We start from the raw sequence: 72089 nt of genomic DNA, 5'->3' as shown, positions 1-72089 counted from the left end.
AAATGTCGGCTGCTACATCACATTTCTTTAGCAGAGGTTTATTTACTGAATGCTCATCCATCCTTAAATCATGCTGAAAATTAACCATCTTCCCTTTTTAGGTTGAGCATAGCAGAGCGCAAGCGCTGCTTTTCCGACATTTTGGTATCTATTTGAGCTTTTAACCACGCCGACCTCACGGCCATCACTTTCAATCGTTTGTGGGCTCGACTTTTAAAATTCCTTTGATGACATTGGTAAATGCTTTACGTTTGTCCCTCCTTGGAGTGGTTTTGTGACCGCCTTGAGGACCGACCCTGTTACATGGACAATTGCACTTTTTCAGATATGTTTGACTGCAAGCAAAATTATTTTTCCTTTTGTGTCTCTCTTTCACGCTCAAGTTCATGGAGGCTGTGGCCCTCTGAATGGGCTATCTTATGTCAACTGTTTTACTTTTTATTTTCAATTTATGTGGCAAGAAAAATCCAGTTAGGAATTTACAAATCTAATAGCTCTAACTTGAGCAAATGCGAGACCCATTGCATTGCAAATGCTTGTTGAGAAATACTCAGTCGTGAGATTCCCTGCCCCTCATAAACCATTGGAGCAGCTCAGTTTTGTTCATTTGCAAAATCTATGAGTGTGGGAATAATATTTAATCCATATTGCTCTCAGAGATTATCACTGCTCTAGGAAGCCCTGTTTTGTTCATATGAAATCGCATTTTGTGATATCGACAGATGTTTCAATATACACTAGAACATATTTAGCATCATATGATGTTAAAATAAAATTGTCATTTAAATATTATTTCTTGCTATTTTGGGTATTAATATGCAAATATTAATAATGTGTTAATTTTTTAGAGGTGTTTCTATTAACTGTGTTGCCCTAGGGTGTGACCTCTTCCTAATTCACTCCTGTCTTGTTCTGTGACTCACAGATGGAATTTACTGTGATATTCTCTTTTTTCCATCAGTTATTAGGAAAATGTTCTTTTTATTTCAGTTTTTGAAGGAGCCCCAGCGCACTGCTTTCGTGATTATACAGATGCCCTAGTTGATTAATATCAGTACTCCTTTACGCTCTGCTCTAAGAGAGCATACTGCTGCGGAAAATGTTTTCTTGACCCCCTTTCCCTTAAAACCATCACTTTTAATAAATCTCCTTTTACTTTTAATTAAATCTAAGGTCATTCTTAAGGTAATGTGCTCGGTGTTTATAGGTGAAAAGGGGTACTCACAAAATACCTGGAAAAAATATCTGTTGTTGTAAGCATGTAAGAGCTAATCTGTATTCTTAATTATTTGCCACCTCATTATGAGTGCCCTATTATCGCCCTGTTACGCCTGCCTAACTGGAGTTACCCATACCAGGGTTACCAGTAAATTGGAGAGGTGAAGTTAACAGTGATTACAAAGTAAACCCTGAGGGTGCCCTCGGGAGTGAGAAATTACCAAGGACTGTAATTCTGATCCTAATTTCCTCCACATGAAACACCTGAGTAAAGGCCCCATCCCTTCACCCGCCTTATTGATGTGAGCAGCAGTGATAGAAAGTAGGGCCAGCTGCACTCGGAGACAGGTCACAAAAAGTTGTTACACATTTCGCACGAACCTTTTGCGGCCTGTTTCTGATCTTGTGATACTACCTTTGTCACAATAGGTCGCATCATAAAATATCCAGCCGTAGGGCACCACTTGCGTCACCTGTTTAATGAATGTTAAGTAGGCAAATCACTATTTGGGACTTGTTGTGACTGGCTACAAATAAAAGGACGGTAGCCTGCAAGGAATTACACACCGCCAACCCTGTGTATGAATTCCTAAATGGGATTTTTCTTAAGCAGCTGATGTCCCTAAAAAAAAAAAAAAACTGGCAATGTTTTTCAGACTCGCAAATTGGGTTTAAATCATACCCATAAAGCAATTTTATGGTTGAAAATCATGTGATTTTGAAAAACGCCAGGTTTGCAATTGACAAATGGCTTTAGATATCTGCCTCACGATTCTGTTATTTACAGGATCACAGCAGTGAGGTAAGCGGGGCTTGCACGCCCACTAGAAAACATTTTGTAACAGCAATGTGCACAAAGCTACATTAGATCTGTCTGAACTCAAGACTAGGTTTAGGGAATGAGATGTGAACCTTCAATATCTTTGGTCATGATCCCTTTTGTGCAGTGGAGTTTGGGGATTAAATGAAAACTGCTCATGGGAAACCCATTTTATTAACGATCAGATTCATTTTTGTTGACTGGTGCATGTACAAAACATGTTTTTCTCCATCTGCACTGGTAAATGAGGAAATAAATTGGTGAAAGGAGTATTTACTGATTGTTCCAATAGTTTTGAAGATGAAACAAAAGTAGCCTGCAGTTTTCATTAAAATCAATGTGGAAAAACAATAAATTTTACATATATAAATGGCTTCATGTGTTAATTGATTTTGCGGTCCCAAAGCCTTCATTCTTGCACTTTGCATAATCATAGTCATTCCAACTTATTTCAATTCACAATGATCATTCTGTGTCATAATACACATTGTGGGGCCCATTAGGAATTTTTAGGAAAAGAAGGACACTTCCAGTTCATGAATGTGGGCATCATGGCAATGGATGAGGCACACAGTGCTCCAGCGAACCTCTTTATGCTCCAGGAAATTCCCTTCCTATCATGTCAATTAGTTTGCCTAATTGCTGGGGCAGGAGCTGTTTCACAAACAAATTCCACATAGAAATTTGTAGTGCAGAGAAGGAAGTCTGATGCCACTTGCGGAAAACTTTTCCACTTTTCATTGGTAGGATTCACAAACGAAACCACGCCCCAGTAACATCAATGGCGCCGAATTCTTCTGTGACCTGGTAGTTTGTATATTTAGTCCAAGCTTATAACATTTCTACAAAGAATTTAGTTCACAATGCTATTTATGTGTAAACCAGTTCCACTCCAAGTTAGCTTGTGTCTGTCTAAAACCACCAAATGAGTTAAACCTAAATCGTCATGTTCTGCAAAAAGACACTTATGCCTCGATCACACCTGGGTCATAAAATTCCAATCTTTTTTCCACAGTCAGGAATACCAGGTAATATGGAGTTTACCACATCTGGTAATTGAAGGTGTGATAACCCCCTGCATTTCGCAATGTGCCACATATCAATTTCAGCAGTTCATAATTGCTGAAACGTGCTGGAGAAAAATGCACTGTAATTACCAAGATGAGACAAATTTAGGGGCATATGTAAGAGCCCCTACGGCCATTCCAACGCCACATTAACTTAATTTTTTTATGCTAATGTGGCATTAGAAGGCCAAAAACGCTGTTCCATATTTACAAAGTGTCTCACTACATTATGCCTGCACCAGGTATAATGTATACAAAGGGAGCGTTCCCCTATTAGGGGGGACAAAATATGGCGCAAGGCTATCCAAGAGATTTCCTTGCACCATTTTTAAGGGCACTTTCAACACCTGCTCAGAGCAGGCACTAAAAGGAGGTTTTCATTGTTTACAATGGACCTCTGAGTGCTCTGCAGTATTAGCGTCAGAATTTTTTACCCTAATCCTGCAAAGCGCTGGACTAGATAAAAAAATTAAGACACTAGTCCCTTAACTACTGCCATGGTGCGCTGTATTTTAAATACAGCGCACACATGATGGCATTTGGAGGACGCTAAGGGGCACAAGAAAAGTGGCACTGCACTGTGTGCAGGGCCAATTTTGTTAAATATGCCCCTAAGTGTAATAGGGACCATGTTCCATATATTAAGCCCTATTTCTGAGTTTAAACTCAGAAGGGAAGGAAATAGCAACACCCAGTAAACATCTCACTAGGCGCTCTAGAAATTTACCACATCTGATAAATATTTCATGTCTCTCATTCACTCTTCTGCTCAGGCTTCAGAAAAGACTTGAGAAAAATGATCTCTTCAAAAACATTGTAGTCCTCAATCTCTCTATCTGCATTTACCCCAAAAATATATAATTGGTCGCACATTTACTTGAAGTGGTAGCTCTAGTCGTGCTATCTTAAGTTGTTTTGGGGTTCCTTGTTAAGACATATTTTGGCACCATTTTTTTGGAACGACTTTGTCTTTATTATACATTTTCAGATATTCAAGCCCATGTGATGCCAAAAATATTAAGTTGTTACACTTTTAGAAATAAAGCTTCCAAAAACAACCCAATGCTGTAGATGCGCGTCCTCTGGCAGCCAAATAGTCCTGAAACAAAACTGAACCTCAGCATCAACTTGTGTCAAATAAAATAAGACACCGGCAAATAGCACTTTCAATTGTGTCTCTAAGTGCAAAATTCATAATCAATAAAGGAAACAATAGGAGGAGGGATACAGGGGAAGGTAAGAGAGGTGAAGTGAATGGTAAAGCAAGAGAGGTGAAGTAGAAGAAGAAGGCGATGGGTGAAGAGATAGGTGAAGTAGAGTGAGAAGTAAGGCAAAGAAACAAAGGTGACAAAGGAACAAAGATCGACACACAGTGGCAGACTTAAGAAACCCTTGTGCCACTTTGGCGCTGCCTTATCATCATTTTTTTTACACTAATGGGGCTTTTAGGTAGGACTTTTCCCCACGCCATATTTACAAAGTGGTGCAATGCATGCATTGCGCTACTTTGTGACCCCTTGCGCCACATTATGCCTGGGCCACGCATAATGTCAGCAAGGGGGGCGATCCTCTGCTAGGGGGGATGAAAAAATGCCACAATGAAATCTAAAAGATTTCATTGCACCATTTTTAGCGGCATTTTTAATGCCTGCACAGAGCAGGCAGTAAAAGGAGGCACACCATTGTTTTCAATAGGCCTCAATGTGCTTTGCCAGATTAGTGTCAAATATTTGGACACTAATCCTGCAAAGCACCAAAGTAGCATCAGAAATGTTGATGCTTGGGCCCTAACTAACATCATGGTGCACCATATGTTAAATACAGCACACACATGGTGGCATTAGGGAACACTAAGGGGTGCAAGAAAGGTGGCACTGCATTGGATGCAGCACCACTTTTCTTGAATCCGGCCACAGAAATGTAGAAATAGGATGAGGTAGGTAGAGATAGGTATATAGAACTGTAATGTTTTAGAGTGATGTAGCAAAGAAGAGAAAACCAGAGATAAGTTGAAGTAAAATTATAGAGGGGCTATATAGTGGAGTACACTCAGGGGGTCATTCTGACCGCCAGGGTCAACGACCGCGGGAGCACCGCCAACAGGCTGGCGGTGCTCCCAAGGGCATTCTGACCGCGGCGGTACCGCCACGGTCAGAAACGGAAAACCGGCGGTCTCCCGCCGGTTTTCCGCTGCCCTGAGGAATCCTCCATGGCGCCGCCATGGGGATTCCAACCCCCTCACCGCCATCCTGTTCCTGGCGGTTGTGACCGCCAGGAACAGGATGGCGGTGAGGGGTGTCGTGGGGCCCCTGGGGGCCCCTGCAGTGCCCATGCCAATGGCATGGGCACTGCAGGGGCCCCCATAAGAGGGCCCCTAAGAGATTTTCAGTGTCTGCCATGCAGACACTGAAAATCGCGACGTGTGCTACTGCACCCGTCGCACCCTTCCCACTCCGCCGGCTCCATTCGGAGCCGGCTTCCTCGTGGGAAGGGGTTTCCCGCTGGGCTGGCGGGCGGCCTTCTGGCGGTCGCCCGCCAGCCCAGCGGGAAACACAGAATAACCGCAGCGGTCTTCTGACCGCGTAGCGGTATTCTGTTGGGGGAACTTTGGCGGGCGGCCTCCGCCGCCCGCCAAAGTTGGAATCACCCCCTCAGTCATGAGAAGGGAAAGAGGTGACTTAAAAAAAATAGTTAGAAATAATTAGAGGCATAGGAAGGTAGAGGCAGACAGGTGACGCAGTGAGATAAAGAAGGGAGAGAGAGAAAGTTAAAAGAAAGGGCAGTAGCAGGCCAGCCAATGCTGGGCTACTGGTCAGTCTGCATTACTGTTGGGGCAAAATTCTTTGGTAGGGGATAGTGACTCTTGGGTACAGCAGAACCAGACTCTGATAGCACTCTCAGGTCTGGCAGGCACGGGTGCAGTTTTGGCCAGCTCAGATTTGTCCTCTTAGGTGCCTGATGACTGATAGCTGCAAAGTTCTGCAGTGGCTACCAACTTGTCAGTTTCAGCTCTTTCAGCTCTTGTGTCTACTCACCACTCCCCCGCTGCTTTTGCCTTAATCTATGAGCCTGCTGCCCCGTCTCTCACCATTTGACCTCCCAGGTTCGTTCCTGCCACCTCACCCATAATTGCTATTGGGCTGACTATTGGCTTACAAGTCTCTGTTTATTTTCATTTAGTAGTACTTTGTACTGCTATGTGCTTTGACTTACTTTTTACTTTTGCTTTGCTTGCTTTGATTAGTGCTTGATACCTGCCAACCGTTTTTCCAACCCACTGTTTCCCACCCACTGTTTTTCACTCCCATCCCACCCTTCCTCATAGCCAGACACTCCCTCATCCCTGCACTATGTATGGAGGCCCCTGCGCGGTATTTATGAGTTACTGCTGACTTCTACCTTAGTGCACAAGCCTGCTGCCTCATCTCTCAGCATCCAGCCTCCCAGGCTGAGAAGTCTCTGTTTCTTTTAGTGGTACTTTGTAGTGTTATGTGTTTTTGGCTTGCTTGGCTGTTAGAAATGGGGTCTTTGGTTGGCACTGAGTTTACCCCCTGTCCAAGCAAGGTCCCTCACTCTAGTCAGGGTAAAAGAGAATCACCCTCAGCTAACCCCTGCTTACCCCCTTGGTAGCTTGGCACGAGCAGTAGTATTTGTACCAACACACACAGTAACTTAATGAGAACACTACAAAATGACACAACACAGGTTTAGAATACTAGAGAATATTTATCTAAACAAAACAAGACCAAAATGACAAAAATCCACATTACACAAATCAAGTTATCACTAAAAATGAAAAAGAATCGTCATGTAATTTAAAACACACACTAACACTGTTAGCGTGAAAATGTACCTGGAGTGCATCAAAAAATAACCCAGCACGGGCAAAGTGTGCGTCAAAAAGGGCTTGCGATGTGTTGATTTCATTCACGAGCGAGACCTTGCTTTGTTTCTCTTTTCGTCGGGTCGGGGCGCACTGTTTCTTCTCTCAGCAGGACAGCGATACGTCGATCCGGTCAGCACTCTCAGGTCCAGGCTGGCCTTGCATTGTATTTACATGCCCAGCAGTACTTGTGTCGGATATCCAGCCACACGATGATCAAAAAACCACACAGCGTGGGTTGCGATCTCACCAGCCTCTGTCAGCGATGCTGTGCGTAGTTTCTCCAGCCCTGGGCATCGATCTTCAGGTTGCGTTGCAGGCAAGCATCGATTTCCAGCCACAAAGCCATCGGCGTGTGGATTTTTAAGCTGCAGATTGGAGTCATGTTGATCTTTTTCCCGCACGACGGTCAGTGCGTGGATTTCTTCCTCTTAGGCTGCCAGCTTCTCTTTTCAGGGTCCCAGGAACTGGATGGGAACCACTTGGCAGAGTAAGAGTCTCTCCAGAGACTCCAGGTGCTGGCAGAGAGAAGTCTTTGCTGTCCCTGAGACTTCAAACAACAAGAGGCAAGCTCTAAATTAAGCCCTTGGAGATATTCACAAGCAGGAAGGCACACAAAGTCCAGTTTTTGCCCTCTTACTCTGGCAGAAGCAGCAACTGCAGGATAGCTCCACAAAGCACAGTCACAGGCAGGGAAGCTCTTCTTCCTCAGCTCTTCAGCTCTTCTCCAGGCAGAGGTTCCTCTTGGTTTCCGGAAGTGTCCTAAAGTCTGTGGTTTTGGGTGCCCTTCTTATTATATCAATGTTCTCCTTTGAAGTATGCCTACTTCAAAGCAAAGTCTCTCTTGATTGTGAAATCCTGCCTTGCCCAGGTCAGGCCACAGACACTCACCAGGGGGTTGGAGACTGCATTGAGTGAGGGCAGGCACAGCCCTTTCAGGTGTGAGTGACCACTCCTCCCCTCCCTCCTAGCACAGAAGGCTCATCAGAAAATGCAGATTACAACCCAGCTCCCTTTGTGTCACTGTCTAGTGTGAGGTGCAACCAGCCCAACTGTCAAACTGACACAGACACAGAATTAGCAAACAGGTAGAGTCACAGAAATGGTATAAGCAAGAAACTGCTCACTTTCTAATAGTGGCATTTTCAAACACACAATCTTAAAATCAACGTTACTAAAAGATGTATTTTTAAATTGTGAGCTCAGAGACCCCAAACTCCACATGTCCATCCGCTCCCAAAAGTAATCTACACATTAATCATATTTAAAGGTAGCCCCCATGTTAACCTATGAGAGGGACATGCCTTGCAACAGTGAAAAACACATTTAGCAGTATTTCACTGTCAGGACATATAAAACACATTACTATATTTCCTGCCTTAACCATACACTGCACCCTGCCCTTGGGGCTACCCAGCACCTACCTTAGGGGTACCTTACATGTAAGAAAAGGGAAGGTTTAGGCCTGGCAAGTGGAATTTACAGTTTAAAACTGCAGACACTGCAGTGGCAGGTCTGAGACACAATTACAAGGCTACTTATGTGGGTGGCACAACCAGTGCTGCAGGTCCACTAGTAGAATTTGATTTATAGGCCCTGGGCACCTCTAGTTCACTTTACTAGGGACTTACTAGTAAATCAAATATGGCAATCATGGATAAGCCAATTACATACACATTTTGTATAGGAGCACTTGCACTTTAGCACTGGTTAGCAGCGGTAAAGTGCCCAGAGTAACAAAAATATCAAAATCAGAGGCAAAAAGTTAAGGGAGATCACGCCAAAGATGAAAAGATTAGCATTGGCTTACTATTTACACTTGCTTTGCTTACATTGCTTAGTGCTCGCTCTCCACCCGTCCCCGCCATTTTTCCTGCTCGTTGTTTTCTCTGCTACCAGCCCACCCCACATCCTAGCCAGCTCCACCCTCCTCCTTGAACTACTTATGGAGCCCTTTGCTCGGCATTGCTGCAGCCTCACCAAAGGTGCATCAAAAGCAAGCTCATCTGCGCATGGACCACGCCCAGTGCCAGGAACCTTGTCCCTCTCACCACCCACCGCCACACTACCAAAGAGCTCAAAGCCTTGACCCTGGGCATCACAGCAGCAACTGTTACACAGCCTTCCTTTGAGTAACCAAAGGTCCCTTCACCGGGCCGATGCTGCCATTTCCCCTGCAACACAGAGCAGCCAGTCCACACAATACCCCATGCCACACTCTCCAGGAAGACAAAGAACAACCCAAAACCTCTCTATTGCACCCTGCTCAATGCACAATCACTCTGCAAACACACCATGGAAATCCGGGACACCATCACCTTCCTCTCCCCTGACATGACCTTCATCACTGAAACTTGGCTTAACCCCGTCAAAGACCCCACATCGCCTCATGGATCACCAAATGCGCTGACAGAGTCACCTCACTGAAACCTGCAAGAAACAATAAAACCTCAGGACAGGCCAGTTGGTACACTCTGCAGCTCTGAGCCACCAAACACAGCTGCTAAAGACTTGAGAAACAGTGGCAATGTACCAGAAATCCCTCCGACAGAGCTGTTCACAGAGCAGCCCTCAGCAACTACATCAGCAAATTAAGGAAGCCAAGAAAGCAGCCATCATAGCCGATATGGATTCAGCAGCCAACTGCAGCTCCTCAAAAGACTTCAGACCATAGACAATGCAGCAGCCAGACTCATCCTGGACCTCCCCAAATGTACCCACATCACCTCCCCACCTCAGAAACCTGCACTTGTTCTAGTTCAAGTTCCTGATGCACAGCTATAAAGCCCTACATGATCAAGGACCAGCCTACATCAACCATCGACTAAACTTCCACCAACCTGCCAGACACCTGCGCACCTCCTCGTTAGCCTTCGCACACACACCCAGAATCCATCGCAGCCGCATTGGTGGCCGTTCCTTCTCCTACATCACCTACAAGGCCTGTAACGACCAACCTCTACCCCTCAAAACAGCTCCCTCCTAGGCAGACTTCAGGAAAAGGCTCAAGACCTGGTTCTACAATAGAGATATTGCACCACAATGCCCAGATAACTCCACAGGTGACAGTGCAACATTATACAAGTACTGATTGATTGATTGTCCATGGAGCTGGTTCCAGATTTAACCAACTGATCATTGGGGTCACCGCTTTTGTTGGATGTCGGGAATCAACTTTTTCCCAAGCCAGGAGATGTAGGCACAGTTTAAACTTTGGTAGCCCAAAGTGCACGTTTTCTGTTTATATTTTTGTTTAGCCCAAAGTGCAGCAGGTGCAGTACTTCCAGTGGTGCAGTCTCTGTTTGTGCTGGTCCTAGGGCTGCTGGGAAGTCCTTACTCTGTCCTCTCTTTGAGTTCAGTTAGATCTGATGGTCAGGGTGCCAGGGGCATAATTTGTATCCAAGAAAAGTGCTTTTCAATTGGTTTAAATAGCAAAGTCAAACTGGCAGTGAAAACACTGTACTTCCACTCTGAAGGGTTACACAATTGGTTAGGGGCTGGTGGGGGGCACAAACAGTGCTGCAGTGCTGAGTGGACAATCTGACTTACATACCATGGGTACCATATACTAGGGACTTTAAGGAAGTCAGGCCTTATCAATTGGGTATATCCAATTCAACATGCAATTTGTATTGGGTTAGAACACTTGCACTGAGGCCTGGATAGCAGGACTCACTGTACTCTCAGAGTCGAAAAACCAGCAGCTAGAAGTCCAAATGGGGGCAAAAGGTAGGAGGAAACTTTCAAAAGGCCTTTTTCCTTACAGGTTGCTACAGGGAGATGAAGAGGGAGAGTGAGAAAGGGGTGAGTTGAATTAGAGAAGGAGATGAAGAAAGAGATAAGAATGAGACATACAGCAGATAATGGAAAAGAAAAAAATGTTTTAGATAGAGACAAAGAGGTAGAGAAAGATAGTGTGAGAAATGAAGCAGAAGAAAGAAAGGTAGAACGATTGAGAAGAGGTAGAGAGGTGAAGTAGTGGACCAAAGATGAAGTAAAGTAAGAGGTTAGATAATGAGATAGACAGAAAGGAGGCACAGAGAGACGGAAAGGAAAGGATAGGGTAGAAAGAGATGTGAGGCACAGAGACAAGTGAATAAAAGGTGGTGAGATAGAGATTAGCAGTGTAGAGAGGGAGTGTGTTGAGAGATGGGGAGATAGAGATAACATTGAGAGAAAGATTAAATGGATGCAAGAGAGATAAAGGAGGGTGCAACGGAAATACAATAGTAAAGTATAAATAGATGTGTGAGGTAGAGATAGAGTTGAGGTGGACAAAGATGTAGAAGAGATGTTGAGGTAGGTACACAGAGTAGTAGAGAGATGGGAGGATCTGAGAAATAGCTAGATTTGGGGTAGAGAAAGTGTACTTGGTGAGAGGAGCGGAAGACACAGATTAGGTATGGATAGCATGATAGTGAGGTGATAGATACATAGAGATGTGAAGAGAGAGGTGAGGTGAAGTAAAGAGCAAGACATGAGTCAAAACCATGTTTTCATTTAATTGTCACCAACTGCTTATGAGCACATGGATTATGCCCGGCTTCCACACTACGTGTCAGGAAAGTAGCCATGCCAAGCTGTCAAATTAAAAAGGAGCCTGTTTTTATGCACACTGTTTCAACAGAGTTTCAGACTAACATGATCACTTTACCAGGGTAGCCTTTGGAGATGAGGGTGTTGGGCAACAGCCAACTTTGTCCATGCCTTAAAATGTCATCATGGGACATGCCCAGGGACACAATGGAGTGTACGTCCCCTGGGCAGTATGGTATTACAGAAGGGGGTGACAGGGCTTTGCGGCCACTTCTTTAATACAGATAGCACTGGTGCACAAGTAGCACCAGAGCTATCTTGTGAGGACATTCCTAATTTGCCTGGGTATCATTTTCCCATTAAATAAGGGAACCACTTTGCCTCTGTGCCTGCTCCCTATTATGGAGGCAGGCACAGAGGAAAAGAGACCCTTAGGAAGTACACTGGCAATGCACAACAAAATGTGGACACATTGTCGGTATGCTCCCTGAGAGCTGGCTTCTAGACAGGTCAAAGTAGTCCCCCTAGACATCCACCTGCAGGGTGGTGCAGTTACTCCCTGCACCCATCTACAGGGGGATTTATACCTCCTCTTTAAAGTGCAGGTGGCTGCACAGAGCACCTGGTAAGCAGTGGTTCGGTCTCTCACTTGATGCACTGCCGCAGGGTGGAACATTTATGATGATAGGGTAGACTGTCCCAGCCTGCACCAGGTGCACTTTCTTTAAAGGTGTGCCTAGCACAGACCGGGACCTTCTTGATGTTCTGTAATCAGAACCCAGATGTTCATAGAACTAAAATGTTCAATTGTTTAATCATTTAAACTTCAAAAATTGAAACTTTTAACCTTGCTCAACAATGTTAGTGCTCTAAATAAAGATGTACAACCTGTAATTTTGGAAAAGTGATGTGACATAGATCAACCAACTCTGCGCCAACCTGCATTATTGGAAAACATATTTAATTTGATAATTCTGTTAAGGTATATATAATTTCAGACAGTTAAAAAAACGTCATCAAAAGATACAGCAACTCCTGATGCACATACCAAGGGTTAGCGTTTTGCCCAGGGGCACAAGGTGGTAAAGATTAAACATTAGAGGCTATCCACATAATGTACATTGCAAAATCAAACTTCTGCCAACTGGAGTCCAAAAGGCAAGTTTTCTGCATCAAATTCTTCCAAGGAACAAGCCAAATATATAACATCTACATTGGGCACTTGGTCTTATACAACCGTTTTATGGCCAATAGTACTATTCTTTCTTATCCAAACACAACCAGATGTACAATGAATCATGGCTTCTGGAGCCAGGGCTGTTCCAAAGCACCAGCTCTATCATAATAAGGGGCAGATTTAAAATGCCTAGCGCCACCTTAGCGCCACCATAGCTTCATTTTCTATACACTAAAGTGGTGCTAAAGTGGCATTTTCCCCACGTCATATTTACAAAGTGACACAATGCATGCATTGCGCCACTGTGTAAACCTTTGCGCCTGCCTGCACCAGGCATAATGTATGAAAGGGGGCCATTTCCCCGTTAGAGGAGGCCAACAAAATGGCACAGGGAAATCTAAGAGATTTCCTTGTGCCATTTCTTTCAGCACTTGCAGGCGTAAAAAGGGGGCATATCATTATTTGTGATGGGCCCCTATGTACTCTGCAGGAATAGCGCCAGACATTTGGCGCTACTTTTACAGAGTACATCAATAGCGTAGAAAAAAGACGCTATTCCTCCCTACCCTGCGCTATGGTGAGCCATATTTTAAATATGCCACACACATGGTGGTGTCAGGGGAGCGTAAGGAAAGTGGCTCTGCGCTTGGTGCAGCGCCACTTTTCTTAAATCTGCCCCTAAATATTTTGCGTCCAGTATGTTTTAAATACATTGTGATAATACACAATGGAAACAATACCTTGCGGATTTACATCATTGAACCCACTGTGATTCTTTGATTTTGGGTTGAAATGTAGAGTAAAGGTACCATAGCGACAGGGTTTGAAATCACAAAAACATAAAATCACTGCTAACTTTTCTGTATATGTTTTTGAAGTTCTCTTACCTTATCTTTCTCCATTTGATGAAGCAGTGGACCAGCTGCTTGGAAGCAGCGTTGTCCTTCACAGACTCCTATCCACCATGGAGGGAGGGGAGGGGGGGGGATTTGAGGGTGAGGAATAGAAGTCTACACAGCAGGTAAATAGCAATGGCTGTGAAACACAGAATGTAAGAATTAATATATTTGAACACCTTCTCAGCTGTTACCACCATTCATGCTCGAAGCTAAGAAATGACCGGAGAAGCCACATTCTGGAACAGTAAACCATGACACAACAATGGCTGAATCAGAATTCCCAGAGGATTCTGATGTGATCAAAGTTCATAGGTTTCCATGGCCCCAGAGAGGAATAAATCATGGCATGGCAACGAGATTCCACTCTGCATCAGAACTCTGTTTTTATAAACAAACATGATTAACTGTTTGTGTACAAAACTAATGGTTGATATGACCCTGCCATGTGTGGAGTAAACCAGAGATATTACAAACGTATTAATGTTGATTATCTATGGTATGTAGGTAAATTTGCTTTGTTTTTCAGAGAGATGCATGAGTAAATTCATTAGGTGTGTGAGTATTTATTGAAGGTTCCCATTAGTGAGATTAAGGGCAAAGCTTTTGCCAGTGGATTAATTGGCTTTTATTGGGGTGAGGACCGGAAATGTCCACGGTGAACTTCAGCACTCCCACCAGAGCTCTAAAGCCTATGTCTAAAGGCTGAAATGGGTTATATACGCCTCTGGTGAAGAGATTGGAATGGGTATTTTTCATCCTATGTGCCTGCATGTTTGTTGTGCTTGCTAAACAGGCATATAGTAATCCCTGACCCATTTTGAATGTTCCCCGTGAGATATCCTATCGGAAAGAGAATATGCTGATAAACCTAATGGTTCAACTTGAAAAGGTTGCGTGTGGGCAAAAAGAAGAGCAAGAAAGGGGAAAACAATGGGGGAAGCACAGAGGAGAGAAAAATGATTCAACATTTTGGGAAGACAGTAGTTCTCAGGACTGGATATCACTTGATACCATCATTTTTGACAATTTGTAACATTGTGGGAAATGTGACTCATATCTAACCTAATAGCTTTAAATTTATTGACCTTTTGGGAAAGAAAATCTCAAAAAGTCTTCCCAGAAATTTGAATCCATGAATTGCTTTTGGCATAAACATGAGGGCAGTGAATACGCAATTCACTGAGCTACTTCACATTATTACATTTATATTAAATAACACTGTGAATATTCTCAAGGGGGAAACAAGGACTTGATTTAGGTAGAAATCAGTAAAAAGTACAGTAAAAATATCAATGCAAAACATAAGCTATTACCATAAAATTAGAATCTAGCTAGGATAGTAATTAGGAAAACAACATTTCTTCGTAGTTGTAACATGTTTATTAAAACTTTAAGATATGCCATTCTGACTATTATGCAGAAATAACCTCACATAACTCCAGAATTTCGAGCTCTGTGTTAAGTGTGAAATTTCCCTTGTTTTGTATAATTTGAAATTAATTTTATGTGAATTTTGCATGCAGAAGACTGGTTCGAGCATAGCATGATTTGCAAGAGGACACTTTTTGCGTGCATGGACAAGCCAGGCTTCTGCTGGTATCTAGAGTAAATTCTCCACTTAACATATGTAAAATACTGACCGCCAAAAGGATTTCTCATAATTTCTTGTTATTTTCCTAAAATTTAAAAAATGCAAATTGCCAACACGCCCAAAGATCCACAAATGTTTATCTCTTTTAAGAAAGTAAAAGTTTGGTGTATACTAACTTGTGATATAAACTGGGGTTTTGTTTTGGATAGTCAGCTGGCACAAACATGTTTTACCAGAAATAATAGCAGGGTTAAGGCATTACCAAGATAAAGATTTGGAAATAAATGGAGACAAACATACAGTGATCTGGAACATGTTGGAGCACATGACAATAACAAAAGTCTCAGTGATCTACCTCAACATAGGGGAGATTTGTCGAGCCAAAACCTGTTGCAGGTTAAAATCTCTTGCAAATCTTGTACATAAATGCTGGACCGTTCACATATAATCACTTATTCTGCACTCAATCCATACAGTGTAATGGAGAAAGGGGGTTGCTTAGAAGCACCCTGTTTATCTGTGCAGCTGGGTTTCATGGTCCATGTGTCACATTAAATATTTTTGTATAATCATTCAAATGTAAGCAGGAAAATGCTATTAACTGTGTATTATTTACATTAACATTGGCCATAGCTAATATAGGGCTGCATTTAAAATGGCTAACGTTGGTTGCCATTTTACTTTATAACACATACATTTTTTATTTCAAGGGTAAGACAAAGTCTAAATAAATAAATCATATGTTCCTTTGCTTTAGTTCTTATGTGGATTAATACTCATGAAATCTTTCATAATATCTTTGATAATATCCATGTATTATTTTCAGTAAAACTATTGAGGAGAAAACTGTGCATGGCGGAGGTGCGAGTTATAGTTACCTTAGAGCACAAGTGAGTTAAAGTTACGTGAAATAACTCTAAGTGTAACAGTTGAATTTCTATGGTTTTATACGTTTAAAATGAGCCTAAGTATAATGTCCCTGTAACCTTTGGTTTTTTAAGTACAGTTGTATTGTATTAATTCTATTTCCTAAATATAAGTCCCTGTAAAGATTAATTTATGCCTCCACCATGTGCAGTTTTCTCATAAATAATTTCATTTAAATGTTGCAGAGATATTATCAAATAATTTATAGAAGATGTCATGAGTGATGTAATATGTGGGCTAATTAGCAGTGCATGACAAGGGCACAAGTTATAGTTACCTTCGGGCAAGAGCTATAGTTACTTCAGTCAACCTTAACTATAACTGGTTAATTTCTATGATTTTTTAGTAACAAATGACATTATTATTGAACATTTTACCTAACTATAAAATTGTTTTAATCTTTGTTTTTTTTCTGTGAATTCCTAGGGTTTTTAAATGTAAAGTAATATATTTTTACAATGAGTAAAACTAAACCCTTGTCAGGCAGAGCAACACTTCCTCAGGATCTGTCTGAAGCTCAGCAAGGCCCACCTCTGGGCACCTCCAAATTCAAATGCTTTTATAGTGCAGATTCTTGGAGTGGCCCAGCGAGGAGAAGGGTGTGGGCTTAGGTCAGGGGGAAAGGAGACCTGAAAAAGAATATACTCATACAATTCTGAATATTGAGCCATAACACATCAATAAATATCCTACTCCGGAATGTATCTATTCCCGTGTATCAACTTCTGATCCAACAAATAAATTTTGTGTCATTCTCATATTATGCCAAAACATCTGTAATCACATCTGTTTGATCTGACTCCTCACACAACATTGTCATAGTTTTTCTGATGTTCTCAAAACACTCGTATTCACACATATGGATATCACGTTCACAGTAGTACACCCATAAGGAACAAAATGGAAATGCCAACCACCAAGCGACTCGAGGAATTGGGCATTAATGAATAGTAATCGTTCACCTTGGAATAATCTCAATGCGCCAAAAAATGAACGAACCTCGCAAATATGTCTTGGCTTAGGACAAAGCGCAACAATGAGCTATGCACAGTTGGTGCATCAACTTTACCGTACAGAACACAATCTGTTCTGGGTTTGCTCGAGAGGGAAGAAACTTCCTCTTACAAGAGCGTGTTCCGAAGACGGGAGAAGAAACGCCCAAGAAGTAGATAACAGGGGACGAAGAGGAAAAGCTCTTCCACGGCCCGAAGCCTTGCAGGGGAGGACGGAAATCGGAACAGAAACCAGCAGACCTTCAAGAGGAATCCAAAAAGAATAGTGAACATCGGTTGCTGGGTGGGGCCGTTTTTATACTGACGGCCACACCCAAGATGGCGGCTGTGTAGCTTGCTGGGAAATGTAGTCCCTTCCTGACTACTGCAAAAACGATAGGATGAAATGCAGCACAACCACCACAAGCAGCTATATACTCAACAAGCTTTACCCACAATCATCGGTAGCATGCAATGTAGCATGCAACATAACATCACATAGGTAATAAAGCACATCAGTGAGCAATAAAGCACATTATTGAGCAAATGAACAACAAGACCACCAGTTGGCAGTAGAGGCTGCCTCATGAGACTTTCCACATAATGTTTAAGCGCATAATGGCAATAATGATAGCGCAGGTACCTTGGCTGGGGCAGGCAGTGGATCGCGCATCACCAATGGTCTGACAACCCTACGAGCATGGCCTTCAGCCATACGGAGCGAATGGTTGGCCACAGGGCCTGGCCTGTGGCCAAACCCTGTAACCAACCCACCCAGAGGCAGACAACCCCATGCAGTGTAAACGTTTAATCTAACTCCCCTCTGCTTGACCCGTGCTGCACACAACATTTGATCCTGCGTGGGGTTGGTCTTGGGACCTGGCTTGCAGCCTGGCTCGGCATCCAACTCCCCTCAGACATCGAACCTCAGGCTGTGCACATCCTTTGAGGCACTGGGACTGACCTGCTGCCAGGCCCTGTGGCCAACCTTCCAGCAGGCTGCCAACTTCATGTCGTTCATGCGTTCAGGTTCCATGGACACTATCCCCTGGTAACAAAACACATACATCAATGGGAAGGGGGGTGCAGCCCACCTCCTCAAGCATTAAAGGGCCCTGAGGATCCGATTTACAGGGCCAAATACAATTAAACAGGGGAAGGGGGTGTGCAGCCCCTCTCCCCAAGCCATATTAAGCCACTGGAACCCGTCCCTGAGGGCCAAATGTTATTATAACAGGATGGGAAGGCAGCACAGACATCTTTCCCAAGCCTGTTTTGGCCCTCGGACCCCATCCTGTAGTGTGGTCATTTTTATGTCTCCTTTGCGCGTTTGCTTCAGGCGTTAGGCCTTCGTGCACTTTGCCCTGGATGTATTTTATTCCTTTGCTCGCAGCATCGGGCCTCTGTGCACTTTGCTCTAAATGCATTTTATTCAGCTTCGTACTGTTATTATTCAAATAGCCAGTTCTACGGTCTTGTTTTATTTTTTTATATCACACTGTTTAGCCTACTTCAGCACTGGAGTTTTCAATAACACATTCTTGCTCACTCTGTGCTTCAGTCAAGGATACAGTCTGGTACATTGCCGATAGACGTGGTAGGAGTTTAGTCTTTGGGTTGCAGCTTGCGTAGGGACGTTTTGTTACCACATCGACATGTTAGTTATAAAAACACTTCCTAGTCCTAATACACGTAAGAGGGAGATTCCGACCAGGAACCACAACTAGACGCTGACTGCCCTGTTGCAGATGCTGATCCAGATCACAGGCCTTTGCTCAGGTATGAGGGTTGATGTCTTCCCAGGGAATCTGAAAGGCAAGCTTAGAGCTTAACATGCTGTGCTCGAAATAGAACTTATTTAGAGAGAACCTAACCTATTAACACTATGATAGCGTTGTTCTTATGTTTCACTCTCCTCGTGACTATTTCAATCCTACTGTGTTGTATGGTTCTGGTTATTGTGGCTCACACCTTATCATCTAAAATGCAGTTGTTTTATTAAAAACAATCTATAAAACTTAAACTGCCTTCGTCATTTGTATATGAGATCATACTGTAAATGAGAGAGCTGGTTGGGATCTGAGCGACCACGACTTCCCTGAGAAGTTCTAAAGATGTCATGCGCTCGGCTGCCCAATCATCCCTTCCCCTTGGAAGAGATGAGGCACTGCTAGTTAGCCGGAGCAAAACCGGATTGAAGGTGACAGAGGTCCTTCTTAGTGGGTCAGACTCAGTCCCCACAACAGGAACGACCCTGCTACCTAGAAATCTAGTAGTCTCATTTAGAATAATGAGAGCCAACGCGACAATCCTACAGGGATGTTTAAAATATAGATCAGTACCCTGGTGCCCACTGAGGGCAACCACCAACTGCTACGTTGGGGGCAGTAGAGGGAGCCCTAGGGCCTCTGCTGCCCCAGCCTGCTCTATGCATGGTGCGGAAGGCAGCATTGCTCTTGCATGGGAGGAGCAGCTATTTATACTTGCTCCCTCCATTCAGGTGCAATATGTTTTTTGTTACCCTGCCCACAGGAGTGTGAACAGAGAAACAGAACACAAGCTGCTCCCAGCCAGCAGGAGCATGCTTAAAGCTCCTGTTGGCTAGGAGCAGACTTGTATGTTTGCTACCATTTGGGAGGAGATTTAAAAATGCGTCTGCCAGATGGGAGCGAACATTTGTTCCCCTTCCCACTGCAGTGCAGACAGGGGACCTGCTGTATCCCGAGGATGGGAACCTGGGGTGCTGTCACTGAGCTGCCCCTGGGGAATGCAGTCCCTGTGGCCATTTATGGTTCATCTCGGGATGGGGCCTCCAGGGCCTGTAACTGCTGGAGGAGGGGACCGTGTTCCCCCTCCCCTTATCGAAAGCAGTCAGAGGGGACACGCTCCTCGAGGCCTATAATGGCTGAAAGAGGGATCGCGTGCCCCCTTCCCTTATTTAAAGAATATGGCCCTGGGGGATGGGGTCCCAGGGGCCTTTGAAGGATGAAGTAGGTAAGCTGCGAGCCCCCCACCCTTTATTACACAGTTCAGCCATTTGAGATGTCATCAGCAATGTCATAAATTATGTCATAGAAAATGTCATGAGTGATGTAATCTGTGAGGTCATAAGCAGTGCATGGCGTGACAACGATTATAGTTAGGTCTGCTAACTATAACTGGTGAATTTCTGTGTTTTTTTGCGTTCAAAATGTTAATGTTGTCACTGACATATTCACCTAACTATAATGTTCCTTTAACCTTTGGGTTTTTCAGTGAATTTCTAAGTTTTTTTTTAAGGTAGCCGCTATTTACTTGACTGCATGGTAAATATAGAATTTGTTCTGCTATTTACTCAGCCGCTGTTTAAATAGTAGAAAATATTTACTATTTGACCAGGCGTCTTACAAATAGCACAGGGTTGTATGACAGAACCATGCATGCAGGAGCAACGCATGCCTTAACAACGCAGTAGACACCACAACTACGTCTTTCTCATGCATGCCTTTACCACGCATGCCTTTACAACTACTTTTGTTGTAAAAGCATGCTTAGTAAAGGCATATGTGGAAACAGCATGTGTGGTTCTGTCATATAACCCCCACCCGCCCTGAACCCTAAAACTACACCCACTCCTAATAAATAAACTACCTAGACACCCCCCATCCGCCGTGAGCCCTAAAATATCCCCCTGCCCCTAATAACTAAACTACTTACACCCCCCACACACTCTAAGCCCTAAAAACTAAACTACGCCGACCCCCCCACTTATTGTGAGTCCTAAAACAAAACTATCCTGACCCCCACCATGCCCCTAAAAACTAAACTACACCGACCCCCCACCCACCCTGAGCCCTAAAAAACTACCCTGACCCCCCACCCATCCCTATAAACTAAACAACCCTGACCCCCCCACCTGTCCTTAGCCCTAAATTCTTCCCCCAACGTTAATAACTAAACTACCCTGATCTCCCCACATGCCCTCAGCCCTAAAAAAAAACTATCCTGACCCCCGCCTCTAAAAGCTAAATTACACAGACCCCCCACCCGCCCTGGGCCCCAAAAAAAACTACCCACACCCCCCACCCCTGCCCATAAAAACAAAACTACACTGACACCCCCCACCCACCCTGCGTCTTAAAACCTTCCTCTGCCCCTAATACCTAAACTACCCTGACCCCCCCCACCCACCCTAAGCCCTAAAAAATATCCTGAGCCCCCTAGCCTTTCCCCTAAAAACTAAACTACCCATACACCTCCATCCGCCCTGAGCCCTAAAACCTTCCCTCCTAAAAAGTAAACTACCCCGACACCCCACCCATCCTGAGCCCTAAAAAAACATAGGCCCTCATTAAAACATTGGCAGTAAGTGCCGCTTATCGCCATGCTGACTGCAGCCAACATACCTCGATCGCGGCGGTATACTGCTACGAGTATTATGACACACAACTAGAAATCTGTCACTATACAGACACACACACAAGTCCGCCAGCCCAAAGGTCAGTGATAAAATGGCGGTACCAAAACCCACACCGTACGCCAACAGAAATACCCCCACAGCATTATGGCCCACGAATCACCGCGGTGGTCATTCAACCACGGTAAACCATTGGTGGTACAGACCGCCGCGCTCAAAATACACACAATCTAAGAATACAACACCACATTGGACAATTCAAACTACACACACCACACCCACACATCCACACCACTATAAAACACACACACACACGACCCACAACCCTTTACGAAAACAAAATTGACAACTGAGAGAGAGACACGCCAGGAGCACCCACTGAATCAGAGCCACACAACACCATCACCCATTCACCATCCACGCACCTCACAGCACACACCCCAACACATCACCCCACACACCCTCACACACACCACACACACTACACCCATGGCACCACAAAGACACCCCAAGTTTTCAGAGGAGGAGCTAAGGGCCATGGTGGAGGAAATCATCCGGGTAGAGCCACAGCTATTCGGATCACAGGTGCAGCAGACGTCCATTGCTAGGAAGATGGAGGTATGGCGAAGAGTTGTGGATAGGGTAAACTCCGTGGGACCGCACTCCAGAACAAGGGATGACATCAGGAAGAGGTGGAACGACCTATGGGGGAAGGTGCGTTCCGTGGTTGCAAGACACAAGATAGCTGTACAGAGGACTGGCCGTGGACCCCCACATCCCCCCCCACAACAAACAACATGGGAGGAACAAGTCTTGGTGATCATGCATCCTGAGGGCCTGGCAGGAGTAGCAGGAGGACTGGACTCTGGTAAGTAAAATCTTCACTACTTTCAGACCCCCACCTGCATGCCATCACAAATTCCCTCCCCTCACCCCCATCACTCCACCACCTCACATCTACCCCACCATCACAACCCACCCATCCCAACACCAATCCCTGCATACAACACCAATGCATGGACACCCATCACCACAGCATGCACACTAGTGACAATCACTTAGTCAACTAAATCACAACTCACAGAAGCCAAAGCTGCCTTGGTAATAACAACCATAGGGGGGAACATACCCATGCACAATATGTCACACGCAGTAACAAAAACACTGCATTTACACCCCCACAGGACCCCCACACAACGTCACCAGAGAGGAGGGGCCAGCCACATCTAGTCCTCCCAGAAGAGGCCCACAGTGATGACAGCAGCTCTGCACGCCTGGATCAGGATGACCAACCTGGCCCATCAGGGACCTCTGGACAGTCAGTGACCCAGCCACAGTCCCAAACGACCACAGGGACTCCCACCTCAGGAAACACCAGTACATCACGCACCCAGCGGGCCCATCCCTCTGTCCCCAGGACACGTCAATCAGCAGTGTGTCCACCACTACAGGGACCCTAGGCAACCCCACAAACTCAGGACAATCAGGGACCTGGGGTCAGTGGCAGTGGGCACACTATTCAGGGGACAGAGGCACAGGAAAACAGGGGTGCTGGTAGGACAGCTGTGCAACAGGGGGAGGACAGGCCAAGGGAACCGACTCTCCAAAAGGCACTCACCAACATCCTGGGAGCATACCACCATTCCGGGGAGACCATGGGCCAGATACTGGCCAAGCTGCAGGAGAGCCAATGGCTGCAGGAGGGACAGTGCCTGTGGATCAGAGACCCTGAGAGACATCCACACCACCCTGGTCACCATTGTAGGGGTGCTGGCAGACATGACCAACACCATGTGGGAGGCAGTGACACACCAACCTTGAACTGCCATTGCCCCACTCCTTATGCCCCCTTGGACAATGCATCTGTGATACCAATAGACTGGACTCTATCCTGGACATTTCTCCACCATCAACACAGCCCATTGCAATACCCCCTACACTTATTATCACAGAAATAAACACGCTTGGAACAAATACAAGTATGGAGTCTGTCAATTGATTGAAATATGTATTAGTTTAACCAGCTGTAAACATTGCAATTCAAATGTACAGTTTTATATACATAGGTATGATCTGTAGTGGGCAGCAGTAAACACACCAGGAGCCACAGTGGGGCACAGAGTTCTGAAAATAGAGATGCCAAAGGGTACAGTAAATGGCCACAGAAATAGGAAAATCAGGCTGCCATGTACAATGTCCAACACAAAACTGCAAAGGAAGGTGAAGTTACAGTGTCTTACCTGTGTGTCACTGGAAGTACTTTTGAATTATAGTAGTTCTGTTTTCCACATCCTCTTCCTCTGCCTCCTCTTCATCACTGTCCACAGACTCCACCGCTGCCACACAACCATCTCCAGCCTCATCCTCCTGCAGAAAAGGCACCTGGCGTCTCAAGGCCAGGTTGTGCAACATGCAACATGCAACGATGATCTGGCACACCTTCTTGGGTGAGTAGCTCAGGGATCCACCTGACAGATGGAGGCACCGGAATCTGGCCTTCAGGAGGCCAAAGGTGTGCTCAATGATCCTCCTTGTCATCCATGTGCCTCATTGTAATGTTCCTCTGCCCTTGTTCTGGGATTCCTCACTGGGGTCAGAGGATGGGGTAACCAGAGTCACCTGTAAATATCGAGGGATACCTGTTAGCCAGACACTCACCCTTAGGGACAACCCCACACCCATATACCTACATCAACTGGGTGGAGACCATGGGCTCACCTATTAGCTACACTCTGTGCCTCTGGAGTTGAGACATCACATATGGGATGCTGCTATTCCTCAAGATACAGGCATCATGCACAGAGCCAGGATACTTTGCATTGATATGGGAGATGTACTGGTCCTCCAAACACACCATCTGCACATTCAGAGAGTGAAAGCTCTTTCAATTTATGAACACCTGTTCATTTCTCCGGGGTGGGACAAAGGCAATATGTGTACCATCAATAGCACCAATAATGTTGAGGATATGTCCCATTGTATAGAGGTCAGCCTTCACTGTGGCCAAATCCTCCACCCGGGGGAATACGATGTAGCTGCACATGTGCTTCATCAGGGCAGACAACACTCTGGTCAGCACGTTTGAGAACATAGGCTCTGGCATCCCTGATGCCATGGCCACTGTCACTTGGAGGGAACCACTTGCCAAGAAATGGAGCACTGACAGGACCTGCACTAGAGGGGAGATACCTGTGGGGTGGCGGATAGATGAAAATCAGGTCTGGCTCCAATTGGGCACACAGCTCTTGGATTGTGGCCCTATCAAGTCTGTAGGTTAGAATAATGTGCGTGTCCTCCATTGTCACCGGGTCCACCAGGGATCGGTATACAGGGGTATGTCTCCATCTCCTATTAATACTCAATGCTTGAACTCTAGGGTCAAAAACGGGGAGCAGATGGTCATATTCAAACGTATACTCTGATTAATATGCCTTTCTTTTTTTACAGAAACAGTATGTGAACATGTAGGTCCGTTGGTGTGCCTATGACTGCTGTGACGCAATTAGGTGCCATGGCCTGTGCCCCCCTGAAATGACAGGCGCCTGAATTGTGAGGAGGGACAAGTGGAAATGAGGTAATTCCGCTGGTGTTGTGCGCTGTTGCGGGAGGTGTTCGATGACCGCTGGGCAACACATCATTGGTTATCATTGGGGCCTACGGGTTCCAGGAGCCAATGGTGATATATGCCGGCAGTGATGGTACACTCCGCCGCAGACGTGACTGCCATTTTCTATCTGTTCACTCACTTGCTACCTGACCTTCAACAGGAGAGGACCTACACTGCAAGTGCTGCTGTGACCTGTGTCTGGAAGATACCATGGCTCGAGTGTCTGGGGAAAGGGCTCCTGCCTTCACTTCTGAGGAGTTGGAGAGACTAGTGGATGGGGTCCTACCTCAGTACCCATTACTTTATGGTCCTCCAGACAAACAGATGAGTACACTGTGGGCACGATGCGTGGGGCATGAATGTATGGAGTGCTGTGTGTGTAAGCCTTGTGTAGCAGGGGGGCTGAGGGGTCTTGGGCAGAGTAATGCATGTTTGATGAAAAATGTCTGCGCGTAAGGGGATGGGAGGGATGTGGTGGGCCATGAGTATAACAGTCAGGAAGGTCTGAATAATCCCTTTTCTGCTGTATCTTTTTCTCCAGGTCAACACCCATCAGAAAAAGGGTATTTGGCATGCCATTGCCAAGGAGGTGCGAACCCTCTGGGTCTTTGACAGACTGAGCACCCACTGTCGAAAACGGTGGGAGGACCTGTGCCGCTGGGTAAGGAAGACGGCGGAGGCCCAGCTGGGTCTGGCCTCCCAACGAGGAAGGGGTGCCTGTCGTACCCTGACACCCCTGATGTTCCTCATCCTGGCGGTGGCCTATCCAGAGTTGGAATGGCGCTTGAAGGCATCACAGCAGCCACAAGGGGGTGAGTACAGATTCAGAATCATGACTTTGCACATGTTTAGGTGCTGCCTGGGTGGGGGATGTGGGTCTGTGGGTGCCCCTAGGCCAGTGCGAACATGGCAGGGTAAGTTCCATGATGGGCAAGCTCAGATGCACTCCAACCTCAATAATGCTAGTGGGCATCTACTACTGGGCAGGGTTCTTTGGGTTCCAGGTGTGCAGCTAATGGCGTTAGGCATTGTACCCCATGGCCTGGTGACTAGCATTGTAACTGGTAGTGCATGGCCTAGTGCATAGGGCTGTTCCTTGTGAGTTGTGTACGCCAACGGTAGTGTTGTTGCTGGCATAGATCAAGTGTATCCTCTGTCTCTCTCCCCCTTTTTGTTTTGTCACCCTGTCCTGGTGTGCATTAGCATCATGTGGCGGAGGAGCAGAGGCACCGGCGACAGAGGGAGCTGCATCCCACATGGGCCTGGAGGCAGAATCCACCAACGGTGAGGGCACCAGCTCCTCTGATGGAAGCTCCCTGGCAGTGGAGGACACCTCCGTGCCCACTCCATTTTCAGGTACTGCCGCCACCCCCGTACCAGCACCGCCCTCTCAGCAGCCCCTCAGCGAGCTTCCCTTGCCCGCTCACCCAGGAGGGTGGGCATCTCCTTCGCCCCAAGGCACCTGAGGACTTGTCCCAGTCAGCCCTGCTGCCCTCAGTGAGGGGGCTATTGACCACCTGAGATCACTCTCTGTTGGGCAGTCAGCCATACTGAATGCCATCCAGGGTCTAGCAGGGCATTTGCAACAAACAAATGCATACCTAGAGGGCATTCACTCTGGTGTGGCGGCCCAACAGAGAGCATTCCAGGGTCTGGCCAACTCACTGATGGCAGCCATTGTCCCTGTCTCTAGTCTCCCCCTCCAACTTCCTCTACCCACTCCCATTCCCCTCAACCCCAGCCTATCCCAAGCACACCTTCAGACCTGCATGCACCCAAATCAACACAGAGAAGTGGCTCAGGCAAACTCAAGCACCACACTTCATCCCACAGGCACTCACACAAGAACCATCCAGATGCAGACACACCAATATCCACTGCCTCCACTGTGTCCCCCTCCTCCTCATCGTCCACCTCCCTCCCAGTTGCTTCTCCACTCACAACTGCATGCACTACATCCTCATCCACTACCTCCATCACAGGCACACCTATCACAACATGACCCTCACTGGCAGTCACCACCCCCACATCCATGCACACGTCCCCTGTGTCCTCTCCCACTGTGCCTGTGCCCCCTCCTCCCAAAGTACACAAAAGCAAGCCCTCAGACACCCAACAGCCATCCAGCTCACAACAGCATCCAGCCAATGCACCTGCATCCAAACACACCAGACTGACACCTCCTACCACCACTCCCTCTTCCTCCACTCCCAAACCTTCACCCTCTTCCAGCTGCAGTTTCATCTCCACCCTTGACCTCTTCCCTGCCCCTCCCCCCACCATCCTTCACTTCGGGCCAGGGTGGGCAGAACCCAGGCCAGCACCTCAGCCACCCAGTCCACTGCCACTGTAGTTCCTGCAGCTACTGCAGGTGTGCGAGGCTCCAAGGAGGCACCCGTCAACACAGCCAGTGTGCCTGCACCACCTGCCAAGGGCAAGAAGGGGCCGCCAGCTAGCAAGGGTAAGAAGGGGACACCAGCCAGCAAGATGAAGGGGGCACCACCAGCCACCAAGGGGAAGGAGGCACCTCCAGCCAGCAAGGGGAAGGAGGCACCACCAGCCAGCAAGGGGAAGGAGGGAACACCAGCCATCAAGGGCAGGAAGGGAACACCAGCTGGCAGAAGCAAGGAGGCACCACCATCTGCCAAGGGCAGGAAGGGAACAACAGCTGCGAAGGCCAATGTACAGGGAACTGACGCCGCAGGCAGGATGGATCTGGTGCCTGGGCCTGGAGCCTAGCCCCTGCAACATGTGTAGGTGTAACACCCAGGTGAGAGACTGTGACCTTGCGGAATCTAGGATCAGCATCACAGGGCACAAAGCCCCCTCAAGAACCAGTGGAAGAAGGCATCCACTCACCCCCTCCGTGGCAAGATGAAGCACACAGGGCACAAAGCCCCCTCCAGAACCAGTGGAAGAAGGCATCCACTTACCTCCTCCTTGGCAGGATGAAGCACACTGGGCACAAAGCCCCCTCCAGAACCAGTGGAAGAAAACATCCACTCACCCCCTCCTTGGCAGGATGAAGCACACTGGGCACAAAGCCCCCTCCAGAACCAGTGGAAGAAGGCATCCACTCAACCCCTCCTTGCCAGGACAAAGCACACTGGGCACAAAGCCCCCTCCAGAACCAGTGGAGAAGCCATCCACTAGAGAGAGACTGTTGCTTTGCACTCACCAGGACCAAGCAGTGGGCAAACCACCCACTTGAGAGACTGTGGCTTTGCACTCCCCAGGACCAAGCAGTGTGCAAACCACCCACTTGAGAGACTGGCTTTGCACTCCCCAGGACCAAGCAGTGGGCAAACCACCCACTTTAGAGACTGTGAATTTGCACTCCCCAGGACCAAGCAGTGGGAAACCACACACTTGAGAGACTGTGGCTTTGCACTCCCCAGGACATCGCAGAAAGCATGCAGCCCCCTCCAGGAGCAGTGGTGTTGTACCATCTTCCAGCTGAGGTGCCCCCCATTCCCTGTGCCCCTGAGGTGCCTGTGTGTTTTTGACTTGATGCCCCTGCAGTGTTCTCTTTGTATTGAGGCAGGAGTCAAATGTGGCCTTGGCCTATATGTTACGGCCCTGTGCGCCACGGACATTTTGGAGTGGGCATTGTCCCTCCATCTGTATATATTGTATATACTGTTTATTGCTTTAAGGATGTATATATCTAAATTTGCAATATTACACTCACTTTAATCAATTCCTTTTGTCCCTGCGTTATTCCTGAGGGTTAAGGGTGTATATGTGATGTTGTTGCATCTGTTTGGTGTATGGTGTTGGGGGTGGGGGTGTTGCGTGTTGCGTGTGTGTGTCACTCTCTTTTTCCTCCCTCCTCGCTTGTGTGCTAGGTGCAGTACTCACCATGGTCGTCTTCGCTCTGTTTGTGTTCCTGGTGTAGAAGGAGGTAGACAACTATTGGAAATATGTGCAGTTTGGGCTCCATGCCATCGTGTTTCTTCCTTGTGTCGAGAGGTGAGTTGTTTCCCTTCTGTGTACTGTTTCCGCCATGCTTTTGATGGCGTTGGTACCGCCCCGGAAAAGGTGGCAGATTGGTGTGTCATAATAGTGTGGGCGGTACATTGTCTTCCGCCTGGCTGTTGGCAGTTACTGCTGCCGTATTTGTTGCTACCGCCGTGGCGGTGGGAGTGTAAAGTGGCTGTATGTGTTGGCTGTTTCTGCATGGTCATAATTCCATTTTTCTTACTGCCGGCCTGTTGGCGGTATTGCCGCCGCTTTATCACTGACCACCAGGGTTGTAATGAGGGCCATACTATCCCAACACCCCACCCTGCCCCTAAAACCTAAACTACCTGGACTCCTCCACTCACCCTGAGCCCTGAAAAAAACTGCCCGACCCGTCAACCCTGCCCCTAAAATCTAAACTACCCAGATCCCCCACCCGCCCTGAGCCCTAAACAAAAATTACCCCAAACCCCCAGCCCTGCCCTCAAAACTAAAGTACCCTGACACCCCCACCCACCATGAGCCTCAAAACCTTCCCCCAACACTAATACCTAAACTATCCGAACCCTCCACCCACCCTAAGCCCTAAAAAAAACAAGGAAAACCTGCGGAAGGGGGTCCCCCAAGTGTTATGCATGTGACCAGGTGGGTTATGTGAAGGGGAATCCCAAATGTCTCAAGTGGACACCGGCACCCACTGGTGTTCAGTCACAGGGTTTGCCCAGTGTAGTGCTTGGGGAGAAGTGGGTTCCAGGTGGGTGTCTCACTAGTGCACAGAGAGATGGTCTGAGAACCCTTGTGCCTGAGAACACTAAGAAGTACAAGCAGTGGGTGACCATCAATGAATAGAGGGTAGAGGCTCTGAGAGACACCGGAGCCAGAGTGACTACTGTGAGAATTCACCTGGTGTCTGAAAAGAAGATAGAACCCCATGTACTTCACAAGTAGTTGCAGTAGACAACTCAGAGTGCCTGTGGAAAGTGGCACAGATTCCCTTTCAATAGGGGGGGTGGTCTCAGGTGCCTTGAGAGTAGCTGTGAGTCCAGCCATGCCTGTAGGTTGTCTGCTTGGCAATGACCTGGAGGATTCCCTTTGGAAGGAGGTTGGTCATAGGTCTCACTTGGAGATGCTGGGTTTGCCTGGGTGGGTGTGTGTGTCCATCCGGTCAATGGCAGCCCATCAGGATGATCAGTAGATCCTGGAGCCTGAAAGAGTGGCCCAGGTGTCTGCCAGAAGGAGGAAAGGCATGGGGCGATGGAAACCAGCTCTAGAAGTTCCCATGGCCTGGGAGGAGACTGAACCTGAGGGGGATGCCCCAGAACCTACAAGTGAACAGGTGGTCGAACTGGGAAAGGTCCCTGAGCTGACTCAGTGGCAGCAGGAAGGGGAACCCACCAGCTAAGCATTCCGTGAAGCACAGAAGTCATGCCCTACTCTGGAGGGTTTGCGTCGGCAGGTTGCAGACCAGGCGTCTGGCAATGAGTCTGGATCACAATTGGTCTACTGGGAGGACGGTCTCCTATATAATGAGCCTAAGGTTGCTGAGCATGGGTCAGCCAGTGTGCTGGTGGGACCCCACTGCTTCAGAGCCTTCCTACTGGGTCTGGCTCATGGTGTGCCTTTAGCTGGACATTGGGGCAGGACAACACCTTTGAACAGCTTGTCACCCACTTTTACTGGCCCCTAATGCACAGGCACTCAGATGCACGTTGTAGGTCTTGCCAAATGTGTCATGGCAAGTGGCAAGAGTGGGGTGAAATGTGAGGCTCCCCTCCAACCTTTTCCTGTGGTCACCACCCTCTTTGAAAGGGTTGGTATTGACATTGTGGGGCCTCTGGATCCCATGGCAGCCATGGGCAACAGATGTATCCTAGTCCTGGTGGACCATGTGACCCAGTACCCAGAAGCCATTCCTTTGAGGTCAATCACCTCCCCTGTGGTGGGATGTGCATGGAAAGGAGTTTTTACCCGCATGGTGTTCCCCAAGGAGTGGTATCTGATAGGGGTACCAGCTTCATTTAAACATATATGAAGTCTCTGTGGAAGGAGTATGGGGTGACATATAGGTTCACCACTCCTTACCACCCCCAAGGTAACGGTCTGGTTGAGAGACTCAAGTGCACCTTGAAGGGCATAATCATGGTCCTGTCAGAGCCCTTAAGGTGTCAGTGAGACGTCCTCTTGCCATGCCTTCCGTGCGCCTGCAGGGAGGGGCCTCAAAAGGGTCTTGAATTTAGCCCTTTTGAGTTACTGTATGGCCACCCTGTGAGGGGACCTTTGAGTCTGGCTAGGGAAGGCTTGGAGAAAGCCTCCAGTAAGTCCCCCCCGGATATATTCAGTTACATGCTGGCTTTTAGAAACCAGACAGCCCGCTTCAGGAAGCTCAACCAAGAAAAGTTAGAAGCAAGCCAGGAAGATATGAAGCACTGGTATGACAAGAATGCCACTCTGGTTGAGTTCAGCCTGGCCAGAAAGTGTGGGTGATGGCCCCAGGAGCCCTAGGGCTCTCCAGGATAAGGGGACGGGGCCTTTTGAGGCAGTGGAGCAAGAGGAATGTCACCTACCTGGTGAACTTGCGCACTCCCAGGTTCCCTTTGAGGGTCCTACATGTGAACTGCCTCAAGCCTCATTTTGAGAGGACAGAGGTGACAATGTTCCTAGAAACAGATGATGGGGTGGAGGAAGAGAGTGAGCCTCTGCCTGACCCCCTGTCTGCTAAGGAGACAGATGGGTGTGTGGAGGGTGGGAACCTCTCCCCCTCACTGACCACAGAGCAACAGAGGGCCTGTCGCCAAGTGTTGGAACAGTTTGCCTCTCTATTTTCTTTAATCCCAGGGGTAACTCATCTGTGTACACATGATGTGGACACTGGGGACAGTCCTCCTGTGAAGCATAATTTTACGGAGTAACTTACAAGGTCAGGGCCAACATAAAGGATGAAGTATCCTAAATGTTAGCCCTTGGGTTATTGAGTTCTCCAGCAACCCTTGGGCCATCCCTGTGGTCTTGGCCCCAAAAGCTGCTGTTCCTAGTGCCACTCCAGAAGTCCGGTTCTGTGTGGATTACCGGGGACTCAATGCGGTCACTAAGACTGATGCACACCCCATCCCCGGGCTGATGAGCTCATTGATCAGTTAGGGCCAACCCAATATCTCAGCACATTTGACTTAACATCTGGATATTGGAAAATTCCTCTGACTGAGGGGGCCAAGGAGAGGTCTGCATTTTCTACCCCAGATGAGCACTACCAGTATAGGCTGATGCCCTTTTGAATGAAAAATGCCCCTATCACTTTTCAGTGGCTGGTTAACCAGGTACTGGTTGGACTTGACGATTTCAGTGCAGCCTACCTGGATGACATTGCTGTGTTCAGCTCCACTTGGGGGGAACACTTGCAGCACCTATGCAAAGTGTTGGAGGCCCTGCAGAAGGCAGGCCTCACTATTAAGGCAAGCAAGTGTCAAATAGGGCAGGATTCTGTGGTATACTTGGGACACCAGGTGGGGAGTGGCCAGGTGGCACCCCCTACAGCCACAGATTGACACCATTCTGGCTTGAGAGCCTCCCAAAACCCAGACTGAGGTGATAGCCTTTTTAGGTCTCACAGGTTACTATAGGAGGTTTGTTAAGGGGTATTGCACCATTGTTGCTGCCTTAACAGAGTTAACCTCTAAGAAATAACCAAAGAAAGTGATCTGGACTGAGTCTTGCCAGACAGCTTTTGATGCCTTTTTTGCATGGCACACGTGCTGAAGGCACCTGAGCTCTCGAAAGAATTTGTCGTGCAGACTGACACTTCAGAGCATGGTGTAGGAGCAATGTTGTCACAGCTAAATGAAGAGGGCCTGGACCAGCCTATAGCCTTCATTAATAGGGGGTTACTTCCCAGGGAACATAAGTGGAGTGCTAAGGCCCTACTTGTTTGGGACTCACTTCCGGGTTCAGACAGACCACAGGCCCCTCAGATGATTAATGCAGATGAGGGGGTAAGAATCCAAAACAGTTGAGATAGTCAATTTCCCCACAGGGGATGGACTTTACGGTGGAACAGAACACACCAATGCTGATGGTCTGTCCAGATTCTTCCGCTTTAGTGATGAGAGCTCCCATGAGGTTGGGTAGTCCACTTTCAGCTGGGGGGGGGGCATGTGTTAGACCTGGCATCCTTGGTGCCTCTCTCCTAACTTTTTGCCTCTGCTTCTCAGGTTGTTGCTGTGTGCTGGACTCTGTTTTTGCTGTTTTTGTTACTCTGAGCACTTTAACACTGCTGACCAGTGGGAAAGTACAAGTCCTCCCTATGTGAAATTCTATGTGTAATTGTTTTTTCCATAATTGCCATTTTTTATTTACTATCAAGTCCCTAGTAAAGTGCAATTCAGGTGCCTAGGGCCTGTAAATCAAATGCTACTAGTGGGCCTGCAGCACTGATTGTGCCACCCACATGAGTAGCCCTGTAAACATGTCTCAGACCTGCCACTGCAGAGTCTGTGTGTGCATTTTTAAGCTACTAATTTGACCTTGCAAGTGTACCCACTTGCCAGGCCTAAACCTTCCCTTTTCATGCATGTAAGGCACCCCTAAGGTAGGCCCTAGGTATCCCCATGGGCAGGGTGCAGTGTTTATAAAAGGTGGGACATATACTGATGTGTTTTATATGTCCTAACAGTGAAATACTGTTAAATTCAGTTTTCACTGGTGCAAGGCCTATCTCTCTTATAGGTTAACATGGGGGGTGCCTTTAAATATCCTTAAAGTGCAGTTTCCCTTGAGAGCATATGAAAATATAGCGTTTGGGGTCTCTGAACTCACAATTTAAAAAAAACATATTTTAGTAAAGGTGGTTTTTAGATTGTTAGTTTGAAAATGCCACTTTTAGAAAGGGGGGCTTTTCTTGCTTTAACAATTCTGTGACTCTGCCTGCTTTTGGATTGCCTGTCTGGGTCAGACTGGCAGTTGGGCTGTTTGTGAATCCCCTCTAGACAGTGACACAAAGGGAGCTGGGGTACAACCTGCATATCCAGATGAGCCATCTGGACTCGAGTGGAGGGAGGAGTGGTCATGTACACCTGAATGGGCTATGCCTGTCCTCACACAATGCAATCTTCAACCCCCAGGTGTGTGTCTGATGTCTGGCCTGGGCAATGCAGGGTCCTGTAAACAAGAAAGACTTTCCTTTGAAGTTTGGCTACTTCAAAAGCAGAAGGGGGTATAAGTAATGGACCCAAAATCCCAGATTTTTAGATCACGCCTGGATTCAAGAGGAACCTCTACCAAGGAGAAAAGCTGAAGAGCTGAGGAGAAGTGCTGCCCCTGCCTGTGACTGTGCTTTGTTGGGCTAACCTGCAGTTGTTGCTTCTGCCTGTCAAAGGGGACAAAGACTGGACTTTTTTGTGCATTCCTTCTTGGGAAGAATTTCCTAGGGCTTGGACTTAACTTGTGTCCTGTTTTGAAGACTCCTGCTCTGCCAAGTGGTGGCCCATCCAGTCCCTGGGGCCTTGAAAGGTGAAGTTGGCAGAACAAGGACTGAAAACCACGCACGGAACCCCGTGCGGGGACATTTTAGACGCATCACCCGCAACGCAGCTGAAAAAGGATGTGCCACCAGCTTCGCGGCTAGAATCGACACTCCACCTGCATCTCGGCTGGGAGATCGATGCATCACGGCTGGAAAAACAACGCAATACCCGTTTGAGACTGTTGATGTCGATGCTAATCCCATGCAGCGTGGTTCTCTAACACGTGGGACCGGATTTCTCACGCATCGTCGCTGGGCAACAAAGTCATAGTGAACTTGTGTGAATCAGAGGTGCCCTGTCTGGAAATCGTCACATCGCTCTCTTGTGGGGTAGAAAAATGACATATCGCCTACCCGACCAGAGATGCAATGACACACAGCCTCACTTGTGAGTAAGGAATCGATGCACCACTGACTTTTCCGACGCAAGCTCACCTGTGCACCTTTATTTCTGACGCAAACCAGGTACTTTGTGTAAAATCAACGTTTCCATTGTTTTTAATGGAGTAAGACTCATTCTTTTGAAAATCCATATCTTAACTTGTGTATATTTGGATTTTTTGTTGTTTTGATCTTGTTTGATTTCAATAAATATTACCTATTGTTTCTAAACTGGTGTGGTGTTAATTTTGTAGTGTTTTTACTGTATTACTATGTGTGTTGGTACAAATACATTATACATTGCCTTTGAGATAAGCCTGACTACTTGTGCCAAGCTTCCAATGGGTGAGCAGGGCGTTATCTTGAGTGTGTAACTTCATTGCTGTGCACTGGGGCTGTAGACATTTACAAATTTATGTATATGGTCGCCCCTTCATAGTAACAACTGACCACAAACTCCTCATACCCCTTTTCAACGGTACAGCCTCAAAGCCCCCTCTTAGGATAGAGAAATCGATTCTCCAATTACAGGACTACAGATGTCAATTGGAGTATTGCTTTGGGTCTGATAATCCTGCAGATTATCTGTTGAGACACCCCGAGCAGCCTCAGACAGTGAAGTACATGACGCACAAGTAATGGAAGAGTATGTCAAATACATCTCAGACCATTTCAGGCCATTACCCCTATCTGTGAGTGAGATAGTCCAAGCTACAGCCAGTGATGAATGCCTCCAGAAGACATTGAAAGCAATCCAGACCAACCAGTGGTACGTAGTGAACAAACAGCTGCCAACCCTAACTTCTGTTTCCCAACGTATTCGAGGAAGCTTGTACAATGTTCGGGATGAACTAACGGTGGATGCAGATGGATGTCTTCTCACAAGGTGCAGGCTAGTAATACCGACATCTCTCACCGCCAGAGTAGTGCAGTTAGCTCACAATGGTCACCAAGGCATGGTCAAGACCAAGAGCCATCTGAGGTCCAAAGTATGGTTTCCCCTCATAGATGAACAAGTAGAAAGTGGGGTGAGGTCATGTGAGTGGTGCCAAGCATCCGGAGTACCCAGCCACCAGCTCCAGTTGAAACCGAGCCCAGTCCCGGGGCACCATGGGTATCAGCGAGTCTTGCCTTTGGAAGCCTCCCAGATGGCCGCCACACTATGGTCATGATCGACGACTTTTCAAAATGCCCAGAAGTAGAGATCATACATGCTCTCACAGCCGAAGTGGTGATACCCCGCATTGAGAAAATCATGGCCACTCATGATCTCATCTCTGAAATCAAGACTGACAATAGCCCTCCTTTTCAGAGTCGAGAAATGGCGGGGTATTTTGAAAGTGCTGGTATCCGACATCGGTGGATCACTCCACGGTGGCCCCAGGCCAACGGTGAAGTTGAGCACTTCATTAGAGTATCTTAAATAAAGTAATACGCATTGCTCATGCTAGTGGCCAAACCAGTAATTATGCCATATATTCGTTTTTGCTAAACTGTCGCCAGACTCCCCACTTCACGACTAGTCGAGCTCCTGGACATGTGGTATTTGGGAGGGCAGTGGCTGACCCCATCCCACATCACTGGTCCCCACTTTGATAGATCTCGACCAAGTCCAAGAGCGACGATCTGCTACAAATTGCTACGCAAGTTGCCGACGACAGGCTGTACCCTCAGACCTCAAAGTTGGTGATAAGGTGCTGCTGAAGGAGCTGTCCGCAGGCAGTAAATTCCGCATGCCTTTTGACCCTGTTCCCTGGACAATCATACTTCGGAATGGATCTTCTGTAGTGGCCCAATGTGGCGCTGATGTTGTGATCCGCAACATATGTCTATTTAAGAGATTTCATCCTTCAGAAGGCATCCTGCGAGAGCCAGATCTGCCAGTAACAGATGATGCCTTGCTGTCCCTACCTGATGGAGACGCTGGTGGTGAGACTAGTCCCGAGGTGTCAGATGACATCTCACAGATTCCCGCTCAAGATGCTATCCCATTGAGTGGCTCAAGTCACAACACTGGCCCAGGAAGGTCGGAGGGCACAAGGTACCATTTGCGCAGGATCCCAGCCCCAACAGTGAGACTAGACGATCACATGTTGGATGTGTAACTCGATTTCATGTGGTCTAAGTATCTTGTTTTGATTTTTAGGAGGAATGTAGTGTCATACGCCAGTGATGTAACTGGTCACCGGACACTACCATTAGCAAGGAGACTGGAGGGAATGGTGTTAATAAAAGTTGCTACTGTGTTTCCCCCCTTTTTGGTTGCCTGGTATCGTCTGCCCTGGTCGTGGGGGAGTATGCATAAATAAAATCATGGTCCGGGATGTGGCCAGATGCGACGCGTGTATGTGATCAGAGGCCGGAACAGGAGCGTGTCGTCCATCAGCCACACCTTGCCACAAATGAACTCCAGCCAAACGTGTGCTTGGTAATTTGTTCGCTCTCGGTGCTGGCAACCGCCGACACTACACCTCGCTGCAGCATTAAAAAAGGGCTTATGAGCATGTAGGAAGGATAGCCCCAGCCCCTGGCAGCAGCAAACTGCAGGCGCACCTCCTGGCACGTGGATGGACGGGGATGGGTTCCCCAAATGTTATCAATGTCCACTGAGGCAGAATATCACTTAAACAGCCTCCTCTGTGTCCTGCTCTGCAGGACTGCAAAAGCGATTATGACCTCCTAAGAAGGGCAGCCCGGTCCCTAGCAGCAGCAAACTGCAAGTGCGCCTCCTGGTACATGGATGAATGGGGGATGGAGTCCCCAAATAGGCTCCTCTGTGTCCCAGAGAGAGGGTGATTATGTTGGAGGCAAAAAGCTGAACTGACACAGGTGATAGTTAAAACACTGCTTCACAACAAGACAAACAGATGATAAAATCAATCTTTGAAGCACATCATATTAAATAAAGAGAGCCTGGGATTGGTGGGCTCAGTGTCATAACACAACTGACATAGAAGCAGTAGACTTCATGTTATTCCATCTGATGTGTGACTACTTGATCCACATCATTAAATTACTAGCAAAATTTCATATACAAATTCTGTAGCAGGACTGGGCGATCTTCTAGCTGTGCTAGGGCACACATTGATTTTACACATTGGGTGCCTAAGTGACATCCATTCCCCTGATGACTTTGCCATAGGGAGGCCTGGTGTACTACAGTTACGCTTCTGTTCAGGCGGCCCTGTGGTCCTGAATGTTGTTTGAAGTGAGGATTAAGCTAAAAGTAATGTCTGCAGTCACTACCTTCTGTTCCCCTATGCACTTCTTCTTTCACTTTCTTATGAAAATAGTATGTTGGGTGGATGCTGCACAGAAAAGAACCAGCAATTTAGCTCTCACACTTCACGAGGCTCACTTCCGGAAATGACTGTCAGGTAATATAATTCTTAGCTACAATGGGTCAGGACTTGGCCTGGCTTGCCCAGGCCTCCTAAAAACCAGCAGAATATTAGGCAAAATCAAGCATTGGCAAAGCCAAGAGATCGCGCCTATGCACAAGCTATTTGATTTGACAATCTGTTTTGATCCATTTTGTACAGCAGTGTGACTGCTGTTCAGAATGGCTACAAGTTAGTGGCATAGAGGAGCGTGCTGTGGAGAGGAGTGGAGTGTCACGTACTGCGCTGGACTTCTCACCTTTGGATTTCGGATTGGCGAATACACCAAGTCTTCTACAGGTCCTGGATACTCCTTGACAGGCCACGCCAAAGCAGACCGTACCCTCCAGAAGGAGTCCCAGAGGGAAAAAAACCCAACACTGGGGAAAAAACCTCCAACAGGAACTCCTGAAGGAAAACAAGAAAAAACAGGACTTGACAACAGGAAACAAAAATAGGCAATATCCAGGGTAAAAGGCAGGAAAAAAGGAACAGGCAAAAATATCCCAAGGCAAAAGCAGGAACAAAGATCAGGCAAAAATCTCCCAAGGCAAAAGCAGGAACAAAGAACAGGCAAAAATCTCCCAAGGCAAAAAGCAGGAACAAAGAACAGGAGCGAACAGAACAACCAGAAGGAAGTGTTTGCAATGCAAGGAGCAAGACTGACTGACTTATATACTGAGAAAAGGGAAGTGACATCACAGGAAAGGGAAGTAACACCATCTTGGATTGGGAAAAGCCCATAGACCAGTATAGGAAAAAGGAAGTAGTATAAAAGAAAAACAGAGCATGCTGGGACAAAAACACGAAGAAGACAAGATGGACACAACATGGATAGAGACAGGCAAAAGGACAACAAAAAACCCACCACCAGCAACAAAAGAAGAAAAAAGGCTACAAGTAAGTGTAGCGCGACCGGGAGCGAAATATATGCTTCCCAGAAAGCATAGTCAAAAAACGCGGGGAACGGCGCTCCGAATATCAGTAGCGCGTTCCACCCGCAAGGCCAGAAAGAGACGCCGCGTCAGAGCGTGGCGTAGAGTGTTGTGGAGTGGCATGGAGTGTAGTGCTGTGGAGTGTCGTACATTGGAGTGTTGTAGAGTAGAGTGCTATAGATTAGAATGTAGTGTCGTGCAGTAGAGTGGAGTGGAGTGCCATATAGTGAAGTGGAGTGTCATAGAGGAGACTCGAATGTCATGGAGTGGATTGGAGTGCTGCAGAGTAGCAAGGAGTATTGTGGAGAGTATTGGAGTGTCGTGGAGTAGAGCGGAGTACAGTGGTGTAGAATGGAGTAGAGTTGCATACAGTGGAGGAGTTGAGAGTGCAGAGGTAGAGTGGAGAGGCGTAGAGTGGAGTAGAGTGTCACAGATTGGTGTGGTGTAGAGTGGAGTGTTGTGGAGTAGAGTGGAGTGCCATGGTGCACAGTGGAGTCTCATGGAGTGTCAGAGTGGAGTGTTGTGAAGTGTTGTGGACTAGATTGGAGTGCTGTGGAGTAGAATGGAGTGTTGTGGAGTGTCGTGGAGTAGAGTACAGTAAAGTAGAGTGGTGTAGAGTAGAGTGGCATAGAGAGGAAGTGCGCAGAGTGGAGTACAGTCTCATAAAGTGGAGTGGTATAGAGTGGAGTAGAATGGAGTAGTGTTTCATAAAGTAAACTGGACTAGAGTAGAGTGATGCAGAGTGGAGTAAAGTGGCATAGAAGGAATTGCATAGAGTGGAGTAGAGAGACATGGAGGGGCATATAGTGAAGTAGAGTGTTGTAGAGATTAGTAGAGTGCTGCAGAGTGTTATAAAGTGGAATGGCATAGAGTGGAGTAAAGTGATGTGGAGTGCCATAGAGTGGAGTAGAGTTTTGTAGAGTGGAGTAGTGTCATGGAGTGGCGCAGAATGGAGGAGAGTAGTGTAGAGTGGAGTAGAGTGGTGTAGACTTGAGTTGAGTGGCCTAGAGTTAAGTAGTGTGGAGTGGCATAGAGCATCATAGAGTATAGTGGTACATAATGGCAAAGAGTGGAGTGGAATGGAGTAGAGTGTCATAGAATGGTGTGATGTAGAGTGGAGGGTTGTAGAGTGGAATGTCATAGAGTGGCATGATGTAGAGTAGAGTAAAGTGTTATATAATGGAACAGAGAGTTGTGGATTGGAGTGGCGCGGAGTGGAGTAGAGTATAGTGATGTAGCATAGCCTGGAGTAAAGTGTTATAGAGTGAAGTTGCAAAGCACAGAGTGTGTGGAGTGTAGAGCTGAGTAGAGTGGCATGGAGTGCAGTAGAGTGGAATGGTGCAGCATGGTATAGAGTGGTGTAGAGTGGCATAGAATGGAGTGGCATAGAATGTCATAGAGTGGAGTAGCCTAGAGGGCCATAGAGTGGAGTGACATAGAGTGACGTAGAGTAGAGCGGAGTGATGTACAGTGGAGTAGAATGGTATGGTTAGAATGTCATAGAGTTGAATGTCATAGAGTGGAATGTCACAGTGTGAAGTTTCGTAGACTGGAGTAGAGTGTCCTATTGTGGAGCGGCATAGAATACAGTAGAATGGAATGGAGTAGGGTGTCATAGAGTTGAGTGTCAGAGTGGAGTGTTGTAGAGTGGAGTGGATTATAATGGAGTGGTGTCAAATGGAGTGTCACAGAGTAGAGTGTTGGAGAGTGTACTGGGCTGGAGTGGAGTGGTGTAGAGAGGAGTAGCATGGAGTGGCATAGAGTGCTGTGGAATGTTGTGATGTAGAGTGGCCTAGAGCTAAGTTCTGCAGAGTGGTGTAGAATGTCATAGAGTGGAGTGGCATTAAGTGGCATGGAGTGGAGTAGAATGGAGTGGATTAGAGACTCATAGAGTGGATTGTCGTGGACTGGAGAAACATAGATTGGAGTGTCATAGATTGGTGCAACGAGACTGGGGTACAGTGTGAAAGAGTGGAATAATGTGTCTTGGAGTGGAGTAGAGTGGAGTAAAGTGGAGTGGCATAGCGTACAGTGAAATAAAGTGCCAAAGAGTGAAGTGGCATAGCCTGGAGTGTACTAGGGTGAAGTGGCATGGAGTGGCATAGAATTTAGTGTCATGGAGTGAAGTGGCTTAGAGTGGAGTGGCATAGAGTGGCCTAGAGTGACGTTGTGCAGTGTCATAGAGTTGTAGAGTGGAGTGGCATATTGCCATAGAATGGATTGGCATAGAGTGAAGTACAGTAGCCTGGTGTGGAGGGTAGTAGGGTGGAGGACAGTGGAATGGTGTAGAGTGTCATAGAGTGGAGTGTCGTGGAGTGGAGTGGCCTAGAGTGTCATAGAGTGTTGTGCTGTAGAGTGGGGTAAGGTGGAGTACAGTAAAGTGATGTAGTGTAGAGAGGAGTAGAGTGAAATGGAGCAGAGCGTCATAGAATTAAGTTTCATAGTGTCAAGTAGAGTGTTTGTTGCACTGTGGAGTGGCATTGAGTGGAATGGAGAAGAGTGTCATGGAGTGGAGTATTTTGGATTGGAGTGTCATAGAATGGAGTTTTATAGAATGCAGTGTTGTAGAGTAGAGTAGGATAGAGTGGAGTGGCATAGAGTGGAGAAGCCTGGCGTGGCGTAGAGTGGCACAGAATGAAGGAAGTAAAGTGGTGTAAAGCAGAGTAGAGTGGAGTAGAAGGGAGTAGAGTGGTATAGAGTGGCATAGAGTGGTGTAAAGTGGAGTAGAATGGCATAAAGTGGAGTACAGTGGAGTGGCATAAAAGGGCATGGATTGGTGTGGAGTGTCATAGGGTGGAGTGTTGTAGAGTGTTCTAGAGTGAATGGCCATAGAGTGGCATAGAGTAGAGTGTAATAAAGTGGAGTTGCATAGAGTGTGTCAATCATGGTGTGCTATCACTCCAGACCACAAAGTTTCAATCGAAAAAAACATTACATTTGCACATACATTCAGTTTTACTGATAAAATGATACAGCACACAAACAATAAGAGTGTGATTACAGACAACACATTTTCAATGTAAATGACCATTACTTACAGGTGTGCAGTTTTTCTGTAAGATTATACAGCACACAAACAATAGTGGATGGGAATGGCATCACCTACTGCATTGCTTTGTGTTGATGGTATTAAAATATTTGTTTCCTTCACACTTCAGAAGTACAAACAATTTGCCTAATTTGTGCTTTTCTAATTCTGATATAGGTGGTCATTATGAACACGGCGGAAACAACCGCTGTGTTCATGCTGGCGGTCAAAACACTGACCGCCAGACACCCCGAAACCCCGCCGGCCAAATAATGAACATTACTTCCGCCTGCCGGCTCACAGAAATGTTTGGCCGGGACATTGACGGCGGCTCCATAAATGCCTCTGTGCGGCAGGTTGCAGTTGCACCCATCGCGCAGATCTACGGGGCTCTGCACCGGGTCCCCTGCACTGCCCATGCAAACTGCATGGACAGTGCAGGGGCCCCCAGGGGTGCCCTGGGGCACCTCCTCTGCCAGCCTTTTCCTGGCGGGATATTCCATCAGGAAAAGGCTGGTGGGAAATGAAACATTATCCACAGGGTAGCGCCGCCACCCTGGCGGATGGTGTTTCAACTCGATGCCAGGCTGCCTGACGGCGGGAGCCTGGCGGTGGGTGAGGGCTGCCACTGGCGGCCCTCACCATGTTCAAAATATGGCAGTTTGGCGCGCCATGCCGGCTGGCGGCTTCAGCTGCCACTGCGGGCATGGCAGGCCAAATCGCCAAGTTCGTAATGAGGACCATAGCCTGAAATATTTAAAAAGCTAATTTGCAGACATCTTAATTGTGTTGTGTGCTAGAAAACACCTTTTCTTTCACGCCCCTAGATTGTCACATAAATCCTCTCACTTTGAAGTCAGAGAAAGAAAAATAAACACTAAGCTCCCTCGGAAGACAGAGCCTGGCATTTGACCAGTGTCTTTGAATGCACAGCAAATGTGACAAGATAAGACCAACATTTAAAGGCCTGTTTACAGAAAGTGAGCACTTGTGGACGAATGCAGTAAATATGCTATGTTCTAGTGATGCACTAAGTAAGGGTGCTATTTTCAGTTCATTAAGCCACAAAAAAGGGGAAATATTGCCTAATGGTATGGAGGATGGGAGTTACCACAATTATTGACAGTATGGGGTAGATTTCACAAAAAGTGACGCTAATCAATGCAAAGAGTTGGCAAGTATACACTTTCAGCATAATGGTGCGCTCAGAAAATTAGCTTTAAAGTAATGCAAGTAATGCTTTGTGCTAATTTGTGTGACTTTGCATCAAGGGGTCATCTCGATGGTGGTACATGGCCATTCTCAAAGTGCCATCCATTGTTTTTGATGCAAAGCCCTATCTTCTAATAGTGGTAGACAGAAGTTTGTTCCAAAAATAACACCTCGCTATGCAAGCACTGAGAAGAAATTATTTTATTTCACCTAGCTTTTCACACTTCGCATGTGTACTACACTGTACAGCTTGCATAAAGTGTAACTAAGCCTTGTATTTTCTGTTGAAGAGGACACTTCTAGTTGGAAGAGGACACTTACAGTTCTGTACGCATCACGCACACACCTCTGCACCATGATGCAAAGGTGAGTGTGTGGTGCTAGGTATCCGGAAAGAGCACCAGCACTGGGGAAGAGAGCTGCAGCGCCATGTAGTAGTAAGTATGGCATGACCCTGCTCTCTCCTCCTAAACTAAGCAATGAAACACAGAAACTTTGTAGATTAGTAAATCACACACTAGGTAATTCAAATAGTGGTACGTGCAACAGCAGTATACTTGCAAGCACAAGGTAGTTACTAGACCTCCAAACTCCACCACTATTTTCTGTACTTTTAAAAACGTGTTTCCTCTTTGTTTTTAGCCATAATTTCAACATTTTAATCATCATGATGTAATGAATTTACAGTGTCAATAAAAGACATAGGCCCTCATTACAACCCTGGCGGTCGGTGTTAAAGCGGCGGTAATACCGCCAACAGGGGATCATGACCACGGAGGAAACCGCCAACAAGGCAGGCCACTTTAACACTCTGACTGCCACGGCGGTAGCAACAAACACCGCAGCGGTAACCACCAACAGACAGGCAGAAGACAATGTACCGCCCACCCCATCACAACCCGCCAATCCGCCAGCTTTTCCGGGGCAGTACCAACGCCATCAAAAGCACGGAGGAAACAGGACTTGGAAGGGAAACCACTCACCTCTCGACACTCAACGAAGAACCAGGACGCCATGAAGCCTGAGCTGCAGGCCCTGCCCATGCTGGTCTACCTCCTCATCTACCAGGAATACGAAAGGCGGCGGCGACGACCACGGCGAGTACTGCACCTAGTACACAGGGGATGGGGGAGGAAAAAGAGAGTGACACACACACGCAACACACAATACCCCCACCTCCACCCTCACCCACAACAGCATACACACAAACATATGCATCAACATTACATTTACACCCCGTAACCCCTGGAAGAACGCAAGGACAAAAGGAATTGAGTTAGATAGTGATATTTTAGAAATAGGCAGATATACGTAATAAATAGAAAAACAGTATATACAAAAATATACAATATGTACATAAGACGGTACATTGTCCATTCAAAATGTCCGTGGGCCACTGGGCCAAAAATCATGGGCCAAACCCACACTTGACTTCTCATCAATACGGAGAGAACACTGCAGGGGCATCAGGTAGAAAACACACAGGCACCTCAGGGGGATGGGTAAGGGCGGGGCACCTCAGCCGGAAGATGGAATAACGCCACTGCTCCTCAAGGGAGCTCCATGCCCACTGCTTGGTCCTGGGGAGTGCAAGGCCACAGTCTCTCTAGTGGGTGGTTTGCCCACTGCTTGGTCCTGGGGAGTGCAAAGTCACAGTCTCACAAGTGTCTCAAGTGGGTGGTTTGCCCACTGCTTGGTCCTGGGGAGCGCAAGGCCACAGTTTTCCAAGTGGATGGCTTACTCCACTGGTCCTGGACGGGGCTTTGTGCCCAGTGAGCTTCATCCTGCCAATGATAGGGTGAGTGGATGCCTATCTCCACTGGTTCTGGATGGGGTCTTGTGACCAGTGTGCTTCATCCTGCCAAGGATAGGGTGAGTGGATGCATATTTCCACTGGTTCTGGAGGGAGCCTTGTGCCCAGTGTGCTTCATCCTGCCAAGGATAGGGTGAGTGGATGTCTATCTCAACTGGTTCTGGAGGGTGCCTTGTGCCCAGTGTGCTTTATCCTGCCAAGGATAGGGTGAGTGGATGTCTTTCTCCACTGGTTCTGGAGGGGTGTCTGAGGCACGAGATTTGCAGGGAACAGGTTGCATGATAGTCCATGGAGGCAGGGCTAGACTCCATCCTTTGGCGGCCAAGGCTGCAAACTGGTGGTAGTGCTGGTGCTGGTGGTGGTGCTGCCAGTGGTGGTGGGAGGCTCCAGCCCTTCTCCTGCAGGCTTGGACGGCTATCCACTGGGGCTGCTGCTGCTGGTAGTGGTCCTACTGTAAGAGGTGCAGGTGGCGGTGCTTGTGGCAGGGCCTGCAGCAGTGCTAGCGGCGGTGCAGGTGGCGGTGCTAGCTGTGGTGCAGGTGCCGGTGCTGTCAGTGATGAAGGGAGGCTCCAGCCCTTCTCCTGCAGCCTCGGATGGCTGCCTACTGGGGCTGCTGCTGCTGACAGTAGTGGTGCTAACGGTGGTGCAGGTAGCAGTGCAGGTGACAGTGCTAACGGCGGGGCTGATGGTGGTGCTGGACACAGTGCAGGTGGCAGGGCTGGTGGTTGTGCTGGTAGCCACCAGGCCTTCACCTGCAGCCTCCGATGGCTGAAGTGCCTTGCCTGCTGTTTTCTGCCCCTTCATCACCTTGGCAGATGGTGGTGTGACCTTGGCTCTGGCAGCTGGAGTTTTTGAGGAGGCCTTGCTGGGTGGTTCGTGCTCCTTGCCCTTGCTGCATGCTGTCCCCCTCTTCACCTTGGCAGGTGGTGGAATGGTTTTGCCTTTTGCAGGGGTTGGTGGCACACTGGCTGGGCTGACGGGTGCCCCCATTGAGCCTCTGTGAGTTTCAGGTACCACAACGGACGTCACCTTGGTGGCTGAGGTGCCGGCCTGGGTTCTGGACACAGTGGCCCGAGGGGAAGGACGGGGGGGAGAGGTAGGTTAAGAGGTCAATGTTTTCCAGGAAAAGCTTCTTAGAGACAATGGGGTGGGAAGAGGGAGAGGGTTTGGGAGGTGTCTATCTGCTGAGTTTGCATGCAGGTGCATGGGCTGGATGCTCTTGTGAGGTGGATGGCTGTTGGGTGGTTGGGTGCTTGCGTTTGTGTACTTTGTGAGGAGGGGTCACAGACACACTGGGAGAGGACACAGTGGATGTGTGCATGGATGTGGGGGTGGTGACTGCCCGTGAAGGGTGTGTTGTGATGGGCGTGCTGGTGATGGAGGTAGTGGATGAGGATGTAGTGCATGCAGGTGTGAGTGGTGATGCTACTGGGAGGGAGGTGAACAATGAGGAGGAGGGGGACACAGTGGAGGCAGAGGATGTTGGTGTGTCTGCATGGGGATGATGCTTGTGTGAGTGCCTGTGAGATGAAGTGTGGTGCCTGTGTTTGCCTGAGACACTTCTGGGTGTTGATTTGGGTGAATGCTAGTCTGAGGGTGTGCTTGGTATAGGCTGGGGTTGAGGGGGTTGGGTCTGGGTAGAGGAAGTTGGAGGGGGGAGGCTAGAGACAGGTACAAGGGCTGCCATCAGTGCTGAGGCCAGAGTCTGAAATGTTCTCTGTTGGGCCACCACGCCAGAGTGAATGCCATCCAGGTATGCATTTGTTTGTTCCAAATGCCTCTCGACACCCTGGATGGCATTCAGTATGGTTGACTGCCCAACAGTGAGGGATCTCAGGAGGTCAATAGCCTCCTCACTGAGGGCAGCAGGGCTGACGGGGGCAGGGCTTGAGGTGTCTGGGGCGAAAGAGATGCCCACCCTCCTGGGTGAGCGGGCACGGGAAACACGCTGAGGGGCTGCTGAGAGGGCGGTGCTGGTAGGGGGGGTGGCGGCTGTACCTGCTCTTGGGGTGGGCACAGAGGTGTCCACCACCGCCAGGGAGCTTCCATCGGAGGAGGAGTCACTGTCTGTGGTCTCCCCTCCTGTCCCCGTCATGGTGCTCCCCTCGCCCTCCGTCCCACTGGTTCCCTCACCCTCGGTGGATTCGACCTCCAGGACCATGTGGGATGCAGCTCCTTCCGTCGCCGGTGCCTCTGTTCCGCCGCCAGATGATGCTAATGCACACAAGGACAGGGTAACAAAACAAAAAGGGGGGGAGACAGAGGATACACTTGGTCAATGCCAGCAACACCACTACAGTTGGCGCACACAACACACAGGAAGCAGGAACCATGCACTACCAGTTACTAAGATTGTCACCAACCCATGGGGTACAATGCCTACCGCCATTAGCTGCACACTTGAAACCCACAGGACCCTGCCCAGTAGTAGATGCCCACTAACACTATTGGGGTAGGAGTGCTTCAGAGACTTCCCAACAAGGGACCTACCCTGCCATCTTTGCCCTGGCCTAGGGGCACCCATAGCCCACATCCCTGACCCAGGTAACTCTTAACGCGCGCAAAGTCAGGATTCAGAATCTGTACTCACCCCGTTGTGGCTGCTGTGATGCCTTCAAGCGCACATCCAGCTCCAGATAGGCCACCACCAGGATGCGGAACATCAGGGGGGTCATGGTGCGACGGGCACCCCTTCCTTGTTGGAAGGCCAGCCCCAGCTGGGCCTCTGCCGCCTTCTTTGGCCAGCAGCGCAGGTCCTCCCACCTTTTGCGGCAGTGGGGACTCTGCCTGTCAAAGACCACCAGGGTCCACACCTCCTTGGCGATGGCACGACAAATACCCTTTTTCTGGTGGGTGCTGACCTGCAGGGAAAAGACAGCAGAAAAAGGATTAGTCATACCATCCGGACTGTCATACTCATGGCCCACCATATCTCTCCCAACCCCTTTACGCACATACATTGACCACCATACATGCAGCACTCTGCACAGGACCCCTCTTCCCCCCCTACATGTGGCTTACACACACAGCACTCCATACATTCATGGCCCACGCAACATGCTCACAGTGTACTTACCTGTTTGTCTGGAGGACTGTAGCGTAACGTGTACTGGGGTAGGACCCCATCCACCAGTTTCTCCAACTCCTCCACAGTGAAGGCAGGGGTCCTTTCCCCAGACACATGAGCCATTGTCTCTTCCAGACACAGGGCACAGCAGCATTTGCAGTGTAGGTCCTCTCCTGTTGAAGGTCAGGTAGCAAGTGAGTGAAGAGATAGAAAATGACGGTCATGTTCACGGCGGTGCATACCGTCTTCGCCGGAGTACATCGCCATTGGCTCCTGGAACCCATAGGGTCCAATGATAACCAATGTGAAGTTGTGCCGCGGTCTTCGACCGCCTACTGCGACGGCACACAATGCCAGCGGAATTACCTCATTTCCACTTGTCCCTCCTCACAGGTCAGGCAGCTGCCATTTCAGGGGGGCACAAGGCATGGCACCTAACTGCGTCACAGCAGACACTGGCACAGCAACTGACTGTCGGATTCATATACTGGTTCTGTTAAGGAAAAAAATCATCATTAGTGCAATAGATGTGTGAATATGACCCTCTCCTCACCGTTTTCTTCCATAGGCTTCAACCGCTGAGGCTGAATATGAAATGACGACATCCTCCTGTGTACAGACCCCTGGTGGACCTTGCGACAATAGAGGACAGACACATTATCCTAACCTACACACTTGGTCGGGCCTCAATCCAAGAACTGTGTGCCCAATTGGAGCCAGACCTGATGTCAGCTATCCGCCAGCCCACAGGTATCCCCCCTTGTGATGCTATTAATTGTGTTTGACCAATGACTTTGTGTTTCACCACTGCGCATATTAGTTGCTCAATGTTCACCAGTAGCACATTGTGGGGGTCATTCCGACCCTGGCGGTAAAACCCGCCAGGGCAGTGAACGACGGAAAGCACCGCCAACAGGCTGGCGGTGCTTTCCTGCCCATTCTGACTGCGGCGGTAAAGCCGCGGTCAGAAAAGGGGATCTGGCGGTTTCCCGCCGGATTTCCCCTGGCTGGGCTGAACCTCCATGGCGGCGCTGCTTGATTCCGACCCCCTTCCCGCCAGCCTGTTTCTGGCGGTTTTTACCGCCAGGAACAGGATGGTGGGAACGGGTGTCATGGGGCCCCTGGGGGCCCCTGCACTGCCCATGCCACTGGCATGGGCAGTGAAGGGGCCCCCTAACAGGGCCCCAGCATGATTTTCACTGTCTGCATAGCAGACAGTGAAAATCTCGACGGGTGCAACTGCACCCTTCGCACCCCTGCAACACCGCTGGCTCCATTCGGAGCCGGCTTCTGTGTTGCAGGGTCTTTCCCGCTGGGCCGGCGGGCGCTCCCTTGGCGGGCACCCGCCGGCCCAGCGGGAAAGTCTGAGTGGCCCCCGCGGTCTTTTGACCGCGGAGCGGCCAAGTGGCGGCGTAAGTTTGGCGGGCGGCGGTTGGAATGACCACCTGTGTGTTTTGTTCAGTTCAGCTGCCTATTGGCTTTGACATGATATTAGACATTACATTTTGTATTCAGTTTAGCTGCCTATTGGCTTTGACATGATATTAGACATTACATTTTGTATTCAGCTCAGCTGCCTATTGGCTTTGACATGATATTAGACATTACAGTTCATATTTAGGTTAGCTGCCTATTGCCTTTAACGTGGAGTTAGACATTGCAGTTGAGAATCCAAGCTGTATTTTTCCAAGCTATGTTTTTCCACAAGATGAACCAAGCTGTTTTTCTTCACACCAGGCTAGACCTGATAAGAGAGAGTACATTTGGTGCTTTCCTTTCTGCTCAGGCTTGGGAGGAGGAGAAGTCTAGGAGATCTGGCCAGACTCCAAAGGCTTGCGTAGTTTTCCCGAGTCTGAGAGGAGGGGGCACGCTTTTGTATTGATTACTCGGGGCTACAGTGAGTTAGATTCGAATCTGCTTGACTTCAGGCTGGAACTAGGCGCCAGTTGCCAGTCTCCCGTTTGGGTAGATAATCTCTTTCTCGCAGTTGACCGGAGTCATCAACTTGCAGACCCCAGAAAGATGAAGCTGAGTTAGGCCCTGCCGCCTTGCTCAAACGGTGATGAATTTAATTTTTATGCTTTGCTTTGAATATATCATCTTTATGCTGTGTACATTGCAACTGAGAAGTACTGTGATATATTTTGTTTTCATTGCTCCGACTACTTTTACTCTTTTGAACGTGTGCTTGAAATCTATTAGTTCGTCTCTCAAGAACTTGTGGGTGGGAAAGAATTAACAACAATAAAGGTCTTCTTTGAACTCAGAAGTGCATTCCAGAGAGGTTCTGTAAGCTCTATAACGAGATAAGTAGGAACGCAGAACATTTTGGTACCAGAAGTGGGGCCGAATTATAGATTTCTACGTGCACAATTTAAAAGTGTAATTGTTTTTTGTTGTTTGGAGAATTACAGAAGCACGGCAGACCATGTTTGAAAATGCATGTGTAGTTAAACTGCCTGATGGTGCTGTGAGAAACATGTTTTCTGGTTGTGATAAAGCATATTTAGAAAATGTGCCTTTTGGAAGCAATGATGATCCTTTTGTTTTTGACAGAAGGGTTTGGATACTTTTATCTGCTTACAGAAAAATGCAGGAGAGATGTAGGCAGTTAGAACATGAAAATAAGAATTTAGGTGAGCAAATTAGCCAGAATACATTAATGCAAGATAATGCTGAAATGTATAAAAATGCTGTTTTAGAAGAATCTGTCTTTTCCCATTCCAGTAATGAGGGGGTTAAGACTGTTGTGAGACAGTCTGAGCCTCCGTGTGAGCCAGGTTTTTTGGCAGTCGAAGTGCATTCCTTAACTGATAACACAGAGAACGGAGCTCAGAATTTGATTTACGAGTTACCATCGCAAAATGCACAAGTAAAACAAAAGATTTTAGAGTTTCTTAATGTTTGCACTAAGCAAGAGACACCGAGTTTCATTTGCTTGTTTGATTTTTGGAAACAGAATAGCCCTCATCTGAGTGAAATCCTAACACTTTGGTATATGGTCACTAGGAAAAATTATATGCACCTGCGCGCTTGTGATTTGGCAAATGAAATAATTCAGACTTTAGGTTTTTGCACAGTGCAAGAGGGAAACACTGATTTACATGTAAATCAGGAACAGGGGAAGAAAAGAGTGCCCCTAGCTAGGATCATACATTGGATCTGGTACATGCAAGACAGGGCTACAGTAGCACAGGTAAAAGAGTCACCAGTGAAATTGAGTGCACCATTTGAATTTGTGTCCACTGAGGATGAAAAGCATGTTTGTTTGACTAATGATTTATTGACTGAAATGTTTTCTGGCACAGGAGAAGGAACAGTGTTGTACAATGTGTGTCACATTTTAAAGCAAGAGTTGCGTGAGATGTGTCATTTTTACACTGATTCTTGGTTCATTGCCAATGGTTTAGCCGTTTGGTTTTCCACATGGCTTGTGCATAACTGGTTCAATTCCCTTGCAGATGTTAATGAGAAAAATTCAGAGAGAGAAGTGTTCACCCAGAATTCTGACTTAGTGGTGATGGCTAAGTGGGTGCACCAGAAATGTGAACAGCTGGGAGAAAAGCGACTTACAGGTGGGCAGAGAGGAGTGAGATGCACATTCCCCTAGATTTGATAAAAACCGTGCAGCACGCACAAGAGCAATCTGTCCCACAAGCAGTCACAGAGCAGTTGGGCAGAGGAAGGTTACCAGAACAGAAATGGCAAATTGATCAGGTTTTAGGGGGAGCGATTGCTGCAAATTACCAAGGAGAAATCAAAATTATGCTGATAACTAGAAAAGAATCTGATTCATTCATACGAATTGGAGACAGAATGGCCCAACTTGTCAAAAGTGCAGTGAATGGAAGTTTGGTAAGGAAGGAGTAAGCCCCAGCCCTTCTGACAATGCAAGAAAAGGGAAGCTGTGGCTCAGCAGATAAAAACCTCAGTGCTGAGGTCTGGGTTGAAGCCCCAGATGACCCTCCAGAACCTGCAGAAATTATAATAAAGGGCCCCAAAAACGTCCTGCTGATTATAAAACAGGGAACAGAGGAAGGGTACATTTCAAATGACAAATGTTATTTGCAAGAAAAGTCATACTTTTTTCTTTTGCAGATCCTACCACGTTTCGCCACTGTCCCTGAGTGTGCTGTGTGGTCCCCCTTCGGGTGTGTGCCTGTGGGGTCGGGGAAGGGACCGAACCCCCAACCTGAACCTGGCTGAGTAAAGTGCAAGCACCATGGATCCATTTTGCGCAAATGGCGCCTTCAGTTCAAGTTCAACTTGTTTGATTACATTCTTCTACTGGAACTAAGCAACCTTAACAGCTAACTGTCTGTGTTTTTTCATGTGGAACTCTGACTTTCACTTACCTTCCAGCAAACCTTTCAGGTGGACCGTGCACCTTTACATGAGTAGAACTCATGCTACATCAAATTGCTATGTTAGAGACACTATTATCTCATTCAGAGTATAAAAGTTTCAGTCTTTTCTGTGTAGATGTATCTGATGTGAAAGGTTATGTGATCTATATGTTAATCCACTTCCATTGCTTTACAGTGATTGCTTTGATCATTCAAATCTGACTTGCTGATAATGTTTTTTTTTTGTTTGTTTGAAACAAGAGATATGTGAAACAAAAATTAATTGGTCATAGGGTGGAATGTGATGCTATTAATTGTGTTTGACCAATGACTTTGTGTTTCACCACTGTGCATATTAGTTGCTCAATGTTCACCAGTAGCACATTGTATGTTTTGTTCAGTTCAGCTGCCTATTGGCTTTGACATGATATTAGACACTACATTCTGTATTCAGCTTAGCTGCCTATTGGCTTTGACATAATATTAGACATTACATTTTGTATTCAGTTTAGCTGCCTATTGGCTTTGACATGATATTAGACATTACATTTTGTATTCAGCTCAGCTGCCTATTGGCTTTGACATGACATTAGACATTACATTTGATATTTAAGTTAGCTGCCTATTGCCTTTAACGTGGAGTTAGACATTGCAGTTGAGAATCCAAGCTGTATTTTTCCAAGCTATGTTTTTCCACAAGATGAACCAAGCTGTTTTTCTTCACACCAGACTAGACCTGATAAGAGAGAGTACATTTGGTGTTTTCCTTTCTGCTCAGGCTTGGGAGGAGGAGAAGTCTAGGAGATCTGGCCAGTCTCCAAAGGCTTGCGTAGTTTTCCCGAGTCTGAGAGGAGGGGGCACGCTTTTGTAAGGATGTCTCGGGGCTACAGTGAGTTAGATTCGAATCTGCTTGACTTCAGGCTGGAACTAGGCACCAGTTGCCAGTCTCCCGTTGGGGTAGATAATCTCTTTTTCGCAGTTGACCGGAGTCATCAACTTGCAGACCCCAGAAAGATGAAGCTGAGTTAGGCCCTGCCGCCTTGCTCAAACGGTGATGAATTTAATTTTTATGCTTTGCTTTGAATATATCATCTTTATGCTGTGTACATTGCAACTGAGAAGTACTGTGATATATGTTGTTTTCATTGCTGCGACTACTTTTACTCTTTTGAACGTGTGCTTGAAATCTATTAGTTCGTCTCTCAAGAACCTGTGGGTTGGGAAGAATTAACAAAAATAAAGGTCTTCTTTGAACTCAGAAGTGCATTCCAGAGAGGTTCTGTAAGCTCTGATACGAGATAAGTAGGAACGCAGAACACGCCTCTAGTGCAGGTCCTGTCAGTGCTCTATTTCCTGGCAAGTGGTTCCTTCCAAACAACAGTGGCCATGGCATCAGGGATGTCTCAGCCAATGTTCCACAACATGTTGACCAGAGTGTTGTCAGCCCTGCTGAAACACACGCGCAGCTACATCGTATTCTCCCAGGTGGAGGATTTGGCCACAGTAAAAGCTGACTTTTAAGGCCTGAGACATATCCCCAGCATCATTGGTGCCATTGATGGTGCATTTGTCTCACCCCTGGAGAAATGAACAAGTTTTCAGAAATAGAAAAAGCTATCACTCTATGAATGTGCAGATGGTGTGTTTGGCAGACCAGTACATCTCCCATGTGAATGCCAAATATCCTGGCTCTGTGCATCACACCTTTATCTTGAGGAATAGCAGCAGCCCATATGTGATGGGCCAACTCCAGAGGCACCGGATGTGGCTAATAGGTGAGCCCAAGGTCCCCCCACAGTATCAGTAGGTGTCTGGGTATGGGATTGTCCCTAAGGGTTAGTGTATGTCTAACAGTTGTCCCTCGATATTTGCAGGTGACTCTGGTTACCCCAAACTCTCATGGCTACTTACCCCAGTGAGGAATGCCAGGACAACGGCAGAGGAACATTACAATGAGGCATATGGGCGTAGAAGGAGGATTATTGAAAGGACCTTAGGCCTCCTGAAGGCCAGGTTCTGGTGCGTCCATCTGACAGGTGGATCCTTGTACTACTCACCCAAGAAGGTGTGCCAGATCATCGTTGCATGTTGCATGTTGCACAACCAGGTCTTAAGACGCCAGGTGCCTTTTCTGCAGGAAGATGAGCCTGGAGTTGTTCTTGTGGCAGCGGTGGAGCCTGTGGACAGTGAGGAAGAGGAGGCAGACGAAGAAGATGATGACAACAGAAGTAATATAATACAGCAGTACTTCCAGTGACACACAGGTAAGACACTGTAACTTCACCTAACTTTTCAGTTTTCTGTTGGACATTGTACATGGCAGCATGATTTCCTTATGTATATGGCCATTTACTGTACCCTTTGGCATCTCTATTTTCAGATCTCTGTGTCCCACTCTGGCTCCTGCTGTGTGTACTGCTGTCCACCAAAGGTCATTCCAAAGTATATTTAACTTTACATATGACTTGCAATGCTTTGTTAATGTTGAACCAATACATATTTCAATCTTTGACAGACTCCAGATTTGTATTTGTTCCAAGGGTGTTTATTTAAGTGCTCATAAGTAGAGGGGGATGTGCAATGGGCTGGAGTGATGGCGGAGGAAAGGCCAGGGTAGAGTCCAGTCTCTTGGTATCACAGGTGCATTGTCCAATGGGACATAGGAAGGGGAGTAATGGCAGTTCAAGGTGGACAGGGTGACAGAGTGGGACAGAAGGGTGACAATCAGGAGAGTCTGATTTCCTTGCGGGGGTCTTGGCAATGTTCTCTGGCTTCTGCCTGGATCACAGGGACCATTTGTGGGGTGGTTCTCCTTCTACAGGGGGTGGGATGCTGGTGGCCCGTTTTTCCTGTGGCGGGGCCTCCTGTCCACTAGCGCCAGCGGAGGTGGAGGGCTGTTCTTCGGTGTGGCTAGTGTCAGGGGCCCGTTGTTGTGCCACTGCCTCCCTCATGGTGTTGGCCATGTCACCCAGGACCCGTGCAATGGTGACCAGGATGGTGTAGATGTGTTTGAGGTCCTCCCTGATCCCCAGGTACTGTCCCTCCTGCAGCCACTGGGTCTCCTGCAACGTGGTCAGTATCTGGCCCATGGTCACCTGGGAATGGTGGTATGCTCCCAGGATGTTGGTGAGTGCCTCCTGGAGAGTGGGTTCCCTGGGCCTACCCCCCCAGCAGTCCTCCCAGCTTCCTTGTTGTCCAGTGCCTTTGTCCCCTAAACCGCGTGCCCACTGCCACTGACCCCAGGTCCCTGATCATCCAGGGTTTGTGGGGTTGCCTGGAGTCCCTGTAGTGGTGGACACACTGCTGATTGATGTGTCCTGGGCACGCTGGGTGGGTGCTGTGCTGGTGTTTCCTGAGGGGGGAGGCTCTGTGGTGGGTTGGGACTGTGGCAGGGTAATCGACTGTCCAGGGGTCCCTGATGGGCCAGGTTGGTCATCCTGATCCAGGCGTGCATAGCTACTGTCATCACTGTGGGCCTCTTCTGGGGGGGGGAATGGATGTCCAGTGACGTTGAGTAGGGGTCCTGTGGGGATGCAAATGCAGTGTTAGTGTATCTGTGTATGCCATCTTGTGCATTGGTGTGTTTCCCTGTATGATTGTGATTTCCCTGTCAGCTTTGCCTTGTGTGCGTGGTGATTTTGTGCGCTGGGTGAGTCTCTCTGCTGGGCATGCTGTGGTGATGGGTGTCCATGCAGGTCTGCGATGGGTGTCCGTGCATTGGTGTTACTTACAGGGCTTGGTATTGGGAAGGGTGGGTTGTGATAGTGGGCTATGTGTGAGGTGGTGGAGTGATGGGGTGAGGGTAGGGGTAGGAGTTTGTGATGGCATGCAGGTAGGGTGGGGGGGATAAAGTAGTAAAAATTTGACTTACCAGAGTCCTGTCCTCCTGCTACTCGTGCGAGGCCCTCAGTATGCATTGTTGGCAAGACTTGCTCCTCCCATGTTGTTCGTTGTGGGGGAGGAGGAGGGGTCCACCGCCACTCCTCTGTACGGCTACCTGGTGTCTTTTAACCACGGAACGTATCTTCCCCCGTAGGCCGTTCCACCTCTTCCTAATGTCTTCCCTAGTTCTGGGGTGCTGTCCCACGGCATTGACCCTGTCTACGATCCTCGGCCATAGCTCCATCTTCCTTGCAATGGACGTCTGCTGCACCTCTGATCCGAATAGCCATGGCTCTACCCGGATGATTTCCTCCACCATGACCCTGAGCTCCTCCTCTGAAAACCCGGGGTGTCTTTGGGGTGCCATTGATGTGGTGTGAGTGGTATGTGTGAGGATTTGTGGGGTGATGTGTGGGGTGTTGTGTTGTGCGGTGCGTGGATGGTGTATGGTTGATGATGTATTGTGCCTCTGATTGAGTTGGTGCTCCTGGCTTGTCTCTCTCTGCTTGCAATCTTTTTTTTCACTGTAAGGGGTTGTGGGTAATGTGAGTGTGTGTTTTATAGTGGTTTGGGTGTGGGTGTGGTGTGTGTATGTGTGTAAGGTGTGTGTAAGCGCGGCGGTGTGTACCGCCAATGGTTTACCGCGTTGAAAGACCGCTGCGGTGATTCGTGGGTCGTGATACTGTGGGCATATTCCTGTTGGCGTAACGGTGTGGGTTTTGGCACCACCAGTTTATCACTGACCTTTGGTCTGGCGGAATTGTGTGGGTGTCTGTATAGTGCCGGATTTCTTAGTGTGGGTCATAATACCTGTAGCGGAATACCACTGCGGTCACGGTATGTTGGCGGCCGTCGGCACAGCGATAGGCGGCATTTACCGCCAGGGTTGTAATGAAGGCCATAATATCGAATATATGTGTTTGACTTCATTTTTTTATATATTTGCCAAATATTTAACAAACAAACAAGCGTGGGTGTGGAGTTGTGCCCCAGGAGACACATTTCAACATATGATTTGTGCATCATTTGGTTGATTTCATGAATCCCACACTGAAGGGATCTAATCCTGGTTGCATGCAAATCACGAAGATTCAGATTTCACATACATGAAAACAATGACTGGCAAAGTCTAAAGTTCTGGCCTTTTTAACTGCTACTTCAAAATTTGTTATCATAAGAGTAACTCATTCTAATCTAATACGGATATTCAAATGGAAACTTATAATTTGTTAACAGAAGATTGACAAAGGTTTGCAGACAGTAGATTCCCTGTGGAACTGGGTACAAAAACCATACAAGACCATCAACTTTACACTGACAAACTCATCGTTATCATCATAGATGATTAAACTATCTGGGTAGTTACAAGATACCTTATGTTAAGCTAGAGTTGCCACATGGCTTTTTTTACTGGCATGGCCTGTATTTTGAGGTAGAAGCCAGTAAAGATAATGGGATACTCAATGAGATCCACTATATTTCCCTTCTGAATCATAACCCTAAAAAAGCAAATATGTAAGGAAATCTAGTTTTAAAGTATTTCTCTGACATCTCCAGTTTCCTTGTCCACCTCTTCCCTAAAGGCGCAAGCAAAGGGGTAATTGCCATTTAACAAAATAATCCTGAAACTTTTGCATTAATTCTTTTAACCTTGTCTACGGCAACTTATTCTCATTGTTACACAACAATACATTGGCGTACAGAACCAAAGCAATGTCCAGAAGACACTTTGAACTGATTTTGTAGCGCAGGGAGGAGTGTGCCTAGACGTAAAACCAGCCTATAACAGATCGGTGGCTGGGATCCACTGGGCAATGGTTGTTTGTCTGTACTACATTTCTGACAGTCGCATACATAACCCACTGGGAAATTGTCCAAAGAATATATATTCAGAAACTTCCAACTCCCAGCATGAGGACGCAAAACATGAGCAACCCTGCAAAGAAAAAACATGGAGTGCCTCTGTGTTATTTTATTTCTGGAGTATTTACTACATGAGTACAATAGAATGTTTTATGCTAATGAGGCACCAGGGTCGTAAAACAAGCCCCTGTAGCCCCTTCATTGTCCTCTCAACCCCTGGGGGGCGTGAGGGGTATAATCAGGTCTAGGTCAATTAATATTTGTGATAGATGTGAGACCCAGGAGCCCCTCGTACCTTCCTGCAGGAGGGCCCCATCATTTTCCATTATGCCACTGTGAAGCACGTGACCCCAGTCCTGCTGGCCTACATGAGAGACAAATGTGCACCTCAGAAAATCTGGGTCGTTTCTTCCTGCTGTTAAACCATCCACAAGCAGATCTCCACGTCTTGATAATAAACATCATGCTTTAGATGCGGTTTATATTTACATTTTCACATGGTGCTAAGTGTAGCCTTTGATGAGATTTGGTTTCATTAGGCTTTAAAGACTGGCAGAAAGCTTTGACATGTGAATGACTCCGGAACTCCTATCACAGAGACCTATGGGTCAGTCAGTAAGTCAAGTAAATTTAGTTATTGATTAGTAAAAAGCATTACAAAACCTGTAGCTAGTTCTACAATAATAAATTTAGATGTTAGAATTCTTATTAATGGACCACTCTCCGCATAAAAAATTGGAATCCATGCAATAATATACTGAAGCAATCTTGTCTCTAATATGAACTGGTCAATAATATTTGTCAATGATAAAAAGTAAAGCTCAGTACACTTTCTATGCATACTACGTAGGGCCTGATTTATATTTCGGTGCAGGGGTTACTCCATCACAACGGTGATGGATATCCTGTCTGCCGAAATCTAAAACCCATTGTTTCCTATGGGATTTAGATTTCAGCAGATGGGATATCTGTCACCATTGTGAAGGAGTAACCCCTCCGCCGAATTCTAAATCAGGCCCTTAGGACCCTTAGGGCTTGATTTAGAGTTTGGCGGAGGAGTTACTCCATCACAAATGTGACGAATATAATATCCAACATATTACAATCCCTTTATAGCCTATGAGGATCATACTATGGTGGATGGGATATCAGTTACGTTTGTGATGGAGTAACCCGTCCTCCAAACTCTAAATCAGTCCCTTAGGACCTAATTTAGATATTGGGGGTAACAGTCCCACCGTTGCCTTTACGACTGAAAACCCATTCACCGCTATGATGGCCCACCCACCGTTAGATGTTGGAAGTCCCATAGCTGAAAGCCCGCATTCGAACTGCTGCCTCCACCAAGAAACATCAGCTACGTCGATGGCGGGACAGAGAAAAGTGGATGCCAGCTGGAACTCAGATACCCTTACCGCTGTGCAGATTTGGATGTGCCTTACTGCCACGAAAAAAATGGCGGTCCGATCTCCACTTATAAGTTGGCAGACTGGGGGAATAAATGGGTGCAAACTCACCTTTTTTCCCGATTCCACTTCTGATTTCCACTGGACACTGCTGGACAACATCTGCTGTTGCTGCTACCGACCCATGGAGAAAACACAACCACCTCCCCCCCATCGCTGGACTGGGAGGTAGGGATACTAGGGACACTGCATTGCCAGGGTACGTTAGGTGGGCACTGCAAGGTAGGTCCATATCACTGCAGGCATAAACATATCACAGTAATTTTTTTAACCACTGTGATGGAGATAATTGTGTTACACATGGCTGGGGACACTGTGGCACAACACGCATAGTGCACACATACACAACGCTCATTGTGGCACCAGTAATCATTGCCACAATGACAGTACATTCACAATTGTCAACAGTGTCCATGTGTGTGTTGTGCAAGGAGACCTGTACTGCTGAATTTCTGCCCTCTGTTGTGTATGTGAGTCAATGTCTGTGTGTGTGTGTGTGTGTGTGTGTGTGTGTGCATCTGTGTGGGTGGGTGTGTGGGAGGATTGACTGGAGGAGGGGGAGGGAGCTGGAGTGGGTGGTGGGTTGTCTCCATATGTGTGTCACTTGCATGTGGGATTAATGTTTTTGTTCATTTTGTGTTGCCATGCGATACCTTTGGTTGAGTATCGTTGTGTGTCGGATGTTGTCATGATGTGTGTAGTTGTGCTTGTGTGTGAGTTTGTTTGTATAGGTGGGTTTGTAGTTGTGTTGGTTGTTGAGGTTGTGTCGTGTATGGGTACAGTTTCAATGATGTGTTTATGTTGTAGCATGGCTGTATATCAATGTGTGTTTTCGGCAAGTACAGATGGTGTTGTGTTGGAATGGCAAGGGTTTATTATGTGAATGTGGTGTGTTGTGTAGTGTGCAGTGCTGGGGGACTCATATGGTGAAGGGACAGTGTGTGCGCATGTCGCATACCTCTGTTTTATACACCCTGACATTGTACGAAGTCCACTGGGTCTCATGGCTGTCTCCCTCCTCCGTCAGCAATCCATTGCAAGCCCACCACTAAATATGGCAGGTGGACCTCCATTAACTTGAAGGTATTTTCAGGTCCGCCCCTGACATAGCTTGACAGTAACACTACCAAGATTTAAATCAGATCCTTAGTCTTGTTCAACTGATTTTAGTGGGTTCCACTGTGGGTCTCCCTATGTCTACAGTATCATTCCAAGTCAAATATCGGGAAAAGACAAATTTCTACAATACTACATTAAACTTTTATACTTACTAATAAACCAACCTCTCCATATCAAAATTTGCTGTTCATGTAATAGTGTACTAAAAAGATCAGGTAGTTACCAATAGTTGTCCGTGATACGATGTAAGATTAATTATTCTTTCTATGGCTGCTAATGGTCCTTGTTCTGTTATAATGGCAACATTCACTGCAGGCTTTCACAAACACCTATAAACCCATTCAGGCCAAGCAGTCACAAATGTAAATTGTTAAAATCAGGAACTTGTTACATACGTCACAGCTTCAAAGAGAACAGGTTATGTTGTGTAATCAACAATTCTCTTTTTTCGGTATGATAAGGTTTGTAGGAATAGAAGCATGGTTAAAAATCTGGATGCCATGGAATTAATGCTCACCAAATTACTTGTGATGCCCATTCCACTATGTGCTGTGGGTGGCCAGCGGGATGCTTACTCCCTGCCCCCATATTATCTAAAAAGGGTCTATTGACTACATTCCCATGAACTCTTTCACCATGCTCAAACTGTTAATCCCTACCGCTACTGGACACTGAAGTGGACCTCTCTCGAACCCAGATAGCATGGAACAACACATAAAAATATTTGGTGGACTAATCAGAATACACTGAGCAATGATGTCCTACTTTCACATTGCCACAACACTAACAATGCCTTCAACGTAATGGGAATTAGTCCATATTGCAGTGTAAACCGAGGAGCAAGCTTTGCTATATATACTTAGTACATATATGCAAACAAATGTATTTTATGCAGTAACTTATATAACAAGACCGAGAGGTTAAAATGCGTTGGTGGTGATGGTTTGAGATGCACAGATTTGATTAAACAGCAAAGAAAACTTTCCTGGAGTGCAGCGTTATAACTGGTTAAGGTTTTGTTTTGCAATTAATTGGGAGGAAGGGTTCATTCCTCATGCTAGCACCAGCAAATTATGCACGCCACAATAAGTACCATTTGTTTCAATAACTTATATATAGACCACACGTTTATGTCTATCTATAGGATTTCTGCTGCAAAGCAGCAGTTTAGTTTTGAGGTAATGGGAAGTGGGAACATTTTTTAAGTTGCGCATAGCAGCACTGTTTTTCGAATGTCTTGGTATCTATTTGGGCTTTTAACCATGCCCACCTCACGCCCATCACTATCACTCATACATGGGTTTGCGTTTCAAAATCCCCTTGATTTTATTTGTGAAAGCACGCATACGTCATGCCTTTTCCGGTGTTTTGTCCTCCTCGAGAGCACCGGCCAACTACTGAAAACATATGTAGCTCCATGTTTTCAGCATGGTTTCTGGATTACTTTTTCTTTTTATCTGCTACACAGCACGATCGCGCTCAGCAGTACTGGAGCTTTTGCAAGTCGAACAGTTTGCTTCCATTGTTTATTCTTGGTTTTTGTTTCTATCACAGATTAATGTAAATGCATTTTTAAAAGCATGTGATTGCTTGTGTGTCTTCGCTCGTGTTTGTTGATGTATTTATATTGCTTTTAGGTAGTGTTTTTTTGTTTTTTGTTTATGGAATGGTTGATTGTTCAAGTCGCAGTTGTGTGTAAATGTATTTTAAAAAACAACTTTTTATGTGTTTATATGGTAAACAGAGCTGCGTGATGACAAAATAAGCAGATAAACACACAAAAGGTTGCTTTTAAAAATACATTTATGCTGAACGTGACACCAAACAAAATATATATTTGTAGCAACTGTAATAACACGCTATAGTCTAGCAGCTCTTTTATTTTAGATTGCCTTTGTACACAAAATAAAGCTCTGCTATATTATAGCGCTTTATGTGCTTTTCATTTGTGCTACCACCTGAAATAAAACCACTGTTTCTATCCAACAACATAAGTGCACACAATAGATGATTTCATTATCCAAAGAAAATGTATTACAGTTGTACACTATAAAATTATAATACAACATATAGCAACTGTAATAAAGCACTATAATGTAGCAGCACATTCTTTTGAGATTACTTTGGAACATGTATTTGTCCATGTTTTCCACTCACGTTGCTGAATATAAACACTGGTTTTGTCCAGGTGGTAGCACAAGAAATAAAGCACTACATGTCACGGTGATGTTTAAATACATTTTAAACAAAAAATTTTGCTGTGTTTATAGAGTCGCTGGAGCTGCGTGGTGACAAAATAAGGAGATACACACATAAAAGTTTCTTTTTAAAAATACATTCACTCAGAATATGGCATCAAAGTAAATATAATGTTATATTGGAGCAACCGTAATAAATCGCAGTAATGTAGCAGCACTTTCTTTGGAGATTGGTTTTGTACACACAAGAAAGTACTGCTACATTGTATCGCTTTATGGTCTGTTTGGCCAGTATTTTGTGGCAGCATAGTTAGTTTTCCAGTTGGTGAGTAATTTTGTGATAGTGGTAGGGTATGGTATAACTTGATGTACCATGCCATATTCTTGTGTATAGAAGCAGTTCTTTTTACATAAGATAACAAAACATACATAACTGAAATGCAACCTTTAAAATAAAACAGAAAGCAGCAAAAAACAATGTAAGTTTCTGGCCATTATCTAAAAGGTAAACTTTGCCTTTGCAGTAGCTTTACACAGCAAGGTTATAGTAATGCATTCACATTTTTTTTTAGAGAAACAAGGGTGCACAAAGGAGTCTGGGCTGGTGTGAAAGCTTTGAATAGTACTCCACGTGCTTCAACAGGAGACAAGATGGTACAAGGCACTGTGGGAATCTTCCTATGTATTTGTTTAGGGCACATCACTCAGTGTGTATTCAACATACATATGGTGCTGCACCAAAGATAAGGACTTTTACTGCAAGGATAATTTTCTCTTTATTATACCGTTCTGTTTCTTGTCAGATCACAAGGAGTCAATGTTTTGCCCTCACGTTACTGAATATAACAGTTTTTTTTCTAGGCGGTAGCACACGTAATAAAGTGATACATGTTGCAGCTGCGTGTAAATGTATTTTTAAAAAACAAATTTTGTGTGTTTATATTATAACCGGAGCTGTGTGGTGACAAAATGAACAGATAAACATACAAAAGGATGCTTTTAAAAATACATATATGCGGACCGTGACATCATACGAACTATATTGTTATGTTATAGCAACCATAATAAAGCTCTATAATATGGCAGTGCTTTCTTTTGTGATCGCCTTTGTACACGCACAAAGTGTTGCTATATTATAGCGCTTTATGCACTTTAGCACTTTTGCTGCAGATAGAGGAAGAAGGTAAATAAAAGTGCTTCAGTTATAGTCAGGGACACTGGAATTATGTGGCAGGAAAGGACCAAATTATGAGGCGGGGTTGACTAATTTATGTGGCAAGAAAAGTCCAATTAGGCATTTACAACACCAATAGCTCTAACTCTCACAAATGTGAGACCTATTGCATTGCAAATGCTTGTTTCATCCAAGCATCTCAGAGATTAATGATGTTTCACTTACATTAGTGCTCTGGAGTGGCCCTTGGACTGTGTGAGCATTATATAAAATCAAGAAATACACTGGATATTAAGGCTCATAGAAATATGCAAAGAAGTTTCAAAGGTACGTTTACGTATTTTTCACACATCAAATGAATTTGTAATTTCCCAGAACACAAACTGATTTGTGCGAAATTCCCTTAATTTCCTTTTTGGTAAATATGCGATATTTCGAAGAAATTTCGGACCAATTATGTAAAATTTAATAGAATGCAAATCGGGTGTTTAGTGGTATATTTTAGCGTGGGCTGCATCCTCGTGGCCATTTAGGGCGCGAGAATGCATCTCGTGTTTAAAATAATAAAAAAAGACACCAAGGCGGTCATTCTTCAACCGCCAGGGCAGAGTGCCGCGGAAGCACCGCCAACGAAAAGGGCAACCGGCGGTTTCCCGCCGGTTTACCCCTGCCCCAAAGAATCCTCCATGGCGGCGCTGCTCGCAGCACCGCCATGGGGATTCCGACCCCCTTCCCGCCATCCTGGTCCTGGCGGTAAAAACCGCCAGGAACAGGATGGCGGGAACGGGTGTCATGGGGCCCCTGCACTGCCCATGCCTGTGGACAAAGTCCCATTCTGAGTAGGGATTTGAAAATATTTCAAATTTTTCATCCAAAAGGTGAAAAAAATCAAAATTTCATCTTTTTTGTCCCAAAAGTGAAAAAACTAATTTCAATATTTTTCTTCAAGAAAGTGACAAAGTCCCATTCTGAATGGGCACTTAGAAAAAAAATCAACTTTTTTCATCCAAAAAGTGAAAAAATCAAAATTTCATCTTTTTTAGTCACAAAAGTGAAAAAATCTAATTTCTATTTTTTTCTTCAAAAAAGTGACAAAGTCCCATTCTGAGTGGGCACTTAGAAAAAATTTCAACTTTTTTCATCCAAAAAGTGAAAAAATCCAAATTTCATCTTTTTTGTCCCAAAAGTGAAAAAATCTAATTTAAATTTTTTTCTTCAAAAAAGTGACAAAGTCCCATTCTGAGTGGGCACTTAGAAAAATTTTCTACTTTTTCATCCAAAAAGTGAAAAAATCCAAATTTCATCTTTTTTAGTCCCAAAAGTGAAAAAATCAAATTTCAATTTTTTTCTTGAAAAAGTGACAAAGTCCCATTCTGAGTGGGCACTTAGAAAACATTTCTACTTTTTTATCTAAAAAGTGAAAAAATCCAAATTGAATACATTTCTTCAAAAAAGTCGCAAAGTCCCACTCTGAATGGGGACTTAGAAAAAATGTCAACCTTTATCGTCCAAAAAGTGAAAGCATCCAAATTTAATTTTCTTCTTCAAAGAAGTGATAAATTCCCATTCTGACAAGGGACTTGGAAGCTCTTTTGACTTTTTACAAAAGTTGAATTTTTTTCTAAGTCCCATCTCATTATGAGATGGGACTTAGAAAAATATTCAACTTTTGTTTAAGTTGACATGTGTTCCGCTTCCCATGTCAGAATGGGACATTTCGACTTATTGGATGGAAAGATATACTTTTTTGATCCAAGTAGTGAAAAAGTGAAAATTCATAGTTTTTGTCAAAAATGTGACAAAGTCCCATTCTGAGTAGGAATTTTAAAACATTTCACATTTTTCATCCAAAAGGTGAAAAAAATCCAAATTTCATCTTTTTAGTCCCAAAAGTGAAAAAACTAATTTCAATATTTTTCTTCAAAAAAGTGACAAAGTCCCATTCTGAGTGGGCACTTAGAAAAAATTTCAACTTTTTTCATCCAAAAAGTGAAAAAATCCACATTTCATCTTTTTTAGTCCCAAAAGTGAAAAAATCAAATTTCAATTTTTTTCTTAAAAAAGTGACAAAGGCCCATTCTGAGTGGGCACTTAGAAAAAATTTCGACTTTTTCATTAAAAAAAGTGAAAAAATCAAAATTTCATCTTTTTTAGTCCCAAAAATGAAAAAATCACATTTCAATTTTTTCTTGAAAAAGTGACAAAGTCCCATTCTGAGTGGGCACTTGGAAAAAATTTCTACTTTTTCATCCAAAAAGTGAAAAAATCCGAATTGAATACATGTCTTCAAAAAAGTCACAAAGTCCCACTCTGAATGGGGACTTAGAAAAAATTTCAACCTTTATCGTCCAAAAAGTGAAAGCATCCAAATTTAATTTTCTTCTTCAAAGAAGTGATAAATTCCCATTCTGACAAGGGACTTGGAAGCTCTTTTGACTTTTTATAAAAGTTGAATTTTTTTCTAAGTCCCATCCCATTATGAGATGGGACTTAGAAAAATATTCAACTTTTGTCTAAGTTGACATGTGTTCCGCTTCCCATGTCAGAATGGGACATTTTGACTTCTTGGATGGAAAGATAAACTTTTTTGATCCAAATAGTGAAAAAGTGAACATTCATAGTTTTTGTCAAAAATGTGACAAAGTCCCATTCTGAGTAGGGATTTGAAAAAATTTCACATTTTTCATCCAAAAGGTGAAAAAAAATCCAAATTTCATCTTTTCAGTCCCAAAAGTGAAAAAACTAATTTCAATATTTTTCTTCAAAAAAGTGACAAAGTCCCATTCTGAGTGGGCACTTAGAAAAAATTTCAACTTTTTTTATCCAAAAAGTGAAAAAATCAAAATTTCATCTTTTTTAGTCCCAAAAGTGAAAAAATCAAATTTCAATTTTTTTCTTCAAAAAAGTGCAAAGTCTCATTCTGAGTGGACACTTAAAAAAAAATTCAACTTTTCCATCCAAAAAGTGAAAAAATCCAAATTTCATATTTTTTTGTCCCAAAAGTGAAAAAATCAAATTTCAATTTTTTTCTTCAAAAAAGTGACAAAGTCCCATTCTGAGTGGGCACTTAGAAAAAATTACAACTTTTTTCATCCAAAATGGGAAAAAATCCAAATTTAATCTTTTTTAGTCCCAAAAGTGAAAAAATCAAATTTCAATTTTTTTCTTGAAAAAGTGACAAAGTCCCATTCTGAGTGGGCACTTAGAAAAAAATTCTACTTTTTCATCCAAAAAGTGAAAAAATCCAAATTGAATACATTTCTTCAAAAAAGACGCAAAATCCCACTCTGAATGGGGACTTGGAAAAAATTTCAACCTTTATCGTCCAAAAAGTGAAAGCATCCAAATTTAATTTTCTTCTTCAAAGAAGTGATAAATTCCCATTCTGACAAGGGACTTGGAAGCTCTTTTGACTTTTTACAAAAGTTGAATTGTTTTCTAAGTCCCATCTCACTTATGAGATGGGACTTAGAAAAATATTCTACTTTTGTCTACTTTGACATGTGTTCCGCTTCCCATGTCAGAATGGGACATTTCGACTTATTGGATGGAAAGATAAACTTTTTTTGATCCAAATAGTGAAAAAGTGAAAATTCATAGTTTTTGTCAAAAAGGTGACAAAGTCCCATTCTGAGTAGGGATTTGAAAAAAATTCACATTTTTCATCCAAAAGGTGAAAAAAATCCAAATTTCATCTTTTCAGTCCCAAAAGTGAAAAAACAAATTTCAATATTTTTCTTCAAAAAAGTGACAAAGTCCCATTCTGAGTGGGCACTTAGAAAAAATTTCAACTTTTCTCATCCAAAAAGTGAAAAAATCCAAATTTCATCTTTTTTTGTCCCAAAAGTGAAAAAATCAAATTTACATTTTTTTCTTCAAAAAAGTGATAAAGTCCCATTCTGAGATGGCACTTAGAAAAAATTTCAAATTTTTTCATCCAAAAAGTGAAAAAATCCAAATTTCATCTTTTTTAGTCCCAAAAGTGAAAAAAACAAATGTAAAATGTTTTCTTGAAAAAGTGACAAAGTCCCATTCTGAGTGGGCACTTTGAAAAAATTTCTACTTTTTCATCCAAAAAGTGAAAAAATCCGAATTGAATACATTTCTTCAAAAAAGTCGCAAAGTCCCACTCTGAATGGGGACTTGGAAAAAATTTCAACCTTTATCGTCCAAAAAGTGAAAGCATCCAAATTATTTTTTTTTCTTCAAAGAAGTGATAAATTCCCATTCTGACATGGGACTTGGAAGCTCTTTTGACTTTTTACAAAAGTTGAATTTTTTTCTAAGTCCCATCTCATTATGAGATGGGACTTAGAAAAATATTCAAGTTTTGTCTAAGTTGACATGTGTTCCGCTTCCCATGTCAGAATGGGACATTTCGACTTATTGGATGGAAAGATAAACTTTTTTGATCCAAGTAGTGAAAAAGTGAAAATTCATAGTTTTTGTCAAAAATGTGACAAAGTCCCATTCTGAGTAGGGATTTGAAAAAAAATTCACATTTTTCATCCAAAAGGTGAAAAAAATCCAAATTTCATCTTTTTAGTCCCAAAAGTGAAAAAACTAATTTCAATATTTTTCTTCACAAAAGTGACAAAGTCCCATTCTGAGTGGGCACTTAGAAAAAATTTCAACTTTTTTCATCCAAAAAGTGAAAAAATCAAAATTTCATCTTTTTTACTCCCAAAAGTGAAAAAATCAAATTTCAATTTTTTTCTTCAATAAAGTGACAAAGTCCCATTCTGAGTGGGCACTTAGAAAAAATTTCAACTTTTTTCATCCAAAAAGTGAAAAAATCTAAATTTCATCTTTTTTAGTCCCAAAAGTGAAAAAATCAAATTTCAATTTTTTTCTTGAAAAAGTGACAAAGTCCCATTCTGAGTGGGCACTTAGAAAAAAATTCTACTTTTTCATCCAAAAAGTGAAAAAATCTGAATTGAATAAATTTCTTCAAAAAAGTCGCAAAGTCCCACTCTGAATGGGGACTTAGAAAAAATTTCAACCTTTATCGTCCAAAAAGTGAAAGCATCCAAATTGAATATTCTTCTTCAAAGAAGTGATAAATTCCCATTCTGACAAGGGACTTGGAAGCTCTTTTGACTTTTTACAAAAGCTGAATTTTTTTCTAAGTCCCATCTCATTATGAGATGGGACTTAGAAAAATATTCAACTTTTGTCTAAGTTGACATGTGTTCCACTTCCCATGTCAGAATGGGACATTTCGACTTAATGGATGGAAAGATAAACTTTTTTATCCAAATAGTGAAAAAGTGAAAATTCATAGTTTTTGTCAAAAATGTGACAAAGTCCCATTCTGAGTAGGGATTTGAAAAAATTTCACATTTTTCATCCAAAAGGTGAAAAAAATCCAAATTTCATCTTTTTAGTCCCAAAAGTGAAAAAACTAATTTCAATATTTTTCTTCAAACAAGTGACAAAGTCCCATTCTGAGTGGGCACTTAGAAAAAATTTCAACTTTTCTCATCTAAAAAGTGAAAAAATCCAAATTTCATCTTTTTTAGTCCCAAAAGTGAAAAAATCAAATTTAAATTTTTTTCTTCAAAAAAGTGACAAAGTCCCATTCTGAGTGGGCACTTAGAAAAAATTTCTACTTTTTCATCCAAAAAGTGAAAAAATCCGAATTGAATACATTTCTTCAAAAAAGTCGCAAAGTCCCACTCTGAATGGGGACTTAGAAAAAATGTCAACCTTTATCGTCCAAAAAGTGAAAGCATCCAAATTTAATTTTCTTCTTCAAAGAAGTGATAAATTCCCATTCTGACAAGGGACTTGGAAGCTCTTTTGACTTTTTACAAAAGTTGAATTTTTTTCTAAGTCCCATCTCATTATGAGATGGGACTTAGAAAAATATTCAACTTTTGTCTAAGTTGACATGTGTTCCGCTTCCCATGTCAGAATGGGACATTTCGACTTATTGGATGGAAAGATAAACTTTTTTGATCCAAGTAGTGAAAAAGTGAAAATTCATAGTTTTTGTCAAAAATGTGACAAAGTCCCATTCTGAGTAGGGATTTGAAAAAATTTCACATTTTTCATCCAAAAGGTGAAAAAAATCCAAATTTCATCTTTTTAGTCCTAAAAGTGAAAAAACTAATTTCAATATTTTTCATCAAAAAAGTGACAAAGTCCCATTCTGAGTGGGCACTTAGAAGAAATTTCAACTTTTTTCATCCAAAAAGTGAAAAAATCAAAATGTCATCTTTTTTAGTCCCAAAAGTGAAAAAGTCAAATTTCAATTTTTTTCTTCAAAAAAGTGACAAAGTCCCATTCTGAGTGGGAACTTAGAAAAAATTTCAACTTTTTTCATCCAAAAAGTGAAAAAATCCAAATTCATCCTTTTTAGCCCCAAAAATGGAAAAATCAAATTTCTATTTTTTTCTTGAAAAAGTGACAAAGTCCCATTCTGAGTGGGCACTTAGAAAAAAATTCTACTTTTTCATCCAAAAAGTGAAAAAATCCGAATTGAATACATTTCTTCAAAAAAGTCGCAAAGTCCCTCTCTGAATGGGGACTTAAAAAAAATGTCATCCTTTATCGTCCAAAAAGTGAAAGCATCCAAATTTAATTTTCTTCTTCAAAGAAGTGATAAATTCCCATTCTGACAAGGGACTTGGAAGCTCTTTTGACTTTTTACAAAAGTTGAATTTTTTTCTAAGTCCCATCTCATTATGAGATGGGACTTAGAAAAATATTCAACTTTTGTCTAAGTTGACATGTGTTCCGCTTCCCATGTCAGAATGGGACATTTCGACTTATTGGATGGAAAGATAAACTTTTTTGATCCAAGTAGTGAAAAAGTGAAAATTCATAGTTTTTGTCAAAAATGTGACAAAGTCCCATTCTGAGTAGAGATTTGAAAAAATTTCACATTTTTCATCCAAAAGGTGAACAAAATCCAAATTTCATCTTTTTAGTCCCAAAAGTGAAAAAACTAATTTCAATATTTTTCATCAAAAAAGTGACAAAGTCCCATTCTGAGTGGGCACTTAGAAACAATTTCAACTTTTTTCATCCAAAAAGTGAAAAAATCAAAATGTCATCTTTTTTAGTCCCAAAAGTGAAAAAATCTAATTTCAATTTTTTTCTTCAAAAAAGTGACAAAGTCCCATTCTGAGTGGGCACATAGAGAAAATTTCAACTTTTTTCATCCAAAAAGTGAAAAAATCAAAATTTCATCTTTTTTAGTCCCAAAAGTGAAAAAATCAAATTTCTATTTTTTTCTTGAAAAAGTGACAAAGTCCCATTCTGAGTGGGCACTTAGAAAAAAAATCTACTTTTTTCATCCAAAAAGTGAAAAAATCCAAATTTCATCATTTTTAGTCCCAAAAGTGAAAAAATCAAATTTCATTTTTTTCTTCAAAAAAGAAAAAAATTCAACTTTTTGAACCAAAAAGTGAAAAAATCCAAATTTCATCTTTTCAGTCCCAAAAGTGAAAAAACTAATTTCAATATTTTTCTTCAAAAAAGTGACAAAGTCTCATTCTAAGTGGGCAATTAGAAAAAATTTCAACTTTTTCCATCCAAAAAGTGAAAAAATTCAAATTTCATCTTTTTTAGTCCCAAAAGTGAAAAAATCAAATTTCAATTTTGTTCTTCAAAAAAGTGACAAAGTC

The sequence above is a fragment of the Pleurodeles waltl genome, chromosome 4_2, assembly GCF_031143425.1.
Source record: "Pleurodeles waltl isolate 20211129_DDA chromosome 4_2, aPleWal1.hap1.20221129, whole genome shotgun sequence".
NCBI lineage: Eukaryota > Metazoa > Chordata > Amphibia > Caudata > Salamandridae > Pleurodeles > Pleurodeles waltl.
The sequence above is the reverse complement of the archived record's forward strand: the minus strand, read 5'-3'. Positions refer to the sequence as shown.